This window comes from Haemaphysalis longicornis, unplaced genomic scaffold, assembly GCF_048455015.1.
Source record: "Haemaphysalis longicornis isolate Haplotype H1 unplaced genomic scaffold, Haemaphysalis longicornis Haplotype H1 scaffold_5, whole genome shotgun sequence".
Classification (NCBI taxonomy): Eukaryota; Metazoa; Arthropoda; class Arachnida; order Ixodida; family Ixodidae; genus Haemaphysalis; species Haemaphysalis longicornis.
This window is the reverse complement of record NW_027526385.1, coordinates 3,968,513-4,040,601: the sequence shown is the minus strand read 5'-3', so window position 1 is coordinate 4,040,601 and position 72,089 is coordinate 3,968,513. Positions and strand designations below refer to the sequence as shown.

Sequence of the window (72,089 nt, the reverse complement as noted above, 5' to 3'; positions counted from 1 at the left end):
CATCGCGCCGAGGGAACGCCGCCTAGAAGCAGTGCGCGCATAACGTATGAACGGGGGAAAATCCCGCTCGCTCCTCCGCGCGCGCGACCTATGTCAAACAAGACGACCGGTGTCATTTCACGCGGTCACAGCAGCGTTGAGAGAACGGCTGCACCTAAAGTGCGGTACCGGAAGGGAAAAACTCAGGGCATTGACGAGAGCTCAAATCGCAGCTCTCGGCGCGAGAAGTGGCCTGTAGACGCCTGACTTTCTCAAATTTCTTTGTTTTTCCTGAAGCAGGTTTCGCCTTTACGATTACGTTTTTTTTTGTGTGTGTGGGACATTTCCAATCACGCGAAATGTCACCTTTCAGGTGTGTGCACTTGTCTAACGTACTGCTGGGCTAAAAATATAACTAGTGTAGTTAGTTATTAGCGTATTTTTTTCGCACCTAAAAGACTGGTAGATCTTCAGTGTGGATTTGTCTTCGCACTTGCCGGCGATGCGGTTGTGTCTTGCTGTGTTGTTCTGTTGCTTGCCTGACCAAGCCAGAGACGTTCTTGGGGAGCCACTACTCGTCCAGTGATCGGCCCTGTGAAGCTCCAGCACGGTGTCGTACAGCCCCGGCCTGGAGTCGAGCGTCTGCTGAGCACTTCACTGCGAAAGCATCCCTCCGGACAACGGTTGCAGACCCTTATCCATCGGGATCTCGGACCCCCGGCGGAGAAGCTGTTACGAATCGGCCAACGCCGCCGTATTTTCCCGCATCAGCCACCACGTGGGAATCGACCACGTGCGCCCGCGTGTCGGTGAATCGTACTTTCGTGTCTCGCCATGCCGGGTCAGTCACCTCGCTTTGCAACGCGCCTCCGGCGGCTGCCAGCGGCACGCCCAGGTATGCTTCATGACGTTCGCCACACCCTTCAGGCACCTGCGCGTCGGTGAGTCCCGCCTTGACCTCCCCGGCTCCGACGTTTCGCTATCGGCGCGATCAAACCTTCGATAGCGCGACCCCGGCACCTTTCAAGGACACTCTCTCCCCCCCTCTCGGACGCCATGTGGGACGAAGCCATGGATGACTCACGAACTATGGAAAGAGCGTGTGGGTGTCTGTGATGTTCGTGGCGTGTTACTCTTGGGGGCGTTTTTTGGGTATAAATAGAAGCAGCACAAACGTTGAAATTCATTCCTGTCTGAGCAGCGAATCCATACGGGCGCTCTACTCGAGTCCTGTATTGTAACCTCGCCCGTCAGAGCATTGTATGTTTTTTTGGCTTCGGCTCACCTCTCGCTATGAAGTAAACAGTTACGTTATCCTACTGCTCTGGACTTCTCTTCGGCTGCATCAGCGGCTGGCCGCTCGCATCATACACTCTACCCATCGTATGTTGGAGGCCACGGAACTCCGATCGGGTGCCCCCGCTCGATCGCAACACTACCCAATACCCAGCCACGTGTCACTTTTGTCCTAACATGGGAACTATCTACCACATTACCGTAGAATGCCCCAACACCCCTACCCAACCGCCACTCCCCAACATCACCACACAGCAGTGGGTGGAGTTGCTGACCAGCTCCGACCCCTCTACCCAGCGCATGCTGGTAGAGAGGGCAACGCGAGCAGGTCAACTCCAAGACATCCTGGACTGAGGACGCCTCTCACCGGGCGGGCGCCCTAACATCGCGCTTGCTGTCTTGAATAAAGTTTATTCAATCAAGCAATCAAATCGGGATATTACCATTAATTTTTATTCTTGGAGCTTTTCGTTGTGGGACGAAAATATAGAGCAAAATGAGAACGCCTGGTCCAAGATGAACATTCAGTGTCTCTCTAAGCGCAGTAATAGTGGGCCCTGCGGAGGCACCTCCCGAACAGCAGTTATTCGCACAAGCATATCGTGTGGACCTAGTAGCGCCAGGCTTAACAGTTGAAAAGTCTAGCTTGAGTTCCGTACAACTAAAGTAGAAGTAGCTGTGTCAAAGTTTAGTCGACAGTGCGCCTTGAGTACGGACTTTCAAACATGTACCATGAAGTGGGCTTTTCAAGACGTTGCGCAGTTATGTTAACTGGCAGGGTGTGAGGGTTTTTTGGCATTGCAGTTTTTTTTTTTTTTTGCAACTGCTCGTGTAACGTGTTACGCAACTAATCCTCGCGTAAGAGAAGTAGCGGTTCTGACAGGTTATCGGGCTTGGCGGGAGGAAGGGGGCGCTGTCATAAGGCAAAATTGTGTATGGCAGCCACTACAGCAATGGTGTGTTTGAAACTTCGCCAAGATGGGTCTGCAGGTTTCAACAGAGGAGCTGGTGTTACTGGCCGTAAGTTTGGTGTTGGAGAAAACTACCCGAGAGGAACGCTATCGGGCAGCTGTAGAAATAGACCTTATGCAAAAGTGCCGCCATCTACCGGAATGAAAACGAAACGAGCACGCGACGCCATGTTGGGGGATGGCGGTCGCGGGATTGCTTGGTACGGAGCGTGAGAGAGGCTTTCTCGCCTTGGCAATTCTTTTATATTCAGATTTAAGCGCAGCAAAATGAGCGACGAGTGATCTGAGGACCTTTATCTGTTGCCCACATTTGCGGGAGACTTCGTAAATACGCATTATGCATCGAAAAAGCAGTCAGGGAGGCACCGGCAGGGAAGATGTTGGGGGCTGGCTGTCGCGTTTCTTCTCTCTTTTTTTTGGAAGGGGGGGAGGGGAGGGGGGGCTTTGAGAACGCAAACATTGAAGTACATCCGTGTTGTTTCGCATCCTGCGGGTTTCTCAGGAGGTCATTCCTGAAACGCTTCGAAACTTGCGGGCTGTCGTGAGGTTGAAATGGGGGAGGGGTGCACTCCCGATATAGCTATACGCTAAGGATCCTCTGGGACGCAGAGGAAACCTGAAAAAAAAAATCACTTAACAAAATAAATTGCATACCTGGCATTTTTAACAGCAGAGCTGTCGCAGCTGGCCGTAATGTGTAGCGCGTAACGTGTGTGGCGTATAACGCGTATAGCGCGTATAACGCGTATAACGCGTATTGCAAATAAATTACGAATAAATTGCCAATGAATAACTAAATTACCAATAAATTGCCGAGCGCTGGTGAGCGCGTGCCTCGCGGCAACCGCCGAGCATCCCCAGCACACGCAAAGGCTTTAGCAAAAAAAAACTGCAAAAACCTGAAAGAGCGAGAAAATGCCGAGCGCTCAGTGAGCACGTGCCTCGCGGCGACCGTTGAGCGTCCTTTGCTCGCGCCGTCACCAACAAAACTGGGTGCACACTACCGCTTAGAAAATTCCGCTCGAAAATTTTGATCTTGGGAATATACGCTACGCTCGAACAGCATGCGACGAGCGGTAAATGACCGATACACGGAATTACTGTACCTTTCCTTCGGTCTTTCTGTACCACTCCAATGTATTTGTTCACTATGATGTAGCTCATAAACTTTGATTTGATTTGAACTTCGTACGTTACTTGCGCTACTCATTGCGCGACGTGTGACTCTCGCGGATCCCTTATTTCCTCTAACTTTTGGCAAATGAAAGAATGCGTAGTACTTCTATAAAATCCTACCGAATGTCCAGAATAAAAAGAAAACACGGGCGCGCAAAACACGAACGGCAGACTCAAAACTCTACCGGCACGATAAAGTACGAGCTTACCGATGCAGGGCGCCTTAACTACCAGCAGGGAGGAGTGCTCCGCGCCAAATACAGGCTAGAAAATAGCTCACTTTGGATCCTTTTTATTCCTGCACATCTTGTTCGTTTCGTGACTATGCATGCGGTCTAGCTATAATATTACTGCGCAAAGGGAAGTCAACACCCGCAAGCGGCTTCGCGCAGGGCTGGAGGCATGCTTCCGCTCAGAAATAATAAAAAAAAAGATGTGTGCACTATTTCCGTGGTCGCCCTCGTATCATCTTTGTGCACAGCAAATTACACGGTAGTATTTGGGCATCTCGGACAACGATAAATGCCAACGTGCGCGTCGCTAACCCCGGTATACAGCCGTATCCGGAGATCCGGGAAGCCCCCAACATGGCGGAAGCGCACACGGTTCCCGCAAGAGGGCGCCAGTTTTTGCATAAGGTCTATACCCGCTAGACAACGGAAGGACACGTGATAAGACCTGCTCAAACTATAGGGACGGGGCGGCCATTGTATGGCACCACCGTCGCTTCAGTGAACAGCGCCGCCCGTGGCGAACCACTGGTTAGTGGAATGCCGGTGGCGGTCAGCGCAGCGTTATTGTGCATGGCTTTCTGTCGTTTTTCTGCGGTGCGGCTTGCAAAGGGTACATAACCACAAGGACTTTTTTCAGATCGGTAAATCTTGAGCGTGGATGTGACCTTTACGAGGCATGCCGTGTGCTTGATTTACGCCCATACTCAGTATTTACAAATAGCAGACGACGCTCAATGCGCCGAGCTGGAAGTCAAGCTTGAAGTGAAAGTCCGTTCCTTCATGTAATTTTTTCATGACTGCATGCAGGTTCCCGTATAGAGGAGTACATTGCAGCTAAATGCTCCCACAAAGCCGGTGCGTGCAACCGATCGAGGAATTCAGCGGCGCTGGCCTTCCTGGCCTTCCTTTTTTTTTGGCAGTTGATGACAAAACGGCGTCGACGTGCACAAGCGAAAGACAAAGGGGGGTGGTGCCTTCTAAGATTTACCTCAAAACAGAACTTGTGATGGACGACGCTTCCGTAACTTCATTACCTACGGCTGAAACGTGTTTAATTTCACAAAAATGCTCTTACTACAGTCATCTGGAATCGTTGATAGAATAAATACCGCATAATAGTAGAACGTTATTGCTTGTAGTGGAGAAGCATTGATTTATAAGAATTGCAATGGTTCCTGGCTAGTTGGTAAATGGTTTTTCAAAAACCAATTCCTGCGTGGCTAAAGGACGCATTACAGGAGGGTGCCCGAAGCCTGTACTCAGCTTCAAAACTGAACGCTGCGGTTACAATCTGCAACCTACGCTTGAAAAATTATGCACTCCTCCGTCTAACGACGATGATGGTTTATCGCAAAGCTTTCTCGTATGGGTTTCCTTGGTTGCCTTCTGGATTTAAACTTTGACTAGTTGAGCTTCGAATTTGACCAGCACGCAATTTGGTCTTTTGATAGCAGCGTCTTTGACTTTGAACATTTCTCATTCATTTCGCACGAAGAAAACTCTGCGTTCAACCATCGTAATCATTAGACGAGAGGATCGATGATTTTGCTGTTTAAGTTTGAACTGCCATGCACCCCTCTCCAAACTAAACTTTTTCAAGCGTGTCGGAAATGTGTCTGTGCTGGAGGACTCATGGTGCACCGATATTAGAGGCAACTAATCGCGCGTTTTTGGTGTCTTCACAAGGCATTACACGATTTTTAGGTACTCTGTAAACAATACTTAAGCATTAAAAAACACCGGCTGACGTTGACACTGCCACATTTTTTAACTATCGGTGTCAGCCTTTATTCTACGCAGGTGGTAAAACGGGAAGGAGGGATGGTTTATGGCTTGGGCTGTTGGGTGGGTGAATAACTTTGGCTCTTGATAAAATGACCACCACAAACGTGGGAGTTCCACTTCGGCTTTCAGGCTCCCATACTGTCACAGTGTCGCTCACCAAAACCGAAGGCACAAAGCTCACGGTTTCAGAAAGTGTAAATTACCGCAACGTTTCTACGGCTACACGGCAACCCATATTGTACGCAAGTGCCTTTCTCTTCAAACCACACGTATCGAGGTATCCCAGCGCTAAGGCTGGCGCAGAAACCATAGTCATTGAAACCAGTGAAGATAATTTAAAGTGGTAGATATGAATACTAATATTCCTAATAGTTTTATTCCTACTTAGATCGCGCGGAGCCATGGGCGCAGAGTACAGCAAAAAGTTCTCATGTCAATGTAGCCCATTCCCAACCCTAGAAGCATGCAATAAGTGTGCGTAGCCGTGAGTGCATTTAAGGAGAAATGAATACTAATAATAGTAGTTTTATTCGTACTCAGAACGGGTGGAGCAAAGCGCAAATCGCTGCAAAAAGCGCTCATGCCATTGCAGCCGATACCCAACTTTAGAAGCGTCCGACTTTAGAAGCGTCCGACAGGTTTACGCAGTCGTTACTGCATCTAAAAACCCAACACATCTGTCTAGACTTCGTTTAATCTCACATGACCGCTCACAACACCACCAAAACATTCAAAGCACCGAAGCAAACACGACAAAAATAACGGGAGGCTGTGTAGTCCGATGCACCGGCTCATTCCACTGACGAGGGTAGCGCCGAGTGGTGGCGCCACCCGTCCAGCTGCCCGGTCTTTATAACTTGGCGGCTCTCACGCGACTCCCAAACCGCCGCGCGCAAAGTCACGCGGGGCTCAGGGTTCGGGCGAAAAAGGACACCGCGGACTCGCAACAAACAATCAACAGGTTTATTATAGCTAATATCGTTGCGCGTGCAAACAGACCAGCAGCCACAGCAGGGAGGAGAGTCCTGTCCTACTGCAGCGTTCTCGCAAGGGAAGACAAAGGGTTTGGCTTACCCAGTGAAGGTCGCGGGGGCGGGAGGTCTCCGAGGTCGGGGCAAGGGGGGTCCTTTTACCAGTAGGTCGATCCGTCGAAAGAGGCTTGTAAAGTCCCTTCGTCTGCTTTAGCTAAGTAGCAACAACGATTGATGTGCCAACGCGCCCTGCTATTGGCTCACACCTTAGTTCCTGTTCCGGTTTCAAAAAATTTCCGGTTCCGGCTTGCGTTTTCCGTTTCCGTTCGCCATGATCGATCAAGCTGTTTTGCTCGATCCATGGAGGAAAGAAAAGGTTAGGAGAGGCCATGGAGGAAAGAAAAGTTTAGGAGGGAGCGTCACGTGACAATCGTGAAGCCTAGTCATAAAAAATAAAAAGGAAAGACTGATGGGAGGTGTTCTATTCACGTGACAGGCAAGCGGTAGTTCTTTGCGCCTCATGTGGCCCTTCGCCGACGCTGCGTGCGCGCGTCTATCCGTTTGGTTGCCGGGCCGTCCGCGTATTCGAGTTTCGGCGACGAGTCGTTGCGCGCAGCTCTGCCTGCAACCCGAAACGCGCAGCGGCCTGATCGTGCGGGCAAAGTGGTCGGACGGGAGAGGCAGAAAACATCTTTGTTTACTGAGCTTTCGGACCCGTCGAAGTTCACGCCGCAGTCGGAGTATTGTGTACCGCCGCCGCGTGCAGAAGTGGAAATGATCTTTTCAACTTTGCCGCTCAGGCAAAGTTGAGAAGATCAACCATTTCAACCGTTTCTTTAACCATTTATTGACAAGGCGCAGTCAGTCCACAATTCAGCAAGGTCCCTCCCAGGCGTAATCTAGCATTCGTTTTTTTTTTTTTTTTTCATATACGTATCGCACCGATCGAGCGGTCCTCAGCGGACAAACAGCCGGCGTACTGCTTGCGACGCGAGGTGGTCACAATCAACATAAGGGTTCTGAACCCTTTGTTTTCCAGTGCACTGACGTAGATAAAAACGTAGCACCACGCCGCAGCACCGAAAAGGCGAACGTATGCAAAAGCGCGCGCGAGCGAAACCAAAGCCAGTCTCACCACCTCCCCGCCGACACGACACTCGTTACGCGCGATAACTCAGCAGAATGCCAAACGCAAACGTCACAGCACGCCTGGCAAACACCGCGCAGATGTAGGCCGCTCCATGCTTGTGAATGTTTACGGCGGCGCGTTCGAGCGATCCAACGTCAGAAGTGAAATTCGGGTTGCAGCTCGTGTGGGTGAATGCGATCGAAGTCTCGCCTTGCATTGAACAGCGACAGCGGCAGTACTTCCACGATACGACGCTTGGAGCGCAACGCTGGTGAACAATCCTGTACGGTGCCTTCGGCGACGGCGCTCGCCTCAATCTCCACCGGCAGCCAGCCGGAGCCACTAAATGCTACCGCGGGCCTGAGCGTGGTGGATTTTCCATAATGTATTGCGCGGGAGGAGCCCGAGGAGAGGAGAAAGCGGCTTCAGAGGAGGTTGGCTTGCCGAAGCTGCGCCGCCTGACGTCATGCTCCCTCCTAACATTTTTCTTCCTCCATGGGAGAGGCCCTGACGCATGGAGGAAAGAAACTCAGGGGAGGCCCCATGGAGGAAACAAAAGGTTAGGAGAGGCCCTGACGTCACATTTGTGAAGCCGAGTCCCGCCATGACTTGAGCCCATGGAGCCCAGCACTCTATCCCATCATCCTTTGCTGTCTCCGGTTTGATTTGACTAACATGGCGTCGCCCTGCCCTCCCGCTTCGAAGCGAAAACAGCTTCGTCGCTAATTCCTCGGTGCGATATAATGTTCTAAGCTGTTGATTTCGCCTTCAATTTGCCCATTCTAACCCTCACCCAAAGTTTCAATCGAAAAACGGCCTTCGTTTTTGAGATAGAAGGACGATTTTTCAGCTCGTAAGCCTGGCGAAGTATACGTTTGTCGTCGTCATAGCAACAGGCTTGCGGAATACGAGTTAAGGCCGCCTCCGACGGCGGAGTTTTCAAACTGGCCTAATCTAAAAACGTTTGTCGTAGCGACTGCGCTGGTTTGCAAGCGTAGCGAGGCAGCGACATACCAAGCGCCTTAAAAATTTGTCCGTTTTATTTGCCCAAATTTGGCCGCCGCAGTTGTAAACAAGTAAGCAACATTGTCCATGGGCTCAAGAAAAATGACGTAATTTTCTCCACACTTTTTGCAATGCATTGGGATGCTAGGGGCCTCTCCGGAGTATTCTTTCCTCCATGGGAGGCCCCTAGCATCCCAATGCATTGCGAAAAGTGTGGAGGAAGTGGCGTCATTTTTCTTGGGCCCATAGACAATGTTGCTTACTTGTTTACAACTGCGGCGGCCAAACTTGGGCAAATAGAACGGACAAATTTTTAAGGCGCTTGGTATGTGGCTGCCTCGCAACGCTTGCAAACCAGTACAGTCGCTACGACAAACGTTTTTAGATTAGGCCAGTTTGAAAACTCCGCCGTCGGAGGCTGCCTTAACTCGTATGCATTCGCCATCCCGCGAGCCTGTTGCTATGACGACGACAAACGCTATTTTGCCAGTCTTAAGAGCTGAAAAATCGTCCTTCTATCTCAAAAACGAAGGCCGTTTTTCGATTGAAACTTTGGGGGAGGGTTAGAGTGGGCAAATTGAAGGTGAAATCAACAGCTTAGAACATGACATCGCACCGAGGAATTAGCGACGAAGCTGTTTTCGCTGCGAAGCGGGAGGGCAGGGCGACGTCATGTTAGTCAAATCAAACCGGAGATAGCAAAGGATGATGGGATAGAGTGCAGGGCTCAGTGGGCTCAAGTCATGGCGGGACTCGGCTTCACAAATGTGACGTCAGGGCCTCTCCTGCCCTTTTCTTTCCTCCATGCCCTGACGTCACATTTGTGAAGCCGAGTCCCGTCATGACTTGAGCCCACTGAGCCCAGCACTCTATCCCATCATCCTTTGCTATCTCCGGTTTGATTTGACTAACATGACGTCGCCCTGCCCTCCCGCTTCGCAGCGAAAACAGCTTCGTCGCTAATTCCTCGGTGCGATGTCATGTTCTAAGCTGTTGATATCACCTTCAATTTGCCCACTCTAACCCTCCCCCAAAGTTTCAATCGAAAAACGGCCTTCGTTTCTGAGATAGAAGGACGATTTTTCAGCTCTTAAGCCTGGCAAAGTAGCGTTTGTCGTCGTCATAGCAACAGGCTCGCGGGTTGCGAACGCAGACGATGGGTGCATTGCTTGGGGTCGTACAGCACTGCGGTCTTTGCGCGCTACGTCTCAGCAGCGATAAATTTCACTTCACTTCACAACGAAGAAACACAAAGTGGGCAAAGAACGAACTGTGGCTCTCGCCAACGCTGAGCGAAGGGCATTCTCCCGCCAGGTCGCCGGCGGCGGCAGCGGCTCGCTCCGCCGATCTTGACGCGACGTAAGCGCCGCTGCGGCCGGGGTACGAGTTGAGGCCGCCTCCGACGGCGGAGTTTTCAAACTGGCCTTATCTAAAAACGTTTGTCTTAGCGACTGCGCTGGTTTGCAAGCGTAGCGAAGCAGCCACATACCAAGCGCCTTAAAAATTTGTCCGTTCTATTCGCCCAAATTTGGCCGCCGCAGTTGTAAACAAATAAGCAACATTGTCCATGGGCTCAAGAAAATTCACGTCACTTCCTCCACACTTTTCGCAATGCATTGGGATGCTAGGGGCCTCTCCTGAGTATTCTTTCCTCCATGGCTCGATCTGTGTAGCCCACGTTGTTTCTGTCTGCTCCCTGTTCTGTGTGTGCGCTAGCCGCACATTCTGAATTGCAACGGTCGCTTGTGATTGTGGGGGCACTTTTGAAGAGGATATATTGTCTTGTGGATAGAGTATACCCGCCCCGGAGTGCATGGCACTGCGAGATGACGGACTTGTTTGCCGCGCCGTTCGGCAAGCTCAACGCCAAAAGCAGGAACGTTTGGCTCCACAAGATAGAAAGAAAGGACTTCCAGCCTACCAATTCGAGTAAACTATGCGAGGTGAGTTTCTACTTTACTGCAACACTCTGCTCCTGCGGCACGGGTGTAGCACCGCTCGATCGCCGTGTTAAACGCGACAGCCTTCGCGACAGAAACCCCGTCCCTTAAAAAAAAATTGGCCGCGTATCTGCTCCTTTTGTTGCAAATGTCGTCAAAAGACGATAGTCTTTGTAGACATTTGCCAAGGAAATGCTCCTCTTTGCTTTCCCGCTCACCTCTTATGCTGTTCCTGTACCGTCGCGCTCATTCCAGGGTAAACATACTAAAGGTTTGCGCAAGGCGATTTGAATTTACCGCGTTCCACTGCAACAGGCCGGGTTCCTCGATGCCAGCGCTGCAGTACGGCGGAAACGCGCGTGAAAGGAGGCGGCCGACTAGAAGGTTTATAGAGCCGCGTGGCCGTGCTCCACGTGCGTTCCAAGCAGAACGTGGAACCTAGCTAGTGGAACCTTTCGTTGCTGTTGCTGCGTGATTTTTCATATGCCGCCAGGAGGCGGCGGTTTTCTGCAGTAGATGTCGAATATCATTTCCTATCGAAAAACCAAGCATCCATGAATTTTTTAATAAAGGAACACTGTAAATGTCCCCTGTGCACTAATTTCCTCTCTTATATTTGCGCAAAGTCTTGTTCTTGTTCAACAAAGTTGACAAATATGAACATATCAACCGGGCTAAGACGTTTACATGTGGCTGTGAGTATATAAGACTATTGCGCAATATCAATTTTTACTTTGGCCGGGTGGCTGAATCGAGTCACAGACAGACAGCTGTTCAGGAGACAAAGGTAGAGGGGGTGGAGGAGACCGGGGGCATGGTGCAACGTTTCACGTCGCGGTATTATGTGTGCGTCAGCCACGCAGTTGGCTTTTCTGCTGGCTGCATGTTATTGGTGAAAATGTTTCCGGGGCTTGGATTGGAGTGCGAGAGGTGTGCTCTGGCTTGTCAGGGCGACTCGTTGTATGCGATGTAGTATTGAGTGGTGAAGAGTGGCGAATAGTGTGCTTGTACGCGCCGAATAAAGTTAGAGAAAGGGCTGAATTTTATAATAACATTAGGCCGCATCTGTTGACAGACAAGCGTCTTGTCGTACTAGGGGATTTTAATTGCGTCTTATCCACGCGAGATAAGATTAGTAATCGGCCATTTTGTGATGAGAGCACGACTGTGCTGCAGGAAATAATAAATACTATTGGGTTGGTGGATGTGGGTGAATGGCTAGAGGGAGGACGGGAGGTGCAATTTACCCATTTTCAAGGAGTCAGTCACGCTAGACTGGATAGAGTGTATGTATCGTGTGATTTGATTGAAAAATGTGAAGGGTACGAAGTAAAGCCTGTATCATTTTCAGATCACTGCCTGGTGGTGTGTAATCTAGGATACAAGAAACGGACCAATCCTTTCACGTGGGAGCTGTGGAAATTAAATGATAAGTTACTAAAGGATGAAAACTTTTTTGAAAAAGTGAGTGGTTTGATTCGGAAAATAGAAGGGGATAAAATCGGTGAACAGTGGGAGTGGTGTAAACAAGAGGTAAAAATGAGGGCCATTGACATGTCTACTGTCGTACGATATGAACAGAAAATTATAGAAAAGACACTAAGGTCAAACCTAGAAAAACTTATCCGTGAAGAGTGCAATGCGCCTGGGGTGTTTAGCGAGGATATCAGAAAAACGAAACAGAAACTTGAGGCGCTTGATGATGAACGCTACCGGGGAGCCCTCGTGAGAGCGACAGTGGACCGATTAGCCGGTGGAAAGGCCCCTACCAAGCGTGCGCTGGGTATAGAACGGGCGAACGCTCGACGTAATCATATAAGGGAGATAGAGTGGGAAGGACGGGTGACGGGTGATCAGCAAGAGATTGAACGGGCTTTTCATCACTACTACAAAGATTTGTTTGCCTTCCGCAGGGCTGAGGTGGAGGCCTTTAAAACCGAGTTTATCAGTGCTTTCTCAAGGATTGATGAAGACTACAAAGAAAGTTTAAGCCAGCCTATTGCGGTTGCTGAAGTTGAATGTGCAATCGATAGTTTGAACAACGGAAAGTCACCGGGTCCAGACGGATTAACTGCAGCCTTTTACAAGGTCTTCAAAAACGATTTATCGACACTTTTGGCTGCACTATTTAACGAGGCCTTCGAAATAAAGGCATTGCCACCCTCTTACGGAGAAGCGCACACGATACTCATACCTAAAACAGAGGACACGGACAAACTTAAACATGTTACAGCATATCGCCCTATATCCTTGACAAATGTCGGTTACAAAATTTTTATGAAGGTGCTTGCACAAAGAATTCAAACAGTCATCAAGCAGACTGTAGGGCCACACCAGACGTGTGGCATAAAAGGACGCACTATTTTTTCAAACACACACAAGGCGATATGTGTGCTGGAATGCTGCGACGCTGCCCGAGCTCGCGTGGCTGTTCTCCAGCTTGATTTCGAGAAGGCGTTTGACTGTGTGTCCCATGAAATATTGTTGCTGATTTTAGATCATGTGAACGTTGGAACAGTCATCAAGGAGGGGTGGCTCTGGCGTACCGGAAGTGCACCACGAGATTAATTGTAAACAAGACGCTGGGGGCCCCATTAGCGTGGAACGGTGGGTGCGCCAGGGCTGCCCTCTGAGCCCACTTCTTTTCTGCCTGTATATCGAAACGCTCTGCTTAAATATAATTGAAAGTGAACACATTCGCGGGTTTAAGCTATGCGAGGCAGAGGTAAAACTTCTGGCCTACCCAGGCGACATTACTCTTTTCTGTACGACCAAGGATAGTGTTACAAAAGCGGTGGACATTGTTAAACGTTTTGGGTCAATTACAAGTAGTGGGGTAAACTGAGGGAAATGTTTGAGATTCTGGCATGGGGACTGGTCTTTGACACCGGAATTTTTTGCCAACGTGAGCTGGGAAACCAGTCCCGTTACGTATCTAGGGACGCCGCTGGAGTGCTACCAGGACAGCGAACCGTATTGGCGTGCCCGAACGCAGGACATACGCGAAGGGCAGAAAAGTGGAAAGGGGTTTTTCTTTCAATGTTTGCTAAAGCGACTGTTTGTAATTTATTTTTTATTGCCAAAGTGTGGTACGTTATGTAAGTGTTGCACTGTTCGCGTTTGAATGTACAGAAAATGCATCGTTTCATTTGCTATGTTTATCTGGTCATCTACATGGGAAAGGTGCAGTAGAGATAGCCTTTTTCGACGCGTCAAGGAGGGCGGTCTTGGGTTGTAGCACCTGATTGTCCGCCAGTTGGTGAATAGGTTCCTTTTTCTTCGCGATACAAGCGATCCTTTTTTGCGAACAGTTTGCCAGTTGCGGCTGTCTAATTTGTAAACAACCGGATAACATAGACCACGTTTTTATACACTGCTGGATGGCGGTTCACTTTTGGGATGTTATGCAGCGAACTTTACACAAAGACTTCCCACTTACCCCGCATGGTATACGGTATTTACCCACAGAGAATAACGAAGGAGTCCCCTACGATTTAATAATGCTCCTGGGCCTTCACAGCATATGGAGGGCGCGCATGGCGTGGCTCCATGGCGACGTGGATGCCCGACCGGCCTGACAGTTTCTGCGGGAGAGTGTCCCGCAGTTCGTTGAGGGGCTGAGAGTCCAGCAGCCAGTACCAGATTGGTTGGAGTTTGTGGAGCCGTTAATTTCTCTAAAGTGATGATTAAATGACAAAGCTTAGCCGGAGGCACGGCTGGTATGTTAATGGCGGTGTGTGTTGTACCAAATGCAGTGTGGTTATTTTTGTGTTGTAAGTGTGTGTTGAAGACTGGTAATAAAAAAAAAGACGGACAGACAGACAGACAGACAGACAGACAGACAGACCAAAATTTCTGGGTTTAAGTAACCTAAGAAAGACTATCGTCTTTAAAAGCACTCGGGGAAACCTCTAGTTTCGAGCATTTGGCTCTCACTTACTAATATTATTTTGATTAATTTTGACCGCCTGGGGATCTTCAACGTGCGTCGAAATCTCGACACACGGACGTTTTCGCTTTTCGGCTGCATCGGAAAAGCAGCCACCGTGGCCTGTATCGCTCAGCAGCACAACACCTTACTTAGCCCCTGAGCCACCGTGGTGCATTCAATTTTTAAAGGCGTTGAAATAGCTTCGAATGAAAGTGAAGGCAGTCTAGTAATACAAGTTTTTGCATTGACTCGCCTCAACGCTTTTAGTCCAGATTCGTAACAAACTTCGTAATCTGCTGCCAATGTGTATCACTTTTTAAACATCGACAGATCCCTCAACCCGTTTACATAACGGGTCATTTCGTTCACTTGTTCTGATTTTCTGCAGGCTGGCCTTGAACTGCATTGGTAGCTTGACAACGACTTCTTTTTGTGGTATAATATGTAGCTGTTTCTTATGAGGTCTCACTTCACACAGAACCCGTTTGAGCCAAGCATCCTCTGGAAGTTCGACATAAAGAAGCTAAGGAGTACTGCTTTTCCATCGGTATTCAGCCACAGGCCACAAAAGTCATCACGCAAGCTGCCGCACCGTTGAAGTTGTGCTGCAGGCGGAAGCGCTGGAAGTGAGTGCTGGCTTATTTAACAAAAGGTTATGTCCGATGCTATAAAAGCTAAATGTAGATTCCCATTCATGCCTATGTATACCCCAATGCCTATGTATACCTACGTATAACCACAAAAAATAAAATTTTAAGCAACTGGAATCTAGCAAGGACATTCTCTACCGATATGCCCACTTGCTACAGCTGAGTGCTCACCGTCTGCTCAATGTTCGCAGCTACAAGATGAGCGTGACGTTACAAAACCCCGACCAATATGTTTTCTAAGTCATTTTGCCAAGGTTTTTCAAATTGCGTTATTATGCATTTATCTTTCTTTTTTATATGTCAAGTATTTCTCAGCATGTATCCCTAAAAGGCTCATCGGTTGAAACTAAGTTGACAACGTTTGTTGAATGCAGTAGCCCAATCATCGCCAATCGCGGCCATATTTATGTAGTTTACTTTGATCTGGTCGGTTGAAACCAACCTGACAACGTTTGTTGAATGCACTAGCTGAATCATCGCCAATCGCGGCCAGGTTGATGTAATGTACTTTGATCTGTCTAAGGCTTTTGACTTAGTGGATCAAAATCTTCTACTTCAAAAGCTGCTGCGATATGGTGTGTGCAGCAACCTTTGCATGTTCATCGTGACTATCTAAATAGCTGACCAGACCGACCGAACGTAGGTGGCGTGTTGTCTAAACCCTTTTTTTCCAACACAGGAGTCCCTCAAAGATGCATTTTGGGTCCAATTTCGTTCAATGTTTTTATTAACGACCTCGCTTGTTCAGTAAGCAATAGCCAAATGCTTCTCTACGCGGATGACATCAAGATGTTCCGAAAAGTTGACTCTCGTGATGACTGTGCCCTTTTACAGTCCGACATTTGCAGCGTAATCAGTGCCTTGTTAACAAGTTATTAATAAATTCTACCAAAACACATGTAATGAGTCTAACCAGGAAATGCACAAGTGTTTTATATGATTACACGTTAGATCAATGCATCCTGAGAAGGGTTGATGGGTGTCATGGCCTAGGAATTTTTGTCAATTCAGCACTACGTTTTTATGTGCCCATTGAAAAGCTTGTTAATAAGGCATACAGTCAGTTAGGAGTAATATCAAGCATCACACGTCCTTTCCATAATGTGTCGTGTCTCAAACGTTTGTTTTTATCCTTAGTCATTCCGAAACTTCATTTCGGATCTATCCTATGGAAAAACTTGTATGCAAGCCAGGCTGCGAAGATTGAAGATGTTCGACGACGGTTTGTTAGAATTGTTTATGATAGGCATTTTGATCGGAGAGCGTGTTACCACTATAATAACGTTTTGGGTAAATTGCACTTGGTAACACTGTCCAAGAGAAGGAAGGATGCAGATTTTATATTTCTGTTTAAATATTTGCATCGTGTGACTGAGTGAGAGAGTTTGACGTCGTCAATACACTTGTGGGTACCTTATAAGCTATTTCGAGAATTAAATGTGTTGGGAACAAAGTTTGTTCTCCTATGCAACGACTGTTTCATTTGTATAATGATGTGAGGTCAAATGATGTTGATGTTTTTAGCAATATGTCGGCATTGAAAGTAGGTCTTGTGAAGTTATAGTGTCTCATGTGTTGATATTCATGTTTCTTCTCTTTTGCAGGCTATTTTCTTTTATTTACATTTATACAGGAGCGGTTGATGGTCATTGCTCAGGTTTCGGTTTTGGCATTCAGCTGAATGATTGTGAAGCTGCTAGTTGAAGTTTGTTTTGCCTGTGTTGACCTCTTTCCCACTGATGCATTGTTCATACATCTACGACATTTTATATTTGCTCGATTCAGCCTTCTGCACATTGTCTAATTCTGCCTCTTGTGCTCCTTATCATTTGCTTTTCACTTATCATTACTGTCTAATACATAACAGCGAGTGCATTTTCAGTTTGCTGTTTATTTGATGCATGTTTTTAAACAAACCCGAATGGTATGTGTAAAAAGTTTTGTGCCCCGCTATTTACTTCTGCCTTTTCGCAATATTTTCGGAACTGCTACATGCAACAATTAGGATGGAGTTTTGAGCAAACCTGGATAACGTCTCTAAATATCTGGCTGTGAGCTACCCCATTTCAGCTGGTTTTCTTTGTGTTTATTTGTTTGGTTTTGCTACCATGCTTTTTTCGAAGAGTTGAATTGTCAGCTGGCAGTTGTTGAGATGTACAGATGTTTAATAAGCCTGAATGCTGTATCTAACAATTTAGCTCTAATGTAGCCTCCTCTTCTTTCCCAATTTTTCACTCAAATCTAGAGTTTGCAGCTGTTAAGATGAGCAGATTTTGTAACTGCGTTTGATTGTTTGCACCTGTTTGTCTTCCCATCATTCAATGAGCCGTGTTTTGATGTTAAACGTTCCTTTGTGTGTTCTTTCAGTTATGTCATGTGACTTTTCAGTGTCAGGTGTTTATTGTAGCATGTTCATTTGAAGGCAAATAATGCTGAACCCTGGACTCCCCCACAAGTTTGCTGAAATTTCGCCTAACTGTACACCAATAAAAAAGATATTGAACACGTCACGTGAGATTCTTCCAGATTACTTGCAGAATATATTCAACGTAGTACATTTCTTGCGTCGAACTAAGATAATACCTTTACACAAATAGATTGACAGCTACAGTGTCATGCATGGCATTTGTGGCACCGGATTACTTTATATAAAACCTTGCTCTATCTTCAATATTGGTTGTGTTCAATTCCATTATTTGGGCATGATCCAAAAAGTGTTTTACTTTGACAAAACCTCTTCCTCTAATGTACAAGCAACCAGTATGCTGCATATAAAATATCACCTTTGTAAGATACATCCGACAGATCCCTCGGAAAATTACAAAAAATATAAAATACGAAAATGCAATGCAGCTCCTCCTACTGAACAAACTGGATGGGTTAATCTCAGAAGTATGTCAAAGTTATACCCATATTTCATACGCGAAATTTCAGGAAAAAAATTTACACCATCTTTCCGCGAGGGGAACCATGGGGTAGATGCGACGCATCGGGGGTTGCCGTTGCGTTATTCAAATCATCGGACGATGTCATCGGAGCGCCGGCGGCGGAACGCCGGCGGCGGAACTTACCGCGTTTATATGCAGCGGAATGAGAGAGAGCAGCGCATAGCAGCGCATAGCAGCGCATGCGCATGCGCATGTGTTAACCGAGCGCAAGAGCGACCGCAAGCGCGAGCGCAAGCTGCGCGCTAACGCACAGCTGGCACGGCGACGAGAGCGAGCAGACCGCGCTGACGCACACATGGCGCTGCGGTGAGAACGGCGGAGCGCACAGCTGCCGCGCCGAGGATGCGGACTACACCGCGACAACGACGCGGGACAAGGCGAGTTAAAGAGATGCGTCGCATCCAAAACGGAAATCCCTGAAATGAGGCTTTATTGTATTCTATATAAGATGGAAAAAATATATACTTCAACAGAATTATTCTATGAACTTAGCATTGCTGCCTCAGAAAATAGGCTTGATCTTATTTGAAACTAATAAACTAATGAAACTAATAATTTGAAATAAATATGGCATTAAAGGCTATATTTCATGTTTTTTTAGAACCTCGGCGGCTGTGCGGAGCATATACGCGAGACTCGCAGGGCGAAGCACTGCTGTCTATGAAGCAGTTCTGTGGAGGAGATCTTGTGGGTAGAAATATGTTTGAGAGGTACTGGGAAGACGACGACCATGAAGACGACGACGAAGAAGACGACGACCACGACGCACAGTGCCAGTCCGTCAACACGCACAAGACGAGATACGACGCCACAACGCACCTGGAACTCGAAGAAAGCAGCGTCCGACGTTCAACTGTCCATCGAACGATTTGAAGTAGTCGCCCTCATAGACACGGAAGCCGACTACTCAGTCATGAGCGGACCATTTGCGTTTAAGCTGAAAAAAATTATTACAAGATGGGACGGTCCGCACATCCGCACAGCAGGACGCCACCTCGTGACGCCAAGTGGAACGTGCACATCGCGCGTCACCATAGACGGCACAACGTACCCTGTGGTGTTCGTCATTCTGCCTAACTGCTCCCGTGACGTAATTCTCGGAATGGACTTTTTGACGGACAACGGTGCAATAATTGATCTACAGGCCAAGTCTATAACATTTTCCTCCGATCACTGCATGACGCCGAAACCCAACCCCGAAAACCGTGCTGCTATCAGCATCGCCGACGATCATGTCACCCTGCCACCCCGCACAAGCTTGATGATCAGCGTCTACTGTGAAGATGCGGTTCCTGACGTCGACGCTATCGTAGAGAGTGACCAAAGGTTGCTCCTCGACCGTGGTGTCTCTGTCGCAAGAGGCATTGCGCGCTTTAAGCAACGCAAATCCCAAGTTTTGGTCACTAATTTCAGCCGGGAATGCCAGCATTTAAACAGGGGTGCTGCAATTGCGTACCTCGAAGAAACGCAAGAAGCAAGTGACGTGATCGCGGTTGCCGACTTTGAACGCGCACCCGAAGGTACCTTCAAGCTTCCGAATCACTTCGACGTGAATCCGGCGTTACCGCAAGAAGAACGGAAGAAATTATTGGATTATTGGAAATTATTGGATTGGATTGGCTGCTTCGCCGCCAGTGTATTCTTTGAGTTGTTAGAGTAGCACAAGTTCGCTCCAATAAACGTGTTTTCCTTCAAGACAACTGTGTTGTCTCTAGCTTCGTGACAATATGTGGAAAGCGAGGCATATATACCTTAGATTAATAAATAGTGTCCGTGTATTCAAGTATTTGCGTGATAAAGTTTTAGCTCCACTGTTACGGAAATAATGTAATAAATAGTGTGATAAAGAATATGTGATATAGAAACGTACGGAGGAAATGGTGCCCTGACAAGGCAGCTAACATGTCCACGGGTGTTTATCTTTTAGAGGCGGAGCACCTTAGCGGCTCGGGCTGTCGCCGGCTCCTGCCGTCGTCTCCTTTAGTCGCGGTACTAAAACACCTACACACGTTTTCCGACGCCTTGCGCTAGAACGTAACGCACACTAAAATAACACACACGGAAACTCTTTTCCCAAACGCCTCGCGCCCCAAACACGAAGACAACTGACAGTCCGTCTGTCTCGCCTTTAATTGGTTAAATCTAGTTCAACGCAAGAGAGGGCGCCACCGCCTTAGCAAGCGCGCGATTGCTCTTCCCAGCGGCGATTTCGGGCGCCCGATCACCGCACGCCCTGTGGCAAGACAGAGACTTACAACCATTAAATACATATATACACTGCATGCTTCACCCCTCCCCAGGTTTCACATTTGTTAAGATGGCCCGGTTTTTATGGCTTCAAAACATTTTCCCTTCGCAGATGCTTACTCCACCTCGGGGGTTACCCGAAAATTGGTCGCCTAACAGTTTCCTCTCACTTCTAATTTTCAATTAACTTGCTAGTTCGCCCTCCGCTACGAACGGCTAGCTTTCTGGTTATCTTCGTTGGTAGAGCGACTGCCCGCGTTTTTACGAAGTTTGAAGCCTGGACATGGATGAATTTTTATTCAGCTGCATGGTCGGAAATAAAAATACACGCCGAAGCGAGCGGTGATATCGCGCTGCGGGGAATAAATGGCGTATGTGTCATTCCACTACCGTCGGGGGAACATGGAAAAAGAACTGAAAGAACTGGGCTCACAGCTGTCCTTAGAATCCACGCCGCGTTCCTTCACCCGCGTGCAGCCATGGAAGCCGGAAAGTAAAATTAAAGCAGACATTGAAGCGCGCGCAGATGTGTCACGGCCGAGCGATAGTTTTCACCACCGGAATGAAAAGAGGTACAGGTGCTGCGGGAACTGAACAGTTCACTTGGCCCACAGCGGTTCTTACATTCCGCGCCTCGTCGTGCGAGGCCATGACACCGTAGAGTGAAATTAAAGAACACGCCGAAGCCAGCGTAGCCGTGGGAGAACGAAGATAACCAACTGGGAATTGATTGGTGGTTGGACCATTAGGGAAGGGAAAGGAGTAACGTGGGGGAAGGAACGGGGGAGGGTTGGCTGGAGAGAGCGAGGGACTACATGAAGGAAACAGGAGAACGACCATAGTGCAGGCGGAAGAGGATGCCGAGGAGAACAGTCGCCAGTGAAAGATGAGGTCGAGGGGGAGGAGTGAACATTGAGTGGGGACTGTGAGGGGAAGGAGGAGAAAAGTGATGAGAAGGAGAATGGTCAATGGAGACGCTACTGAGTGGAGAGAGAAATGCGTGTGTAGGAGTATCTTAATCTTGTGTTTATCGCACCGCAATATCAAGCTGACGCCCTGGGCACGTGTTTGTTCTGGTAGTATACACATTTGTTTATGCCTAATAAAAATCGGTTGCAAGTTCACGCCATCGTCTCCCTCCTTATCTGTTCTCCTCGTCTTCAAGCACTGTACGATGTGCAAGAACAAACTTGCCCAACTGTCGATTTTACTGAGACGAGGGGAGAATTTTGAGGAAGAAGTGAGGAGAGGATAAGTAGAAAGCGGTGTACATAGAAGTACACACTCGAACAGAGAGTGCTTTTAACGTACAGGTGACAAACACAGAACGGAATCAACGTATAGTACGAGTGACGCGCTTCACTCGTTCTGTACATTGATTTCGTTCTGTGTTTGTCCCCTGTAATTTAAAAGCGGTCTCCCTTCGAGCATGCACCAATACCGACCAGCCCAACGTCAAGAGTTGCACTAAATGGAAAGCACGGTAGGAGGGAGGAGTGAATGAAAGCGCACATTGAGAGCGGGTGGGGTGGTGGAGGGAAGAATTAGGAGGGTAACGATGAAGTGGGGGTGGAGAGTATGAATGGGTGGAGAAGGAAATATGAGATGGCGGTGCGTGGAAGAGAAAATGAAAAGCAGCATGGGCGGTAGTGAGAGTAGTGTGAGAGATATGATGGGGAGAGAGGAGGGACGTGGGAGATGCGAGTGAGGACATAAGGGTGAGGGAAGAGGCGCAGAGGGCCTCATCAGCGCAAAGGCAGAAGGTAGGAGTGAGAGATGTTTGGGGAAAGGAAAGGGACAGAGGGAAGGGTATGCGAGAGGAAAAGGTGTGTGGAGCGAGTGGGTAGGGGGAGGTTAGAAAAGAGTGAGGCAATGAGAAAGGAGTGGTGACAGGAGCATGGGAGATGGAAAGGGGGGAAGCGAATTGAAAGGAGAGGATTTATGCGGGCCGGAATGTATGATAAGGTAACTTCAAATTAAACACGTCAATGCAAGCCGTTTCTCTTCAAGATATGTTTCAAACAACGAACACCTTGTATCATGATATGCTTTAAACTACCACATAAAGTAAAGGGAACAGGCTGGGTTCAGAAAAGGATACTCTACAATGAATCACATTCATGTATCAGCCAAGTAATAGAAAAATGCGCGGAATATAATAAGCCGCTTACGTGACATTTATAGACTATGAAAAATCGTTTGATTCCCTTAACACAGCCGCAGTTATGGACGCCTTAATATACCAAGGAACACGAGAGGCCTACCTAAGACTCTTAGACGACATATACGAGGAATGCACGGGCATAATTACACTTCACAAGCAAAGTGATAAATTCCCATTCCGAAAGGGAGTGCGGCGAGGAGATACCATCTCACCAAAATTGTTCACAGCATTTCTGGACGGCGTATTCAGGAAACTGGACTGGGAAAACTGAGGCTTGCGGATAAACTGGGAATACTTGAGCCATTTGAGGTTTTCAGAAGACAGTCTTGCGCAGTTGATCTGCAGAACAGCTGATGATGATGATGATGATGATGATGTCCTCAAATTTTTTGGCAGTACCCACAAGGGGGGATTGGCCAGGGCTAAATCGGTTAAAAACGTGGGGACTTCAATATAATTATTTCCGGAAAGAGGCTGTAAAAGGAAACTTAGTTGTTAATGAAACCCGAATTACCCATTAATCAGCACCGCCTAGCAATTCAAACGATCTGAGGCAGAAAGAAAATTTTGAATGCAATTATATATATCCCTTCTTGCAAACCCCAGCTTTGATGCGCCAATAGATAATATAAGTGGTATCGATAAAGTCAACCCCAACCTCTCAATCGGCTCCTTCAAAAACAGTTGTCTAGCTGTTGAGAAACGGCGACAGTCGAGGAAAAAATGGTCGATTGTTTCGGGGACCTGGCACCGCACACATAGTTCTGTAGGTGAAAGTTCTGATCTGAACAGATAGAAATTAAGCCTCGGTACCCTGTAGCGCAGCTCGGTGAAGGTCACCTCGCATTGCCGAGAGCTACAAAAATGAACATTCCACCCGTACTTTAAATGTTGGAACTCTTCAAATGATAAGAGTGAATCGGAACGGGTGGCGTCTAAATGCCAATATCGTCTTAGTCTCGCAGATGCAAATAGAGCCAGATTAGGAATTCCGAATTGAATGGGAGCTGTGACGGCGAGATTAGCTAAATGGTCCGCTTGCTCGTTGCCCCTGATGTCCGTATGGCCAGGGACCCAAGACAAGCGTACCTCCTTCACGTGCCTGGGAACAAAAAATAATAGTGTGCGGTACAATGGAGAGTCCGAAGAGGAAGTTAACGCCGATACAACTGCCATCGAATCAGATAATATGATGATTTTTGAAACATGCTGCGGTACTTTGCATAGAGCTAGAGCTATTGCTAAAAATTCGGCCATAAAAATGGGTGTGTAATCCGGGATTCGCAGCGAATAACTCAAGTCTAAAGATTGTGAAAAAATACCAATTCCAGCTTTCTCGCCATTTTGAGATGCATCAGTATAAATCACAGAAGAAGCAGGATAATTGGATAAATATTCATTTAAAATAGCGGCTAATAGCGAGCGTGGTAGAAGTTTTGCAGCGGAAGGGAAGGGGTTTTGAAAGTAAAACTCAGTTTCTCGCTCGATTGTGGATACCGGAATGACCTCATATAGCTTAACAGAAATACAATCCAGGCATGATTGAACGAATAGCACTCGGGCGGAGATACGTTTAGGCCACGAAGATGTAAAAAATATACTCGGCTCACAAATAAATACAGGCTTGGCAGCCCCAGAGGGGGCTTCGTACATGCGGAGGTAAGTTTGCACCGTCAGCAAGAGAAAACGGACCCTAAGTTCAGGAACGCGTGCCTCTAAGTACATAACTCGGTTCGAAACGAACCGGGGAAGGCCAAGACAAAATCGAAGAATGCGCCTCTCCAACAGGTATAACGGACGCAGTTTGTAGATAGGACAACTGCAAAATAAGACGCACCCAAACTCCATGACTGGCCGGACGTACAACTGCAAAATAAGACGCACCCAAACTCCATGACTGGCCGGACGTAGGCTCGGCACAACAGCAAAAGTGTGTCCCGGCGCATTCCTGCTCGTTTCCCACATAGTCTTTTCATGCGACCAAATGCTCTCTCCGCTTTTGAGACCGATGTGTTAATATGTGCCTTCCAATCAAGAGCAGACGTGTATGTAACACCAAGATATTTCAGCGAATCCACCTGCGGAATGAGTTGATTTTTGTAAGCGAGAGAAATTGAGATTGTTCCTGCAACCGGGAAGACAAGTAAAGCACTCTTCGACACATTTAACGTTAAATAAATGCTGTCAAGCCATGTCTCCAAGACAGATAAATAGGCCTGCAAACGGTCATATAGCGAATGAATGTCGACTGCGGCCGCAAAAAACGCTATATCATCCGCATAAACGTAGGTTGTTACATCTGGGAATATAGGAATGTCACTCATAAGGATGTTAAAAAGTAAAGGCGATAAAACCGATCCTTGAGGCACTCCTCTAGTTTGAGGAAAACTTCCTGAAGATAGCCTTCCGTTTGTACAAAAGAATTCCCGATCAGCCAAAAACTCCCTAATCCAAGCAAAAAGATATGTAGGCAAGTTTATACGCGCTAGTTTGTCAAGTAAGATACCATGCTCGACACTGTCATAAGCTTTAGCTGCATCTAAGGTCACTAGTGCCGACACCAGTTTCCCTTTTTGTGCTAAGCGGATCCTCGCCTCTAAGTCCACATGAGCGTTCCAAATAGAACATCCCCGCCTAAAGCCAATCTGAGCAGGACTGAGTACTTGCCTGTCCTGCATGAAAGAAGTCATCCGTTTAAAAAGTATTCGCTCTATTAATTTTATCATGTTGGAGGTCAGAGCAATCGGCCTTAAGTTGTCTAAATCGAAACCCTGACCTGGCTTTTTTTGGATCAAAATTATCTTGGACACCTTCCAGTTGAGTGGAATCCAACAAAACCTGAGGGATGAATTTATCACATTCAATAGAACCGGTTGGAATTCCTCAGCCAAAAATTTAATAGCACCAACAGTCACGCCATCAAGCCCCGGCGCCGCAGAACGTGTGATGGACAAGGCCTCCGTCAGATCACAAGATGAGACTGGCATAAAATCATCCGTTTCTGGAGGACCGATAAGACGGAAGTTATTACAACGAGAAGAAAAGCGAACCGCAAGACCTCTAGCAGAGCGCTCAAGAATCCGGGCCTCTTCAGCAGAAGTCAAGACCTCTGATGACTGTAACTTCTTGATAGAAACCGCCCGATTGCTTGCCATGAACTTATAGAGCGCTGCTTTATTTTTCGGATTCGAAAGAGAGTCATTGAGATTTATAATGTAATCCATTTTAGCTTTCGCAACTGTACGTTTGAACACTGCTGCCATGTACTTATAGTTTATCCAATTTACAGGACAGTGATTGTGCAGAAGAGTCCTCAGAGCTGCTTTTCTACGGCGATAATCTCGGCTGCAATCAGAGTTCCACCAGTTAAAGACCTTTTGCTGTGCGGTACAATTGACTGTGAACTCAGCGTTTTTTGCTGCTGCCTGCAAAGACTCCATCGTTCGCTGAGCATCTACAATGGACTCAGTGGTCTGCATTGATGTAAAGCAATCCCGCAGTGCCCCTTGGTAAACTCGCGCGTTAATAAATTTTTGCTTTCTGACCTCAATTCTAATTAGAGGGACACCTACCGTAAACTCAATAGGGAAATGATCACTGCTTGAGCCGCAGGGTAATGTACCCCAGGACGCGACTTGTACATTGCCTGAGGAGAAGGTCAAGTCCAAGGCCGATCGAGATCCACCACACAAAAATGTAACAGCCCGGGAATTATGACAGGAAAGGTCATTCTCCTGAAGCCAGTGCCAGAGCTCTAGACCACGAGAGTCCGTTCTGTATCCCCAAGAAACGTGGTGAGCATTGAAGTCACCGGCAACAATAATTGTCGATTTACTGGCTATAAACCTGTCCAGTTTCTCTACTCCACGGAAGCCTACCGGAAAATAAACATTGACGATGGAGATCGGATTACTCCCAGGAAGAAGCAAATCTACCGCGAGAACTTCGCCACTGGGTGACATCAGTTCCAACGACGAAAATGCTCTATGACAAAGTTTTGAAGAAACTAAGGTTAGTAACCCGCCCCCTCTACTATTGCGGTCTAATCTAAAGGCCCGATAATTTCCCAAAGCAAAAAAATTGTCCTTAGAAAGCCATGACTCTTGAAGGAGGACAACATCAGGACAGTAATTTGCAACTAGACACTTGAGATCAACAAAAGAAGAATTCACGGAGCGGCAGTTCCACTGTACAATCTTCAGAGATGCTATACTGCCTCGTGTACTGTGGACGCAACAATGGCCCCCAGTATATCAGTGCCATTAGTTGAAGACGTAGGGGACGCCTTTTTGCTTGCTGGTTTTCCACGTGCAGCCTTAGCTTCATCTATAGGGGAGATACGCCTCTTCTGTTTTGTGGGGAGAATTTTATTTGTGGAAACGTCATTCACTTCCATGACGTAGGAGTCGTCGATGTCTACAGCCGGGGCGGCTTTTCCTACCTCGTCATTACTAACATCCTGAACTCCCTTTGGACCGACTGTCTTATCGCTACCCCAGTCTGGAACTGATTCTGCTGTATGCCGTGAGGAGCAGCCTGCAATAGCCTGGGCATCATCTGTTTCAGAGTGTGTTACAAGCTGAGGTTCAGAAGTAGAACATGTGGCCTGGTGGTTAGTGGGAACATCCGGTATTGAGCAACCTAACTTTGCCGCCAAAAGGTTTGTGACATGTGTCAGCGTGACAAGAGTCTCAGTAAGCGGAGCGATCACTTGCTGCATTACCTGCGTGATGGACTTTTCAATTACTGGAGTAATGGTCGCTAGAAACGCGGCATCAGCAGCGGAACTTGTTTTGTGAATTGCTGCCGCATAACCCTGGGTACGACTTTTCAACAGAGCCGAAGCCTCAAATCTAGAGCAGCGGTTTTTTCCCATTATCTCTAAGAGGGAACATTCATGAGACCTGGCCGGGCAGTTGGAATACGTCGCTTCGTAGGCTCCCTTGCAGAGACAGCAGAGTTCGATGTCTGATCGACAGGATTGCGCATCATGACTGTCTCCACACTTTTTGCACCTAAGATTGGACTTGCATCCCCGAAATGTGTGGCCAAATCTCCAACACTTCCGGCACTGCAGTGGCCTAGGCTCCAAAGGGTCTACCCTATGCACCAGCGGCCATGCCATCACCTCAGAGGGACATTTTAGTCCTGCAAAAGTCACGATAACAGACGCGGTTGGGATCCGCCGTCCATTCTCCACTCTGCTACAACGGTAGACTGCCGTCACACCTGCCATTTTGAACTCATCTAGTACTTCTTCGGGAGACTGGGTGGGATCAACGTCCCGAACAATGCCTTTCACACAAGCGAGGTGCGCCGGAATGAAGGCGTTCACGGGAACCGAGGCAAACGATGTGCACCGCAGCAGGTCCGCGACACAATCTAGGTCTTTAGATCGGCACAAAAGGCCTGCCCTGCCGAATTGCCTTACTTCCGAGATGGCCATGTAATGTTGGCTCACTAGTTTCAACTGCTCTTGAAGGAGTTTTGAATTTTTTGCTCGAATCACCCCGTCCCCGGCGGGGACAAGTGCTACCGGAATGCTCTCTACGCCGTGCCGCTTGAATGCCTCTAAGGGTACGCTGCTTGCAGCCAAGCTGGCGGACCACGACGCCATGCTGGTCCCCGGGGACCCTAGGGCCATAGCCCTAATATCCCCCACCGCTACAGGTTTGCAACAATTTGGCCCAACTTTAAGAACTTTAGCCCTGGCCAAAACACCCACTCACGGTACCGATGTGCAGACGTAACAGCCTCAGAAGACACAGCGAGGAGTCGAAGCAGAACGGAACAGGCTTGCGTGTCACTGCCACGCGTCGTTAGTTCACGCAGCGCTTACAGCTGGTGTAAAAGAAGTATCTCTATCTCCCTCTTGCCCCGCAGTCATCATCACGAGTTCACAGGATAAAGAGATCATCGAGAGGGGTCCCGGCGGTTCGGCCCTTTCTCAACATATTTTCGGTGCCGAAGCACGGGACAAAACACCTCGAGAGGTGAGCCACACTGAGGAGATTTTGCTTGTCTTCGGCCGCCCTCTGACCTCTTGGGAACAAGAATGAAGCCGCAAAAAGAAGCCGAATCAAGCAACATTGGATCAGGTTAAGAAGAAGATGGAACAATCTGAGCTCATGGAGACATCTGCCCGATACAGTACATGATGATTCCATGCGGAGCCGATACTGCTGGTGAGGAGACGACGCCAACTTCTGCCCTCATTGCGCGGGCGTCAGCCCTTACGAGATTTGCGACACTGCACCGGACTACCCTTGGCGAATTGGAAGCCGTTATTAACAGCTACATCGAAAACAACCCCGAAGAAGGAGTACCGCTTACGCCCTCCCACTTCTTGATAGGCAAGCGCGCGCTTTCCATGCCGCAAGAGTTGACGGTTACCAAGACGTCTACAACTGCAGCCGGACGAGCACGCTACCATCAAAGGCTGACGGCAGAGTTGTGAAGAAGGGGGAGAAAGGCGTACTTGCTGCTCCTACGTTCAGCTCACGGTCGTCCCCCTGCTGCTGTACCGCAACTGAAGGTGGACGACTTCGTGATCGTGCATGCCGGCAAAGCTCGGCCAATGAAGTGGAAACTGAGACGAGTTACGGCGTTGCACCACGGCGCTGACGGCATCGCTAGAGCTTCCGCGGAGCGACTAGCAACAGGTCACGTGAAAAATCGTCCAATCCAAAAACTGTACCTGCTGAAATCAGCCACCTGATTTTGGGGGCGCGGGAAGCTGTAGGAAGGAAGAAGAGGAGTCGTTGGCCGGAATCACGCGGTGCGAGGGCGTGGGCATTAATGGTTCGATTCCTGGCCAATCCCCCGCGTGGGTATAAGACGTGGAACAACAACAACAACAATTCGATCACATCGAATTAAGAAGCACGGATCACTCCGTCTAGGGCTCTGGGTCTTGACTCGCGGTAGCTTCCGCGACAACAGCTCCAAAAATGATTGAAGAACTGCAATCAGAGGGCTTCACTGTGGGACTAAAGATAAATATGAATAAAACGAAAGTAACGCTAAATAAACATGCTGAACGCGTCCTTTTTAATATACGCGACGAAGCACTGGAACAAGTAGAAGAATATAACTACCTTGGTCAGATGGTCAGTGCTGACCCCAACCACGAGAAAGAAATCCGACGCAGAATAGGATTTGGTTGGGGTGCATTCCGCAAGCACTCGAGACTAATGAAAAGTAGGATACCTCTATCTCTGAAAAGAAAGGTATTCGACCAATGCGTCCTGTCGGTGATGACATACGGAGCGGAAACTTGGAGCCTTACTAAACACTTAGAAAGAAAACTCAGGTCCGCCCAACGTGCCTTAGAGCGAATAATGTTAGGAGTAACGCTTAAGGACCGAAAACGAGCAGCTTGTTAAAGGGAGCAAACTTGGATAGAGGATATTGCCGCGAATCATAAACTGGGTTTGGTTTTTTTTTATGTTTTCTTTTTTCCGACCGGCTGCGCCGGCCTCTGTTATCTGTCTTAAAGGGACCCTGCAGCACTTGCCATCGACTACTAGTAATGTATTTTGGGATAAAGTCTATTGCCCCAGAAATCTCCTCCCGCAAGAATTATGAAAATCCGTTCACAATTAACGAAACTACGCGCGATGAGAAATCGCGCATAATCGTTCCCTCTCAACTCGACCGCGCACAACGCGACGAAAGCTGCGCGCTCTCTCCCGGAGAGGGGGGCGGCTCGCGGCGTTCTCTTCGGCGGCCTTCGATATATCACATGCCGGGTAGTTTTCTCCTTTCCTCCGCAACACGGAGGGGCCTATTTCCGGTCTGGTGTCATAAAAAAGCAGGCATGGGTGCCTGCTCGCAAGTACGCGCTCGGGCTGGTGGGGCGTTTTTGAAGCAATAAACGTTTGTAGTCGAGTGGTCCCGTTGAAAGGGAAGTATTGAGCTCATAACTCAAACTCCGCGCGCACTCAAAACACAAAAGAAACGGCAAAACTGTGCCTACAGGTTCAGACATAGAAGAGGTTCGTACACAGCGATGACGACGACGGAAATGGGAGAATCTAGCCGCGAAGTTGACCAGTGACAGCCGATCGGGCAGCCATGGCCTATGTGACGTCCCTTAGGCCATGCCAGGGGTTGCATAATGAGGACAACTGAAGAGAGAGCGGTTGGTTTTTCCGCGTATTTCACAGCGATTTGCGCGCTCACCGCTTCACGTGCACGTTTCATATCTGGCTCGGGTATTTCTGGCAGTGTAATATAAACGTCGCGGAGGTTTACTTGCACTGCTCAAAGAGTGTTGCAGGGTCCCTTTAACTGTGTGCCAAGAAAAGCGCGTGTTCCATTCTTTATTTCTATGCCACACGTGTTATCTCTTTTGATAGGGAGAGCGTTTAGAACTAACGTCAACAGCCTAGAATAATTATCTTTGATCTACAGTTGTTCGACGGTTCGAGAAACACTCGCGCCCAGAGATAAATGCCCGCGGAGTAGATGCCGCGGCATTCGACTCACCGACGCTCGCCTGCACATATCACTTTCTTGACAGCTGTTTCGCCGCCTGTGTATTCTTTGAGTTGTTAGGGGAGCACAAATTCGCTCCAATAACCTTGTTTTCCTTGAAGACAACTGCGTCGTCTTTGGCTTCGTGACAATATCATAGTTCAAGTAAAGAAAAAGAAATGGACTTGGGCCGGCCATGTAGTGAGACAAAATGACAACCGGCGGACAATTAGGGTAACAGAGTGGACACCGAGAGACGGGACTAGGAGAAGGGGAAGACCATTACCCCGATGGAGAGATGAAATAAGAAAATTCGGAGGCAAAGAATGGACCCTGGTGGCACAGGACAGAAGCAGGTGGAGGTCAATGGGGGGCCTTCGCCCTGCAGTGGACCTAAATAGGCTGTTGATGATGATGATAATAACCATGGTGAAAGTAAATGAAAGACACGGAAAAGGCCGAGATGTTGTTGCACGCAGCCTATTGTTCCAGACGGACATCACATGTCAAAGAAACTTAAATTTCATGTGAATTACCGCTGAAAACTGGTTATTACCGTTTGAATCAGCTGTTACACACATTAGGCGCTCCATACAATGTGCGGCATTAGCTAGAACGCCAATGTGTTTGCAGAGACCCACCGCGGTGTCTCAGTGGCTAAGGCGTTGTGCTTCTGAGCACGAGGACGCGGGTTCGATTCCCGGCAGCAGCGGCCGCTTTTCTGATAGAGGCGAAAGGCAAAAATACCCGTGTGTACGAGATTTCCGAGCACGTTAAAGATCCCCAAGTGGTCAAAATAAATCCGGAGCAGTCCACTACGGCGGGCCTCATTGCCTCCGTTGCGTCGGGGCGTTAAACCCCACGATCAATCAATCAATGTGTTTGCAGAGAAATGTTTGTAACTCCAAGCAAGGTGCGGTAGTTTCATTTACTACGTGCCTTCGTTTTCGTAACATCAACATGGGTTTAATGCCAATACCTGATAACTTCATGTATGCATCTCGGATAATTGTCTATAAGGTGCGTACCCTCGCACGAACAATCCCTTCTAATTGGAGTTGAGCGCAGCCACCTAAATTTCGGCTAAGAGAGCTTACGGGCCATCATCTAAGGGAATCCCTCATATGCCAATCTGCTTTCCTCGGCTTCACAATTGTTTTTGTTTCCTTAGTATAGTTCAACGTTGCTTCCTTGACCGCGCCGATTTTCTATCGCACAATTTTTTCAGGAATACACGGCATCAAGTCGTTCTAACAGCCCACAACGTGTTTTACAACATGCTTGTAAAAGTCGTAAAACACAACAAGGCGTGTAAAGAGCTCACAAGGCACTTAGCAACATGCCTTGTTTTAACACTTATTTAGAACAAGACTGATGAACGATCATTTATGGTAAATACTGCTTCAGCGCGCCAGCGTATGCCTCACGTTACTTTGTCAGCCGTGAAAAGATTCACTTCCCTTTTTCACCTCCTTGCGTAGAATCAAATGCCCTCCACGAATCTCCAGATCACAGGGAAAGAAAGAGAGAAATAGAGAAGTATGTATTTATTGTAGAGGTGAGCTCGAAACAAGAGAAAAGCTGGCTACTCCGAACTTTGGAGTAAGGGAAAGGTACAGTGGCTTTAAGTATGCACAGGGTAATAAAATTGACATTAGACAGAATCACCAGAAGGACATCCGTGCGCTCAGCGAACAACATGCTATATACAGTACGTATATACACTAACATACAACAATAGTATATCATCAGAATGCATGCACCTGCATGCAGTGGGAATATGCACGCTCTCTTACAACATCAGAATGCAACGTGAGAGAGAGAGAGAGAGAGAGAGAGAGAGAGAGAGAGAGAGAGAGAGAGAGAGAGAGAACTCTTTTATATGGGCTGGAGAGGTCATCTCTGCTAGCGGCAGTGCGTGCTTCGCCAGATGGGGATGATCACAATGCAGTGAGGTGAATGTGAGAGATTGTGAAGCCAACGTTTACAGAGAAAACAAATAAAAAAGTGACACGCAATGAAATTCAGGACAGAAAGCTCTAAATAAAGGTGAGTAAAAACGTTCAGCGAATGGCGCCGAGGAAGCACAAAGCGCCTAGTAACAAAAAGAAAGAAAGTACATGACGCCGCAAACGCATACAGATGTAGCCGCGCGCACATTGCAAGAATTACAAAATGTTCTCTAGTCCAGAATCCAGTAAAAAACGCAGCAGAATTTTTGTTCCTAAATATGAGTCATTGTTGTTGGCCCAGGGTTCAAGAAAGTGACACAACTGAAGCCTTGCTTCCCGTCGTACATGAGACAGGCAGCTAGCCGCTGTTGCTCGCGCAGCGCCATATCGCGAGCAGATACACAAGTTCTGGGTGGTCTCGCGCACAGCGCACGTGCGGCATGTGGAAGTCCTGTATATGCGAATAATACAAAATGACATAATTCAACACACATACGATGACGTATATGAAGTGCAAGGCATAACTCACAAAAAATTGCTTGTGCGCCAATTCTCATAAGCCCGCCAATGGGGAAGTCGGACTTAAGAATTCCGAGTTTCAGGGGTGAAAAATTCTAGTACGCAGCAAACAGGCACTGCCCGGTCGTTACTGCGCGTGCTGTGGGTTATCATCGCTTGCGGCAGGAAACGGAGCAGGTGCGGAACCTCGAATTGGGGCCCTCCACACGATTAGTGTATTTCGGGCCCCGAGGTAACGTAACCGGATGCTTTCGGGTCGCCAACATCAGTTCACGACCATCTGGGCGCTGCATGTTCGCATCGGGGAGTATAATAACTGCACTGCCAGCAACTGAGCTTTACTTCGCACAGTTGGCCTCAGCTCCCGCTTGGAAAAAATGTTCGCCGCTGCTTGCTTGGCGCTGTGCGCTGCTGCTTTGTACAGGTATTTCTTCTTCTGCCTTTTTTTTGGCCCTACTTCATCGAGTTGCGAAAAGTACGAGTGAAGTCTAGGTAAGCGTCGTAAAATTAGTACAGGGAATTTTAAATGTAAACCGTTTAAAGCCAAGAAACAAGTTGGCGTCAGTTTTCTGCGGACAACACTAGTTGTAAAATAAAGAACTGGCTGTTGTCATTGCTACCCGATTTCAGTTCAAGAGAGGGAATTGCTGGGCAAGTTGGTTCATAATGTATCAAAAACTTTCAGTGTGTACTATATTCTTACTATCAATGCATATGTTTTAGAATCTATCCTTACGCTGTGAACTTCAAGACGGTTTTATTAGGAAAACTAGATGAAGCTTTATTCATTCGCCTCCTTAGCCTGGTTAGTGTAATAACCCGCCAATGGAGTGCCTGTCTCAAAATGACCTGGGGCCGCACTGCACTCCGTCAGCCCGCCTCTCCAAAAAGTATACCGGGGCACGCCAGCGGGCCAATACTATGCTCTATGCTCGTCTGCGCGATCCCGCATGGACGCTTCGCCTGCGGTTACCCGATTTTCTACTTACGCCATTTAACACGATACCTTCTTCACACAATCACTGCCCTCACCAAAGTACCCGTTGTCGACAGCCTTCTGCAACATGTACCGCTCTCTCCTCCCGAGACATTTTCCGAAAGGGCGAAGTTGCCATTTGCACATCATCTGCCCATACAAACCATAACCACAGTGCCGCCCGGTGTTACTACAAAGGAGCACATTCCAGCCACCGCCCTAAAGCTCTTCGAACCTTGACAATATTGCGCAAAAATGCAGAACCGACACTTCCACATCACTGACTGCTGCTTTGTGGATACCTTCATCACGCACAACCTTTAGGGCCATGCTAAGCCGCGCACCATCATCCATGGCTACAGAACTCGCGACTCTGCGGGTGGCTTTCGCTTACATCGTCGAGAATCCCACCGAGAGTGGCCTAACTTCACGGAGGGAGAGAGAGAGAGAGAAAGAGAATAAACTTTGTTAAGAGCATCGTAATGTGGTGTGGGTTCCTCAGTCCAGGACTCCATTGGAGACCCCTGCCGGCATGTGCCTTTCCAGCAGCGTAAGCTGGGAATCGAGATCGGAGCTGGACAGCTCCTTCCCCACTGCTCACGGGAAGAGTGCGCGATTCTTTGAATTTTGGGGTTTGCCGAACACTCTCATACCATGTGGTTCAGGGTATCCGGGGCAGCGCAAAACTTGCACACCGGGAAGTACTGCGTTGGATAAAGCAAGTGGAGGTTGGTTGGCAGAGGAAAGGAGGAGGAGGAGGAGGAGGAGGAGGAGGAGGACGAGGAGGAGGAGGAGGTAGCCTTTATTGTGGCAGGAAGACTCTACGTGAAGTGGGGGAAGGGGAAGTAGAAGGGGAGGGGGGTTGTAACTTGGGACATTTTAATGCGTACAGTTCGACCCAAAACAGGTGGGCTCCTTGCTGAAGAGGCCGCGTGGGGTGAGGAGAGCAGGCTCACGACTCTAGACTGCTCGCGCTAGACCGCTTTTTAGGGAAAAGTGTGCAATTAAAGCCATCATGGAGGGTTCCAGTGTACGAGGGTCGATGGAAAGGTATTTGTTTGGAACTTCACGGACTCTTCGGCTGCACTCCGCTGTTTAGCGTTTTTACCGAAAGAGCAGATTGTGCTTGATATAGATGCTCTGCATCTCCAAGCTCTGCAGGCGCACCGTAATGTAGCACTCCCGTGAATCGTGCCCGTTGCGGAATAGCAGATAGCGTGAAGGCGGTCATTGCAGCATCAATCCCGCATGACCAACGTGCACCAAAGATAGGGACACCATCCTCCAGGAAAGATACTTAATTTTCTTGCATTTAGTGTCGCATGGAGGCTGCAGCGATCAACCTGGGCTGACGATCCCGTCATTGCGTGCCCCTGCATTCTATGGAGCCATAATGCAAATCGAAGATGCTATCTGGACTATACAAGCTAGAAAAAGGATCTTATTGCTAAGCACGCATATTTGATTTGAACATGTCCTCTGCTGTGAACACCTCTGTTGTGAACTCCACAGAGTCAGGAGCCCTCGTCAGGCACTCAATGCCTTTAGCTCCTGCCCCTTCAGCAGGAATTGTAACAACGTCTGCTGAAAAATAAAGCCTTCTTCTTCTACATCTTGCGCGGCTGAATGTCGCCGATTCACTGCGCAAGGAGTGTGCCTCGCAGCACATTTTAATCGGCCACTTTTGGTGATTATTCAACTGCGGTGCTGTAATAGACAAATGAAACGCGAACTCGAAAATATGAAGCAGAACGCACACACATCGCCATTTCTTTTCATGCAAGTTAACTGTACGCTTGGCTTACTTACGAAAACAAAGTTGAGAAATCTGGCTTCCAAATATACCAATATCGCGCTATTATTACACCTCCACGAACAGGATTTTCAAATTTTGCGTGTTCTGGTTCATATTTTCGTGTTTTCTTTCTTTATCTTCATTCAGAGATTACCCAGCATTTCATTTCATTTCGCATCTCATTTGTCTGTGACTGTACATGGTCATGTCCCGAACGTTACCTCCTGCACGACAAAATCTCTGTGTGCCTGCGAAACACAGGTCTGACGATACTCTGTACATAACTGACGTATATGTGGGCATCAACATTGTCAACATCATCATAATTTTCATCATCATCGTCCCCACACTCATCTGTCGCAGCAAGCTTAGCATTTTTACTCGGCTGACACCACCAGACAGGTTAAGAATTGTTAGCCCTCTCCGAACAACCTCCCCGACACTTCTACACAAGAAAATGTGGTACGCCCGCTTCCTACGCACCGTACTCACTGCGGTGTTTTCGCTAAAAGTACTGATCCCATGGGGTGTATTCGGTTTCAAAATACCGGCTGCGAAAATCCCTGCCCATAACGCTGCCGGAACTAGCCCAGATACGTTGCGCGTATAACAATAAATCATGCAAACTAACGCACATATGTAAGCTGTACAGTCCGCATTAGCAAAAACCAACAGGTTGCAAGTATTGCCGTCGTAACGTTCGCCGACGAAGGACCGGTGATGACCCAGCTCAACGCTGTAACAGCTGTTCGATACCTTTAAATACGACAATTGATTAATTGAAATTTGCAATTGATTGCAATTTATTAAAACCCTAATTTCGACAATAATAACTTGATATGTCGGCACATGAGATTTCTCGTTTTCAATGTAACTAAAAGAACAAAGCGGATGGGTAAACGGAAATGACACACCTTTGCAGCACGACAGGCTGAAACGGATGTAGCCAGCAGTACGGTTGTGCCGGCAATAAAATATCTCCGGGCATTCTGTTTTCTTTTTGCAATGTTCAGTTGAGTTCTCTTCTTCTATATTTGATGTTCAACGTCACACCCGACGTGACCATAAACACTAATAAGCACTTTCCGGTGACGTTCAGCCTTTACAGATGGCGCAAGCGAACGTTTTCCCATTTCAAGGACCTCGGCATACCTGGTCCCGAACCGAGCCTTCTATTTGGTAACCTGCTGGAAATCTGGCAAAAGGTAACGCTAATCCTTTTTTTTTCAGTAAAAACCCGCTTTGCGGAGTGGGTTTGTTTCCTCACACTAGCTTTGCAAAGAATTTACACACGCACTGAATACTTACTGTACTCACTGGGCCGCAAGACGTACCAGTTCCTGCTTGAGAAACGCTGTCGCATTTTTCCTCACATTCTGTTTCTAGCATTGGTTTTTAACAGCGGAGCGTTCGTAGGCTAATATCCCTCTTTTTGCGTCCGTACGGCGAAAAAAAAATTGAATGCAGCCCACACTAACGCGTAAGACGAAGGTAGCGAAGCTGCACGCAACCTTGACGACCATCACGATGGTTTAAGTCCACGTTTGCAGCCGAATTTTCTTTTTCTTGGTGGCCGCAACGACGTTTACTCCATCTTTGTTGCTATAACGGCGAAAAAGAAGGAAATCGAAGAAGCAGAATGAACGAACGGAACGCGCACACTTAAACTAGGTGCCCGCAGGAGCAACGTGTACCCTTCACGTGTTCTGTGTGGAGTAGGGGGCGTGATCCCTGTCCCCACAACCACAGCCGACTGAGCAAGCCGTTTGACTCTCGGGTACTGACTCACGTTCGTAGCCGAGAGGGTAAGACGGCTGACTGCAACTCCGTTGATCTCCGTTGACCAGACACAAGTTCGAATCCTGCCGGTGCCGGTGATTTCTTTATACTGTTATGATGAGTTTTGTGAGACGCCGGATTTGACGAATTGCTGAACAGATTCACTGTTAAAAGGCACTCCTTCTGCACTTGGGGACAACCTCTAGCTTCGGCTACACGTTCGCGTACACTGCCCCAAAAAATCTCTTTCCAGCAATGAGTCTGTGTTTAAAGTGAAGCCTACTTGTAAGATTGTTGTAAGCTTGGTCTTTGTAAGTTGGCTTTCCTACAAGATGTGCCACACAGTGAAGCCCACTCACTCATCTTTTCACCCTCTTTGTATGACTACCTGTTCTTCTCCGGCGCTACATATTTCGATATAAGATGGCATTTACCGCCCCTGAAAGATGTTATTTTTCAGCAATGCATTTGTGTTTTGAACTGAAGCCGTCTTTACAGAAATCCGGGTATGCTTGGTCTTTGTGAGCTGGCATTCCCACATTGTGTGTTCCTCAGCGAAGCCCACGACCGTCTATACAGCAGGTCGTGGTGAAGCCTAGTCAATATCCGCGCGGGTTGAGCGGGACTTTTCGGTCACCCCATAACGCACAAACAGCTCCGCTGGTTATCCGCCTTCCCAGAAAGGAATGAAACCTAACATGTTGTTTAATGGCAGTGTTGTACACGTTCCTCTAAAATAGGAACGAAACCTCGTTCCTCGTTCCTTCCCAATTTTGAAACGAGTTACCGTTAGAAGTTCCTTTATTTCGAAAGGAACGCGTTCCAGTTCCAGTTCAAAAATTGGCACGTTTCGTTACTTTAACGTTACATTCGATTTTTTAAATTAAAATATAGGGTCTGATAGGTAAAATAGAGTTCGAATTTTAAAACTATAATCGAACTACGTATATTATACGAATATGAACACCGCCGGCCGCAGATTATCTAGAAATAAAAAGAATCCAAAGGAACGCTCCCTGACAATTTTTTTTTCAGGAAGCACCGCACAAACCCCAGACATGTCTAACTGCGTTTTCGGTGCTCGTCTATTATAGGTGCAACACATATAATAGACGCAGTAAGGTTCCTGCGCGTCAGATGTGAATACAAAGTTACTCACGTGCAGGAAGGTAATTAAATTTCTTGCATTAGATTCAATATTACAGTTTATTTAAAATACTTTACAGGACCCTTTGCAGGATTTGGTTAAGGGGGTTACGAAAGTGAAGCGTTGCGGATCGTACAGCACAAATTTGCGAGTAAGAAAACACATTGCAGCAGGCGAAAGAATCCAGGTTGGTGCCGGAGCAGGCAAGATGACGTTCGATGATTCTCAAATGTCCGGTAGACCCACGAAGACCCAACTTGCTACTTGAGCAAACAAAACGAAAAAAACCAGCTGTCTCTCTCTCTCTTATGGTCAGTCTCGGCGCCGCGCGATTCCTGTGCCCGCGATAAACGAAGTTCACATAAAAAACATAGAAATGCTTAAATTATCTCAGCTAAACCAGAGTCTTCTCTGGCTAGACCAAGCTAACTCACGAGGGGCTCCGCGTTCTGTCAACCGACCGGACTCAAGCTTCTGTAAATGGACTTTACAGTTCTCGCTATGAATGTCCAAGAACACCAAGCACTTCGGTTTTATTACACTAAAACCAAGCCTCGAGGACCTACTAAGTTGTAACTAACACACACTGGGCCGCTGATTGGCCAGGTCAACAAAACCCAAATATTTGTGCACAAACAATCACGTGATCCACACTAACACTTTCACTCAAACTTCCAGGTATTCATCAAGGCACAAGTATAGCACAGGTTTAACTTGAAACCGACCAACTACAGCAACTATGAGAGCTGGAAGTTGACCTTCGGGCGGCCTCTGTCAGGTATTGTCCATACAGCGCGCGACGAAAATATGCCCAACAGTGACAGAATTACTGCCCTTTGTCAACACGACGCTTGCAATACAAAAGCACCTTGCACTCCCGTTGGCCCATTCCCGCCAGATCGGCGACAGACCGCGCCGTGACGAACTGCGCGCGTACTCTGTAACTTCGAGCACTACAACATTCCGAGACACTGCGGTGCGCCCAGCTCTTTTGAGAGCCGGCGACCCTTTGAATGACCTCACAGCGAGCGCAACTGCCCCGACAACAACGCACCCGCGCCTCCCGAGCACTAATGCTGTAATTACCCCTGACAATATACAGAAGGGGTGGTTTCACAGGGAACCTGCGGCGCCAACAATTCTATCGGCCAGACGGGCATTTTGGCCACCCCAGACAAACGATGAAAGGTGAAAAGCATTCTTGCGGCAGCGCTGTTCACCCGTCGAACGCCACGTAAGCTCAACCGGCATGAAAGCAAGCCTAAGCTGCGAACCACTGCGTGGTTATTTTTCTGCCTTTAACCTTTGAGGAAGCACAATCCGCTGAAGAGCGGGCAAATTGGGCAGCTTATAGGAAGAGAAACACAACGACTTGTGATTTTTGTACTCGAGCTTTGGCAACAAAAACAGCCAAATCCTGGTGATGTAACGGCAGGAACGCCGTTCCTGCCGTTCCTTCAAAAATCTAACGAGTTACCGTTACAGTTCCACCGATCCTTAATGGAACGGTGGCGTTCCTTCGTTCCTCCAAAAAGGAACTAGTTCCAGGAACGCCGTTCCTGCCGTTCCTTCAAAAATCTAACGAGTTACCGTTACAGTTCCACCGATCCTTAATGAAACGGTGGCGTTCCTTCGTTCCTCCAAAAAGGAACTAGTTCCAGGAACGCCGTTCCTTGGAACGCCGTTACGTACAACACTGTTTAATGGCTAATCAGATGACCAAAGATATGGATAACTCGATGGTTTCCGGTTCTCCTATCGCATCCTCATTTTTTCTGCCTCCCTTTAATGCCTGTTACCGTTGGGCTTGCGTCGTGTGTATGTTTCCAAATGTAAAGAATGTTACCAGCGAGCCTGTGCGGCGGCCCTGATCGCATCGCTCATTGCAGGGTATGGCTCGTGCATCGAGCGAGTGGCTGAAGCAGTACGGAGACGTCGTCGGGTAAGCCGCACGTAGTTTGCAAAGACTTCTGCAAAAAAAGAATGCATGTTGATAATTAACAGGAAATATTCCTGTGAATGCTATACATGCGCCGGAACAACGTTTGCTTGGATAGAGTACGGTTTCATTTTTTTCTGTTTCTAGCAGTCGGCGTGCGCTTTTGCAATTGTGCGCAGGTACAATAAGAATTTGCGATTAACATGTATAACCGCCACTAGCCTAAATTCATGCTAAGATTCTATTTATCTGTTGCTTACGCGCCTTATACCCTAAATTTAGGCAATAAAAATACCATAAACGTTACCGCCGCTGCTGTATAAATACTAATTTCTTTGCGTTGATACATTTGCTAATGTGGGATAATTAGAGCCGCCATTTCTTCCTCCGCTCAATAAAATCAAGGTTGACCTAATTCGAAACCACCTTAAGACCCTAACCTAGCATCTAAAGATAAGTTCGTGGGGGGAGGGGGGGGTGAGCATGCTGAAAAAATGTGTGCGTGTGAACGAAGCACACCAGCCAGAAAGCACAAGATGTAGAAGCGAAGCTCTAAATTTTCACGTGAATTCTGCATTTCAAGAAGGCTGGCTACTTTGTATGTATGCATGTATGTATGTATGTACGTATCTATGTATGTATGTAAGTTTGTATGTATGCATGTATGTGCGTATGCATGTATCTATGTGTATGTATGTATGTATGTATGTATGTATGTATGTGCGTGCGTGCGTGCGTGCGTGTGCGTTTGTGTATCCACCCTGTTTTGCGCTGGTCTGCGCACGGTTGTAAAGTCGAAGCGTTGTCGTGAATTGATTTTCCCACTCAGCTGAATCACCGATTCATTTTAACTGCGGAGCTGTTCTAGCGCAGGCTTGACGACAGCCTCTGCTTGTATCGTGTCACACTGTCTGTCGAGAATGTTTCCCCGCCGCGCAAAAACCGGTTCCCAGTATAAAAATATCATTAAAAAAGCGCCGTATGGTCTTCAATTTTGATCCAGAATTGCTTATAATGCCCCCCAAAAATGTCTTCCTAGCAATGCATTTGTGCTAACAGGCAAAACTGACTTTAATCTTTGTAAACTTGTAATAGTAAACACGTAAAGCAAGTGTGGCGGACAAATGACGTGGGAAAGCGGTAACAGACAGTCCAGCATAGACTATAGTTTAGTATCCGAGACAGCATACGAAGGGTTGCGGGAAATGAGGATAGATGAAAATGGAACAGACAGCTTAGGAAGCGACCACAAGCGGCTTAGCTTTCACTTTGGAGGCGCAACCTGGACAAATTTAGAAATAGGTAAAATAGGAGGAACTAATTTGTACAATGAGCAGTTACAGATCATCGCTGATAGATAGGAAAATAAAATCAATAAATACCCAGATCAAAATTGGTATTACTACGAAATGATTGCGTTCATAAAGGGTAAGATGAATGAAGCAAAGCAATGAAACCGATGGAAAGGGAATAAAAAGCCGAGAAGCTGGTGGAATAAGGAAATAAAGGAGGCTATTTACCAGCGAAGAAAGGCGTCGAAAGAACACAGAGAAGCAAAAAGAACTGGTATGGAACCGGAGGTAGTGAAGGAAAAATGGGATATCTACCGTGGGAAAAAACTAGAAGTGCAGAAAATGGTGCAAGCAAAGATCAAGCAGAAAAGCGAACAATGGATGACAGAAATACGGATAAAGAGCAAAAGCGCATCCAAGAATTTTTAGGACCATGTAAAATTATTAAGCTCAAAAAACGATATCCATAAAAAATTACTGATTGATGGTGAGGAGAAACATTTATAAGGAAGCACGCGTTGGCGCATGTTCATCGAGTGATTTGTGAGAAGTTTAGGGCAATAGTGGTAGGGAAGCCTGAACCGAAAACATCAGCGCCACAGAAGACTGCGGAAAGGGAAATAAGTTGGAGCAACCTTGACTGGAAAAAAGGAGAACAAAATGTTTCCCCCCAGGACGGAATACCAATGCAACTGATAAACCTGCTTGGACCTAAAAGTAAGGAATCGTTTATGAGGGAAATAGATAAGGTGATACAAACCAAGCAAATATTAGAGGACTGGCTAGAAAGTAGGATGAATTTAAATACAAAGGCAGAGGCGACAAAGCCAGTATTGATTCATACAGACCACTCACAGTAACGTCAGTGGTGTATAGATTTGTTGATTGATTGAAGGGTTTAACGCGCCGACGCAACGCAGGCGATGAGGCGCGCCGTAGTGAAGGGCTCCGGATTAATTTTGACCACCTGGGGATCTTTAACGTGCGCCGAAATCTCGTACACACGGGCGTTTTTGCTTTTCGCCTCCATCAGAAAAGCGGCCGCCGCGGCCGGGAATCGAACCCGCGACCTCGTGCTCAGCAGCGCAGCGCCTTAGCCACTGAGCCACCGAGGCGGGTTGTATAGATTCGTAATTCAGGCGATAAAATCAGAAATTCAAGCATGGATGGAAGAAAATGGAATACTTGGGGAACTGCAGAATGGAATTAAACAAGACAGGCGATTGGATGATAATTTTTTCGTGATAACGCAATGCATTGAAATTGCGAAAGCGCAGAATAGACCATTATGGATTGCGTTCTTGGACCTTAAAGGGGTAAATGACAACATAAACAGAGAACTGCTGTGGAGAATGTTGAAACTCCAGGGATTAGATGATGAATTAATACAGTTCCCTATAACAATCTATAAAGACAATAGAGTGCACCTTACATGGGAAGGACAGAAATGCTCCCAGCAGGTCAATATCCATCGGAGACTGAAACAGGGATGCCGTTTGAGCCCAATACTGTTCATGCTTTACATGGCATGGTTAGAAAAGAAACTGGAAGAAAGTCAAGTAGGGTTTAGCCTAACCCATATGCTGCAAGGCGAAGTGGTACAACAGAGTACTCCGGGAATGTTATACCCAGACAACGTTGTTCTTTTAGTTGATAACAAGACCTATATGCAACAGATAATAAATATCAGCGGCCAGGAAGCCACCGACCCCGGGTTAAATTTTAGTGCAGAAAAATCAGGAATAATGGCATTCAATGACGCTACCACTGACTCAGTGTCTATCCAGCAAGGCGAATTACCCCGAGTGAAGGAATACAAATATTTGGGAGTGTGGATAAACGAAGGGGATAACTAATTAAGGACTAACAAGGAGCAACTTAAGGGTAAGGGAAAGCGAAACACAGCTATAATGAAGTATAGAGCTCTGTGAGGGTATAACAAATATGAAGTAGTGAGAGGAATGTGGAAAGGAATAATGGTTCCGGGTCTCACATTTGCGAATGCTGTACTCTGCTTAAAATCAGACGTTCTATCAGGCCTTGGAGTGAACCAGAGAATGGTAGGAGGTTTGGCCTTAGGCGCGCATGGAAAAACAACTAACGAAGCAGTACAGGGAGATATGGGCTGGGCGTCGTTTGAAGTTCGAGAAGCACAGAGTAAAATATGTTTTGAGATGAGGTTGAGAGCAATGGATCAACGAAGGTGGGCAGCTAAGGTTTTTAGGTACCTATACTTGAAAAGCGCGGGCACGCAATGATTAAGGAAGACTAGAAGGCTAACAATGAAATACGGAAAGAACAGTGGAGAATCCAAAACAGCCAAGTTAGCCAAAAAAGAGGCAAGGCAGATTGAAATGAATAAATGGAGAGAAAAAATGGAAGCTAAAACGTCATTAGAGATGTACAGGGCTAAGAAATTGAACATCAGAAAGGAACATTTCTGCGATAATTCCCAGGGCACTGCTTTGCTTTTTGAGTCAGAGCAGGGGTCTTGAGAACTAAGAGCTTTGTGGGGAAGTATTCACAAAATGATCGGGTATGCGTAGTCTGCGGCAAAGGAACAGAAACTATGCGGTACATAGTGTTAGAATGTGAAGGTATCCATCAAAATCTGCATGAGGGAAATATTCGGCTTCCAGAAGACCTAGGATTTAAGGGTAGCACAGAGGAAGTTAACTTCAAGGCTGTCGAGGGGACGAACAGAAGATTAGAATGCTGGTGAAAGAAAAGCAGAAAGGGGAATATTGCCTAGTACAGTTACCACCTGTAACAGAAAAAAAAAAAATTTGTGCCTAATAAGCTTTTTGTGCCTGCCCTAAGCAGCGTTAGTGTTAAACCAAGAGTATAAAACATAGGTATATTAGTCCTTTTTGGTAAGATGACATGTCGTCACCCGCTACAAAGCGGAAACCAATAGCAATCGTCATCATCGCCGTCAAGCTGGCTTTTCCATTTTGCCCGTTGCGCTGTGAACCATCTACGGAGGGAGCATTATTATAGAAAACGGCTCTAACTATTGTGTTATCAGAAGTACCCCGAAAAAAATTGCAGGACAATTCGCCGATAAAGAAACTCTAACATTGCGCCGAGATTAATTTACGTGCCTTAATTGTTATTTCACAGTGAAATCTTAAACGTTACTTTCTGCTGTCGATACATGGCTATTTACGGAGGGAGCAGGGTTAAAACAAACTGCCGTATCACCGGACGTATGCAGAAACAAACTACAAGAGAATTTTCCGCTAAAACGACTTTAACCTTACGCACCACCGCTTCGCTGGTCAAGCTTCTTCACGGAGTGGAAGGGCGCTGAATCTGGTTTACCTCATAATTCCCGAAAAGTACTTCCAGCAATTGTTGCACCACGTTTCTTAGTACGGCAGCCATTAATTTCATGTTATCATTGTTGATTTTTCAGTTACTACAATGGCATGATGCCAGGCATTGTACTTCGGGACCCTGAACTGATCAAACGCATCTTCATTAACGACTTCCACTACTTCACTGGAAGACAGGTAAAGTGTCGTCAACAGTCATAATTACGAGATCAGTTTAGCGTTAAATCAGTACTATTTATGCTGTGTTGTAATAGACGTTACTCGACGTTTAAATTTAGAGCACAGGAAGTATTAACATGAAACGAAAACTACCAACATCAGACGACGCTGCATTCGAGTCCACCCTGTTTAGGTGAAAAGAAAGGCATACACCGCGCGTTTGGTTGCAGCTGAGTGGCCGCTTGGCAGGGCGTGATGGTCGGGGCTGTCTTTTTATACTAGGATATCATATCATTCTTGATACTTGAAACTTGAAACTTGAAACTTGCAGATTGCATTCCCGGCCGATAGTGCCGACATGCTTGTGAACCGCCTGCCGCAAAAGCGTTTGTTAGAGCAGCTTACACGTGTTTGCACTATTGTAAAGTACAGTGTGGAGCTTTCTTTCGTTCCCTTGCGTATGGAAGTGCTCTTCAAGCTTTGTCGCCACCAGCTATGCACCGTACTCCATAACTGACTCAGCACCGAGCGCAATTCAAATCTTTCAAATGCCTTCTCAGCTTCTAACGCACTCTATTTAAAAGCAGGTATTAATGTTTTGTATATCACGGCAATGAAATAGCCAGGGTGGACGCCCAGAACCACGAAGAATTCCCAGACACAGCCGCTTGGTAAACATGCGAGTGTTGGTCTTCTTTCGGAGGAATTAGTTAAAACACACAATGTAGTGGAACACACGCACACACGCAAGCACGCACGAACGCGAAGAGGAGAGGAGGTCCTATTCTCTTCTGCTTTACACTCATCCCTCACTGATTGTCATTGGGAGCGGGATCCGGCATGTGCCGTAGTTTCTTCCATACGCTAGACGGGAACTTGGCAAGCGAGCTGCATAAGAAATGATCTAGCTTAACGCTTCAACAGTCTTTAATGTGGTTCTCCCGTAGTGGCACGAACCCATGGATTTTGTAAGCATAAAGATAGCGTTGGCGTGGACACACTTCGTTGTGAACGTGCGTGCACATGGAACGTTTTTTGCCCTCGAGCGAGCACTCTTAAGAAAAGTGCGTGGCACTTACTAAGAGAACACTAACCAGTTACTTGTCACAATATACACAAGGTACTTAGTTCTTTACTAAGTGGTCATGCGTAACCTGGTGAAAAAACTACGTGTGACAATATGGATCGGCTGAGTGCGCAGCACGACATACACACATTCAACACGCACATATCTGACTTAGACAACAAATAAAGTGAGCAAGAAAACCAACGGGTTGCAAGAGGAAAGCGAGTATACCTTTTTTACCTTAGAAATACATCTGTTCTTCATGCTTTTATAGCCAGCGGCGGAAAGTCCTCTGATAGACCCAGTGGGCTTGTCGCGAAAATTAGATATTTTAGCGAATACTTTTAGAATTTGGCATTTTAATGGGATAATATACAAGTCAGCATGTGGATTTGCAAAAACGTTGTCATCGTGATTTGGGGTGAGAAAACCGCTGTGGTTATAATGTTGAATAATTGAAAGAATTTTGTTACTATTAGTGACTGTCAGTATCAAACAAGCAGCTGTTACTAAGTGCATGGTCTGGAGTGGTAACGATAGCATTTAGATTCCATACTTAGTGGCAGGACCTACGTACCGTTCTCGGGGAAGTAAACTTCGTAAGGAGTTCGTAAATACAGCCCGTTACTACCTTTTCCCTAGAATTTTTCTTTAGAGTGAGGAGCATATGGCATAATGTGATGAAGGCACGCCGCGTCCTGCCGCATCGCGCATCATCCCATGAACGGCGGTGATAAGGTGAAATTTGCCTTCCTCCATTTTGACACCCGTTTCCAGGTACAGTTCACCGACAAGCACGCCGCTGGCTCAGACAGCTATGATCTGATAACGAGGCGTCACAGTCTTGCGTACGGCAATTAGCGTATATGATGGCTGTATCGGAGCGGCGACGCTGTGATGCCTATAGAGTTTGCACTCTGCCCCTTGAGCGGCTACCGCTACTTACTGACGACGCGGCAAGGCGCTCCCTCGCCTGTTTATTCACCGGTCGAAAAGGCTGCGCCATTTTTTCAACGCGTTTCCAATTGTTATATACCGGCAAGGTTGCAAGCTGGGCTGTTTGGAAAGACATTCTTGGATAAAACCAGCGCTCAGACACCAGCGGCTGTCCTTGTGTTGCACTTCCTTCGTCTTCGTCTGAGTTCGCGCTGGTTTTATCCAAGAATGTTATATACCACTTGTAGAGCCAAAATATTCAGCACCGATCTTTCGTTATCACCTCACTCAAGCGCGTTTAGACACTACTCTGTATGAAAAGAGTTCTAGTGAATTTTCTGTGGAAGCATGAGGCGAGGCGGAGCTGCCCCACTTAAGATTTCCGCCCCGACTTTAAGCAAGGCACGTGGAGACCCTGCCGCCCCGTGGTGCCACATTTCATCCAAGAGTGCGCCCGATACAGCTTGAGTCATACCTCAACGTGACTGTTCACTGTGTTCATGCCCTGTGTACTTCTTCCGTTATATTCTCTCGTGTGTTTCTAAGCTGTAAAAACCTAGCACACATCGGCGCTACTCTAAAATCACTCTAAGATGAAATCGCTGCATCCACAAAAAAACTGTTTTTGTTGCTTTTTCTTCTCTCGCAACTAAACGCAAAGCTACTGTCTGTCTTGTCTTGTGCTGTGAGCCCCACAAGAAGGTATGCATGCCCTTCACAAATTGTTGGAAAATTTTGGTGAGAAAATTGTGGGCTCTACGCAGTAAATACGTAACGCGGGTGCTTCTTATAACTGCTCGTGCAATTTCCATCAGGTGCACCAGTTTACACCAACTATATTTTTTTCAAACCGCCCAATGTGTAATCTCCCGTGAAACCAGATTATGACCATCGTGTCCAAGAACCTTCCCATCAACGAAGTAAAGCTGACCAGGTTGGCTGGCGACGACTGGCGTTATCTCAAGAACATCGTCCTTCCCGCCTTCAAAACAAGCAACATTAAGAAGGCAAGACCACCTTTCTTTGCAACGACTTCAAGCGATAGAGGTGCAAGAGGATTTAAACTGATGTTCACTTTAAGTAAACATTTTTTTCCATCTTCAAAAGTACTCTGGTTATTTTGAGAACGTAAATGTAATGTGTTGCGCGAATACGGAAGTCAACCCTGCTTCTCCTTCTTATCCTTTTCTTGGGGGGAACGCAGGCTTTCCCGCTCATGAAGGAGTGCATTGAAGAGTGCTTCAGCGTGATCGATTCCAAGCTACCCACCTCAACCAGCGAACTCGGCGACGGCTGCGTGGAGCTGTTCGAGCTCTTCTGCAAGATGGCGATAGACGTCGGCTTGCAGATGTTCGCCGGCGCCCGCACGCAAATACAGCGCAAGAACGGCGCCGCAATGGCCATTGTCCACGCGTCACGCCAGAGCGTCGGACAGTTCGGCGGCGTAGCACTTTTCCTGCTCAGTGAGTGAACGCGCCTTCCCACCCACAGGCTTGAGGAATACTTCGCAGAGAGAGAGAGAGACAGAGAGAGAGAGAGCGAGAGAGAGAGAGAGCGAGAGAGAGAGAGAGAGAGAGAGAGAGAGAGAGAGAGAGAGAGAGAGAGAGAGAGAGAGAGAGAGAGAGAGAGAGAACAACATATATATCTGCATTTGTGAGACAACTAGGGCTTCGCACACACCATGCTCCGTTCGGGCCGCAAAGAGAAAAAAAATTAAACCGCGAGAATTCCCAACAGAGGTCGACGACACACCTCCAATCGTCATGGCCAGCCACTCAGTTCCAAAAAAAATACACGGAGATCGTATGCCATCATCGCAGACAACGCCTCATTTACCCTCCTCCTCACCCATCACTCAATACACAAGACTCACGAATCTGGCGCCGAATCCAAACACAGACTTACTACAACATAACAATTTTACATACATTTCACCAACTGTTTTTCCTACAACTGCACAACATGCAATACACCAAAAAACTCCCCCCACCTCCCCGAAGGGGATCGTGCGGAAATGCAAATGCATTGGGTGCACCGATGACTGCGCTGCGGCAAGCAGTCACGGAGAGAGGCGCGCGCTCCACTGCATTTATATATATTTTTCCGAGCGCAGCGAGCGGAGAGAGGGTACGCGGAGAGGAGAGAGAGAGACCCGCGCAACACGCCCGCCCCGCGCGCGAGCTCTCTCCGCCGAGCTCCGCGATGCGAGCGCCCTCACACGCCCGAGCGCGCTCCTCCTCTCCACTCACTCTCCGCTACTCCGCCCGAGCTCCGCGATGCGAGCGCCGTCACACGCCGAGCGCGCTCCTCCTCTCCCATTGCCCTCCGCTACTCCCGCCCGAGTTACCACGTGCTCCGGTTGCTAGGCGCGCCACAGCTGTTGCTAGGTGCACGCCGGGCAACGCACGACAACCCCCGACTAAGAAATGCATTCGCATTTAAAACCTCCTATCGCCTCGTGTGGGAGTATGTCAAACAACCCAACCCAATGCCACCCCCTAATCTGGAGCCGTGAGAGCATAGGCTGGCCAGCTTCCAGCTCGAGGATCAGGAGTAGCTGATCTTCCGGGCGCGGGCTGCTGCAGGGCCTGAAGGCGGCCTGAACTAAGGCCACCACCCACTCACCTTCCCCCTCCCCTTTCCCTCGAAAAAAAAAAACTTTATTCCTCCACCTACTCCCGTAAAAATCGTTTCACTGCAAGAAGGTGAGCAATGAACGAAAGCCAACTTCATGAATAATATGCTACGGCTTAAAAGCAAGTTAGTTTTGTTCTTAAGCTACTCCTATGCACGTACCCTCCCAGTCGATTTTGCAGGGAGCCTGATAACTGCGGCCAAAAAGCAAATCTGGTTTGAAAATTTTCAAATTCAACCGCTTGTATGTGCCAAGACGTTGACGCTGAGAGGCTGCGGTCTGTGCATATCTTGACCGGTTATAGGGTTACGTTCCTTCCTCTGTTAAAACTTAGGTGTGGTTCACGAAGTGACAGTGAATAGGGATACCACGGCGTCGCTTTGCGATAATTCGTCTGATTATCCATGGTAAACAATTCGCTTTTTGTCAAATTGACGCCGTTCGGTGCCTCCATATTGACGCTGTATTGACGCTATTGCCTTCAAATGCATGTTCATCAACGAATTTATGTATCCTTTGTTCGTCCGATATATTACCAAGGTTTAACTGAAACTTCCTGTCCGCTGTTTTTTTTTCGGCGCTTCAACTAGGCATCCGAACCAGCTGACGAAAATCTCAATTTAGTTAGTTCGATATTACGAGCATGTTACTGCGTGGGGGTTGAAGGCAGATCGCCTGGTGACATTGAAGCTGTCCTAATACTCATGTTGCCGTGACAACTTCTGTTTTCTGAGCGGGATGAATGCTCGGCCTTAGCCCAGCCCCTATGGGCTCGCCGTTTCTCCGAGTGCAGTGGCAATGACAACACCAACAGGTAGGCTGTTTCTCACAGCCCACCTGTGAGAAACAGAAAACCATTGCTGCACTCGCAGAAACAAAAGTGCTGCGAGAAGTTTCTCTTTATCAGTCGCAGAATATAATATTACATTCGCTATGTTTAACCACATACTTGAGAATGTGCTCTCGTCGAATGAAAACGGCTTGGGCTGGTTAGATAGCAGCATTTGATGCCATGTCGAGTGCCATAATCAGATCGCTGTGCGTAGGTGCCCGTCATGTTTCCGAACATAGTGGGTTCTAAACGATTGGCAATGAGCGTAGTAATTTGTTTTTCTGTCCGCAGCAAATTTCACGGAGATTTGACACAAATGTACTATGCGTTGGGTGACCCATATGCGTTGGGTGACATTTCGACGCAAGAATAGATGCAAAGATATGTTTTCTTTTTTTCTTTCGCTTTATCTCAAAGCCTACTCACAAGCACAACTAAACTTTTGCGTACATCTGCATGTATTTTTGCGTTTTTCTGTCAAAGACTTGAGTATATTGTTACGTGCCTGCGTTCACACGACTGTAGTGCGTCAAAGGGGCTTGAAATTCAGCTGTATCATGTTGGTAATTCTCTGAGCTTACCTCATTTGTTTCATTTGTCATATCATCAAAAAAGTGGATTTTATGCGCATTATTATCATCAGTTTAAATTCACTTTGTCGCCTTGCTTCCTCTGGGCGCTTGCCGAAAAATACTGGTGCTTTCGAACCCGAAAATTGTCACAGCTCTACCAATGAAGCACCATCTTTTGTTGCGTGGAGTGACCTATGAATATTTGCTAACATTCTTGTACTGTTGTTCGGAAGTGACGGTAACACGCCTACTCTTCGCCAGCGTTTTCTAGAAATGTAATTTCGAGTGCAAACGCGGGCTGCGTAATGCATTGCACGAATGGCTGTTCCCGTTCCAGATCTTCTTCCCAACATTCCCCTGCTGCACAGGGTCTTGCTTGGCCTGCGATCGCTATTTATTACACTCCCTTCGGACGAAATGTTGGAGAGGATGCTGCCCATCATCAACCACCGCCGCGCACATCCTGATGTAAGCGTCTGATGCTCTATTCCCCCAACCCCTCGCCGCCCCTTTTTGTGCGTATGTGCTTGCATTTAGAAATTCGTGGTTGATCCCTAAACCCAGTTGTTATCTGTTTTTCAGTCAGCTTGATAACTCACTTCAGTCCCCATTTTGCGGCAAGAAGTAGCCACCTTGCTTAGCAAGTGACACCCCAAGTGTGGAAAATAAGTCGATTGATTGTTGGGTTTAACGAGCCGAAGCTACAGTTGTGCTATGAGGCCCGCCGTTGTGGAGGAGGGCTACGGATTATTAACCTAGACCCAGTTGGCGGGGGTGGGGTTGGGGTGGGGGGCATCTTTAACGTTAACAGAAGTCTCGACACGCGGGCGTTCGCGCTTTTAGCCTCCATTTGAAAAGCGGCCACTGTGGCAGTAATCGATACTGCGTCCTTGGAAATCAGGGCGAACTAACCTGTCACGACCGCTGTGTCGTTATCGCTCAAAAATTTCTTTACCCGGATTCTGTGCTAATTTGTCTATACTTTCTGAATAAACAGGTATTACTCGGACACTAAGAATAAGTATTTAGGTGTATTTACTGTAGGTGTACTGGTTGATTTAATTCGTTTTGTTTAATTATGGTTAAAATTCTTCATCCGTTCTTTTTTCATCGAAATATATCCATATAATGGTTTCCAACAGCCAAGCAAAGAGGACGTCCTGCAGCTTCTGATCAACGCGGAGGTAGAAGATGCAAACGCAGCAATCAAAGCCGAAGGCAAGTACTCAACACGCATGCGCAACTTAGTTTTCTCCGATATAGTGGCTCACGGACTGGTAAGTTAAACGGGTGTACTAATTGCCGACAGCAGTAAGGTCAAAAATTCATTCCTGAAAATTGTGCTTCGTTTTCCCCCTTATTCCCTGATGTAATTTCAACTTCGTCAAATTGTTATGCGCCTCTTTTCCCACTGCAAGAACTGTAAACTTGCGCATTTAATCACAACCAAAAAGCAAGCCGCAAAACAAGAAGCAAAATCCTTCCTTTTTTATGTATTTTGGTGCCGATGCAATAAAGCGCTCATCTTCGCCTGGGATAATCCTGATTGCGAAAAGCTTGGCGGTCCTTTTCTCCAATTTTGGGGGGCCATGATTCAGATTGTAAAACATTGTTAAAAGCTGAAAAGATGAGCGCAGTCCACTATGGTAGAAAATGTGCATAAACGTCAACTGTTCTCAGTGCGTGGGCTTTGATAAAACATTACAGAGGCTTAAATCATGTACTTCCCAGTACTCATGAGTGTAGACGTGATTTTAGGCGAATGCCTATTTTCTTCGTTGCGCTCCTATCGCCCCACTTTGATATATGAGCATAAATTTCAGGTTAAGAAGGATGCTGTTTTATAGTGTTTATAAATGCCCATTTTGCCGTCTGTGCTTAGGCAGTGTTTATACTGTGGACCAGACCACAGGATAATTAATTCTGTGGACATTTACAGGGTATAGTTGAGCCTTATTCATCTAAAGCGACCTTAAAAGATACCAATCCACACTTATTAGCATAATAACGTGTAGAATTAACTCAAGATAACGTTACAGCTAAAAGATTTACTTAAAAAAAGAGCCTCACAAATCCTGGCACTCGAACCCAGGCTGTTAGCGTGAAAACCGAGGGCTGTACCACTGCGCCACAGAAAGAGACGAGCGGGGCCCCTTCAGCAGTGTCTCAACACTGAACATAACCCTGTAGTCTGGTCCACGGAATAAAGCTGAACATTATTCTGTGGTATCGTCCACAGAATAGGCAGTGCGTTAGGGCTTAAATGCCTACTTTAAGAATCGGTGTCTATGTGACACTATTTAGCCTCAAGTTCCTCTTTCAGGTGCAGTTTGAAAAATTATACATGTAAGATGGCAACACTGACGGCTCGGAATTCTACGGGGTTAAACCTAGTCCTCTAGGTCAACAACCTCTCGCAAAACAACCGCTAGCACCAGGAGAATGGGACGCTCATTCTCAGTGACAAGAGCAACAATTTCGAATCCAAGTATATGAAGATGGTGGTAGTTCGCTTTTGTTTCCACAAATACATCCTTAGACTACGTTCCCTGTGCTGTCCAAACAGATTTCTTCAAATACATGCAGTCGCATCCTCGTTTCCACAAGTATTCTCAAATGCAACTCTATTGTCGACGCAAGGCTTAAGCATCGAACACGTCTATGTTAGCAGATCAATGCTATATAGGTTGAAGAGCCAACTGTGAAATATCACTGCTCACCTGCATTTCCTTGCGCCTTAAAATCAACAAGCCGATGGGCTCTAAAGCACGCTTTTCCGTCAAAAATCTGTTCGGCTGGTGAACACCTTTGAAAAACGCTCTTCAAATGTGTGGTAGTGTATTTAGCAGTGTTGAGATGTCTTCCCTGAACAAATGGATAATATAATTGTACACGTGAAAACTGCTAGAGCTGTACCTAACAGTCCTCGTAAGAGAATTGTCGTCTCTCTTGCGTTTATTATTTCTTTTGTTTTTGTTGTGTCGTATTTAAATTGCATAAGATAGACATAAAGTAGCCTTTTTAATCAGTATTACAGCTGTCAAGTATTATTTTTTTTTTACTGTGGCTGAGAAAGGCACAGTCGCTATTGAACATGAGCAGTGCCCTTGCTGAATCTCCAGTTTTATGGGCCAATTGAACGGCTATGTTCAACTTTCGGCGCCTTTGTGCCATCATAAGCCATAACATATCTTTTTCCTGTCGTAGATACAGGTCGCTCACGTCTTCGTTCGGAATAATTTGCATGTATGCAAAAATTTGTTGTGCCTATATTTGCCACGTTGGAGACCTGAAACGTCGTTTTGATAGCCTATTTTTGGCGCCTACGACCGGCCTAAAATAATGCCTAAATATCCGGCCTATGCTAATCAATATAAATTTCCTAGTTTCAAAGCCCACGACTGCCTCTTTTACCCTTTTACTTTTTCATGTGTTTTAGAACAAGAATTCTGATTTTAAAATCAACGCCTGCTTTTCTTCCCTGGGAATCTATTACTGTCTGCTTTTTTTATGAGCTTGTATTGTTCCCCGTTTTTAAATGGTCAGATGGCACCAACAACTATTCGAAGCACTGATGTAGCCGGTGGTAGCTCACGCATCTTTCAATTCTGTGGTTTCGAAAGGCCGTACCAAAAAACAAATTCAAGTAAAGCAGAGACTAGGCAGCTTTAAAACACTGCCGCCTCTCAAAGCTACGTTTGCCATGCAATAGACTCGATGACTGAACAACAAAACAAAGTTTTTTTGAAGTGATGTCTTTCTCAAAAACCGCAAGGTATGTTTTTTTTTCCAAACGATAGCATAAAAGCCCAAGTTGTTTCAGACATTATATAAGAAAAAATCGTGGATAACACAGGCAGCTAGTAAATTGTTGGCGACCCTATTTTCACACCTTATAGTAGTGTTAAATGGGTTAGAAGTACTTGAAGGTAGCGAAGTCTTTCTATCAGCTTTATCTATCCCTGGATTATACAAGTAAAGAATGCTATTGGAGTTCCACACGAAACTCATAACCTACAGCCTCTGTAGGCCACCCAAAAGTCGGCACGCTGTATACGCGCTGCCTTTCGTTTGTACAACTCTAATTAAATTTTATAGAGAAACCCGCGAGGGTTTTCTAAGCATCGCTTGCTGTTGCATGTATCTGGGAAATAAAATGGAACTCTGGCTAAATTTTAAGTCTCGTGAGGTATAAAGATTTCAAAATTGACGTGCGCGGTCGGCAAAAAAAAATTTTTTTAAATTAGTAGTGGCTTAGCTCTGCTATGCCAGGATATACGTAGTGTGAGCTAAGGTTCAGCAATCCAGTCCAATCCAGTCTTATCCAGTCCAGTCCAGTCCAGTCCAATTCAGTCTAATCCAGTCCAGTCCAGTCCAGTCCAGTCACGGCTCCTCGGGCATGCTCAGAGCCACGCGAAACGGCTATCAAGCGGCTCCGGTGCAGCGTCAGACTTGGCTACTGCGCAATTAAGGCGTACACCTGGGCACGCGCCGGCGCCAGTGCGTCTGCCGCGGCTATGACGCAGCACAATTCAATACAATCCACTTTAATCTAATCCAATCCAAATCCAAGCCAAGCCAAGCCAGTTCAATCCAATGTCCCTCGCGCTTGCGCAGAACGGCCCTTCACTGCACACGCGAAACTCCTCAACCTCGGTCAGTGTAGCTTACGCTACAAAATGGCGCAGCTTGCAGTAGGGGTGCAAGGCTGGAGAAACAGCGGAGAGTTTCGACCTAGCCTCTTCCGGTTTTGCTGGGTTTTGCTAAATTTTGCTACGCTTTGCTAACTTTTGTTAAGTTTTGGGTTGCTAAGCCAAGCTAAGTGTGGAGGGGTGAGGCCAAGTTTAGCCGGATTTCACAGGGCCGTTCCGGTTGGTCCCCAACACTGACAGCGGATCCCAGGGGTGAAGAAGCCGGCTCGGCCCCCAGCCCCGCTGTTTCTCAAGCCTTGCACCACTAGTGTAAGCTGGAACAATTTATTTATTTATTTATTTTGAGCGCACGGCAGGCCGCCGATTGAGCCCCGCTATCTCCCTTCTTGCGCCAGCGGACCTTCTTTTATGCCGCACGTTCCCCAAGTAGAGTTGAGCCCGGCTGCGAGGCGAGCTCTTGACGCTGCTGGAAGCTGGGCCCGACTATAGTTGAGCCCTACTGGGAGGCTAGGCCGGGAGGCTATCCGGTCTTTGCTGACGCAAGTTGCTTTCGCGCTCTCACTCTGCGCCAGAAGTCACCGCGTGTATCTTTTTTCTGCGTATTTTTTTTTCTGGCACCACCGAACCAAGCTCAAGCTTAAACAGCTCCGCTGTTAAACTTCATAGCCTGTGTGATAGAGTGACGGAGGCATTCAGCTGCACGACAAAAGTTTTGAGTTTTACAGCGGACTAAAAGCTTTTTTCGACTGAGACCGGGGAATGGTGCAGCTGTTCATAACTCGCAATTGCGATATATAAAGGAATGTTGGATGACCCTTTTTTTGTGCACAGACATACCTTGGCTGGATATTTATTGAGTAGCCTCCCTGAATCCTTTCTACATTAGGGAGGAAGCTCTCCGACGTGTTTATGGCTCGCCCAGCCACTCTGCGAACAGAATCTAACACTTGCCTTTTCATCAATGCGAGGTAAGTCAGCAAAATAACCATTATTTTTTTTCGAAGCACCATTTAAAAAGCTTTGATATAAAAGCAATTTGATTTTGAAAAGCAATTTAAACAAGCTTTGATTAAACAATTTAACAGCTCTGATTAGAGACGCACCACGGATACGCTATTTGTGATGACGGCAGCACGTAAAATGCTAAATTAAAAGCGCGAAACCGGTATTTTTATTAGACAAGGCCAGAAGAACTAGGCGTTTTACCTATAAACTGGGAAACATTTTGCACATACCTTATTCGCATGTAGGTGCGAAGGTTATGTGTAGTCATAGTTTTAACCGCTCCTATAAATTATGTGTAAAGAATCACCGCAATGCTGATAACTTACTGGGGCCTTGACTGCTGCTTTGCTGCTACTGCTTTGACTGAAAACGAAGTTCTTTACCAAAATCTTGATTGTAGGTAACGCGAAGCACGTGCATGAGCCCAGTGGCTATGGACACCACGTATTGACGAACAGGTTATCAACACTGTTAAGCATTCGCACAGGGAAGTCTGTCATTCTGACATAAGCCCTCTTTTATGCGCCATTTTGCCACAGGACATGAACAGTACTACTTTCACACTGCGCTTTTTTTGGTCACCGAGTGTATACACCCGCGCTGCCCCAGAGTTACCCTGCATTTGTTATCTCTTTCTCTCTCCCCCCTCCCTCCCTCCTTTCCTCCTTCTGCCCCCCCCCTCTCTCTCCCCTTCCCTTTCTTATTTTTCCCGTTTGTGTTATACTCTGTGTTGCAATCAATCACCTGCATAGCAAAACCAGTAGTGTTGTGCAGCAACGTTTGCCGCTAACAATAACGTTTCGTGAAACAGCGCCTATTCACGCCGGCATACAGTTTTTTTCCTGCTTTAGTTCGTGAGAGAGCAATGGAGAGACTTTATTCAGCGACTCATGCCCAAACCGCGACATGGGAAGTGCGTGCATTGAGAGAAAAAGTATTCTACGTTTAAATTCAAGGTGAAGCTACCCGCGTTTCCTCATTTCAGTGTTGATGCCATCGCGTCCCCACTGGCATTCGGCTGCTACCTCCTCTCAGAGCACCCCGAAGTGCAGGACCGGGTTCGAGCAGAGGTGCTGGGCCTTGTGGAAAAGGAGGTGAGCGACGTGGCATGGACGTGGTTTCGAGTTTATTGCGCCATGATGTGCTCTTAGAAGTCTACAATATCCTCCACCATCAAATATTAGCGCAAGAAAACACGGAACACAAGAACGAGAAACGAACAGGACAGGGCTGCACTCTCAACTATTTTGGAAAGAACACAGCTTATATACATACACACTTTTGACAACACCGTGGTATCCTTAGGACCTGGTCACAGACTTTTATTTTTCAAAGTTCCGAGCATGAATTAGATGCGCGTTTCTTTTTCCCTGTTGTTATTTGCCACTTAGCGCTCACTGCAGTTGTTATGTGGATTTTTTTTATCTTGAATGCATTACTTAGCTATCTGTCAAACAATTTACTGCAACAAAACCCCAGTGCATCAAATTATGTTAATGAAAGAAAATTTCGATAAAGTAACTAAGCGTTCTTATTTCACGCTGGGCGTACTCAACACCAAGCATTGGAATTCGCAACCCGCCGCGGTGGCTCAGTGGCTAAGGCGTTGCGCTGCTGAGCACGAGGTCGCGGGTTCGATTCCCGGCCGCGGCGGCCGCTTTTCTGATGGAGGCGAAAAGCAAAAACGCCCGTGTGTACGAGATTTCGGCGCACGATAAAGATCCCCAGGTGGTCAAAATTAATCCGGAGCCCTCCACTATCGCCTGCGTTGCGTCGGCGCGTTAAGCCCCACAATCAATCAATCAATTGGAATTCGCATTTCTTGGAAGTGGAACAGCAACCTTTAGATGAACGCAGGCACACGTGCAGAAATACTATGCTATATTTTTTTTCTAGGGGGCACTGACGTACGACAACATCGGAACGCTGACGTACCTGCGACAAGTCTTGTCCGAAGTCGTGAGACTCTACCCTGCACTGCCAGGGTGATTCGCCTTTCTGTTTTCCTCACTTACCCCTGCTTTTTGCAAACCTGTCACCGGAATTCACTTCTCTAAAATGGTTTTAGAAGTCGATAAGGACCGCTTCTACTTTAGACGGGCAGAAGGGTGATCTCTTAAAACGATGCTTTTAGCCTTTCACTGTTGTCGTCTGTAGTCCACACAAAACGCACTGAAGGAAAGCCAACTTTCTCTGACGATGATGATGACGATGATCAATCCTGGGCGAAGTGAAGAAAAAAACGCTTCCCGTGGTCGGAATCGAGCCTGGTTCCCTCGCAGTGTGAAGCCGACGTCTATCCAGCTGCATCGTTCCGGAACGGTCGAAGCAGTTTGGATTTGAAGAGGGGTGCATGGACGCGCGAAATTCGAAAGAAAAATCATGCACCCCTCCGTCTAACGACGACGACGGTTGAACGCGAAGCTTTCTTGGTGCGAAATCAAATGGCGAAGAGTCAAGATCAAAGCCGCTGCGATAAAAAGTCCAGACATCGTGGTTGTCAAACTCGAAGGTCAACGAGTCAGAGTCCATACTCAGACACAGCCAAGGAATCCTTCACGAAAAAACTTCGCGTACAACCATCGTCGTCGTTGGATGGAGGGGTTCATAGCTCTTTTCCTTGTCGATATTTTGCAGAGAAGTACTGTAGAAGTAGGCAGAAACATCCTGCATTCATTGTGCTAACCACCAACACGACGGATCATGTCCGCTTCGATGAAATAGCTTCAATTTGTAACCTTTTGTCATTTTTTTAGCGTAAAGAAGCTACAAGTGCTACTGTGATGTTCTTGCAGCTCAGTTCGCAGGATATGCGACGAAGACTACGAACACAACGGAGTGCGCATCCTCAAGGGCGTGAACGTGTCCGTACCGACCCTCGACTTCCACTACGACCTGGAGCTGTGGCCGGAACCGAAAAAGTTTGACCCTGAACGGTTGGCAGACGCGTTTCTTTTAAATGCGGGACTTTCCAGTGTGAAATCAGCAAGCAAATATGTCTGTTCTTCTGTAACATTGGATGTGTCGCACCTTCGCCGCATACGAAAATGCTGTTAAAAAAGTGCGCTAGGGCCTCGATCTTTTCGTTGGGACAGCTTATGTTGCCCCCACCTCCAAAAATGTCTGCCTACGAAATCACCTGTGTATAGAAATTAGGCAGACCTTTAAAGGGGTCGGTTGTGTAGCGTGCTTTGAGGATAAACTAAAATTGCCAGCAATGTTTATATACCCGCTGACAGGGCTACGGTCAAAACTCGATCTAACAAAACCCGATCTTGCGAATTACCCAAACTATATCGAACAAATTTGGATTCCCCCGCAGGTGCCTATACGGCTCGATGCTTTTGTCAACTCGAACTAACGAAATAGATTCGGTGCCATTCCCCATTTAATTAAGTATTTGTAGAAACAAGACACATTTAAAAGAAGCAACTGCAATGCGTTTCGTCAGATTTTCATGAAGATTATTGCGTCACGTGAGGGAAAAAAACGAGGCATCTTGTTTAGTTGTTTCGTAGCTCTACGAGGGAAACTGAGCAGGCCCAGATATCGCACGGTTAGTTTCCGGCATACAGGAGGTGTCAGAGGGCGCTGATGAAGCAGAAACTGCTGAAGCTCCTGTGCTCGCAGCAGGCCAGGTGATGGACGCTACTGACTTCCCCAGGCGCTCTGCTGGGGCTTGCTAAGGAACAGAGGACGTGTTGAACGTGCTTGCGTACTACAAGGGTCCGCCCAATGCTAACGAAGCGCACAGACAGACAGACAGACAAACAGACAGACAGACAGACAGACAGACAGACAGACAGACAGACAGACAGACAGATAGATAGATAGATAGATAGATAGATAGATAGATAGATAGATAGATAGATAGATAGATAGATAGATAGATAGATAGATAGATAGATAGATAGATAGATAGATAGATGGATGGATCGATAGATAGATAGATAGATAGATAGATAGATAGATAGATAGATAGATAGATAGATAGATAGATAGATAGATAGATAGATAGATAGATAGATAGATAGATAGATAGATAGATAGATAGATAGATAGATAGATAGATAGATAGATAGATAGATAGATAGATAGATAGATAGATAGATAGATAGGTAGATAGATAGATAGACAGACAGACAGACAGACAGACAGACGGACGGACGGACGGACGGACGGACGGATGGATGGAAACTTTATTATTCATGGGATGGTGGGGCGAATCAGCCGCCTCGGTCCAGACAGCGGCTGAGGGCCCTGATGATGTGGGCCGCCAGTTCCCGTTGCTGTTGGAGACTCGCCGCAACAGCCAGCCACTCTCCGGTGTAATTGTGTGGTTGGGTAGGGTTGTAGGGGCACTCCCACAGAATGTGGTCCTGGGTAGGGGGAATGAGGCAATGGGGACAGAGTGGGACAGGGGTGTCTAGCGTGCGTTGGAACAGATGGAGCTGAGTGGGTGTGTGAAGTGTGTATGTTTGCGCCTGCCGAATGACTACTTGCTCGCGACGGGTAAGCCCGGAATGGAGGGGAGGGAACGTGCGGCACTTAGAATGTCTGCTAAGGTAGGGAGCGGAGGGGGAGGACAAGGATTTGTGTCGCGAGCGTCGACAGGGGCCCGGAGGAGAGCTTCGTGGGCAAGCTGATGAGCGCGTTCGTTCCCTGCAACGCCTGCGTGACCAGGGACCCAGTGCACGGGAAAAGGCCCTTTAACGTTCTTTAAGAGGGACAGTGAGGAGGGGAAGGCAAGACCCTCAGCCAGGTGGTAGCATGCTGAATTTGAATCGGTGTAGATATTGGTCGTGTGGACGGGGGATGTGTTGTCAGCAGCGGCTAAAGCGATAGCGAGAAGTTCGGCTTCTTCTGGGGAGGTGCACCGTCGAGTGATGGAGTAGTGAGTACCCCCTGAAGTGATGAAGGCGACCGCACCGAAGTTATCTTCAAATGCCGCATCTGTGGATACGTGGCGGCTGTCAGTATCACGGTTTACTTTCTTGGCGTAGTTTGCGGCACGAATAAGACGGCGTTTGGGATTGCGTTCCTTGTCCATGTGGCGGGGAATAGGTGCTACGGTAATATGGTTGAGTATTTTGCTGTCCAGAGGAGTTGTTTGAGGTCTGAGAGGACGGTACGGGTATCCTAACGTGCGTAAGATATGAAGACCGGTTGCAGTTTCGGAGAGGCGTTGACGTTGGTGGCTGCGATGGATGTCAATTATATCAGTAACCGTAGGGAGAACACCAAGTTCCGCAAGTCGGGTGGTGCTAGTGATAATATGAAGACCCAGATTGGATTGGATTGGAAAAACTTTATTGATGCCTGCAATGCGCGCCTTCGCGCGTAGACTGGGCCTACGTCGTCCTCGTGGTGGGCGTGTGGCGTGGATCCCCGCTAGCCGTTGTCGGCTCCCCGGGTTCCTGCCTGGCCAGTGCCTCGACGGACTGCTGGACGGCTTATAGTTGTTCTTCTTGGTTGTTGCTCATCGTCGCGGCCTCTAGTCGCGGCGGTATGCGTCCTTATTTAGCCCCGTTTGGATTCTTGATACAATCCCACAACATGTGTGCAAAGGTGGCCGTCTCTCTGCGGCATGTCTTGCACTTGTCGATCGGGTGTGACTCAGGACACATTCTGTGGAGCAGAGCCGGGCTCGGCAGCGTGCCTATCTGTAGTTGCCTGAATACAACGGCCTGCGACCTGCTTATCCCCGTGCAAGGTGGCGGGAGAAGTCTGCGGGTCAGACGGAAGGCCTTGGTTATCTCGTTATAGTTTGTCATCCTGTCTCGTGTACTTAACCATAGCGCACGGTCGCCGTGGGCGCGGTCGGTTAGTGCTCGCGCCTTAGCGTGTGCCGTTTCGTTGCGGTTTGCGTTTCTTTCCGACGCCTCGCCGGGAACCACTTGATGCGTACCTGCTTGTTTCTATTCACTTCTTGTACGCGGACCGCCGTCGGTGCGATTCTGCCCTTGGAAAAGTTCCTTACAGCCTGCCTGGAGTCACTCAGCACGGTCTGGCAATCCCGGTATGCGATGGCCAGAGCGATTGCCATCTCCTCGGCCTCTTCGGATTGAGTGCACAACGTGCTGGCTGCCGTGCGGGTGTTTCCGTCGGCGTCGACCACGGCGACAGTGAAACCGTTGCGGCCGGCATACTCTGCCGCGTTCACGTATCTGGCCTTGGTGTCGCTGGCATGTATGTCTGTTAGCGCTTTGGCTCTCGCTATTCTGCCTTTGTTGAACTCCGGAGATATTTTTGTCGCTTTGCGGATTAGATCGTCAAGCTTCCCTTCCAATGTGCGCGTTAGGACGACGGACGGCGCTTGATAGCGAATGCGGGAGAGGATAAGAGCATCGCGGAGTTGAAGAAGGTCCTGTTCTTTGAGTCCCCTGAAGCGTGTAGTGACACGGCGCATCATGTTAAGGATGGGTTCGGCCTGACGGAGAATGTGCTGCACGGCCAAACCTCCTGCTCCATCAGATTGCATGTGAAGGCCAAGAACTTTCAAAGTTTTTTTGTGGGTAGATGGTGTTGTCATGATGATGAAGAACAACTTGAGGTAATTTCCAATTACGGGAGTGCACAAGCAGCAAGGAAGTTTTCTCAGCCGAGCAAGCTAGACCGATAGTGTGAGCTGCTTGATCAACAGCTCTTAGGGCGTCTTGAAGGGTGTCTTGAATGAATCCCAGACTGCCGCGATTGATCCAGATAGTAATGTCGTCGGCATACAGAGAGTCCTGAATTTCGGGGAAGGATTGTAGAGAACGGTGGATACGGCGCTTGACGAGGTTAAATAATGTAGGAGAGAGGACCACGCCCTGAATAAATGCCTCTCTGAGGGTGCTAGGTACCCCGTCAAGCTTGTGGTCGCCAATTTGTATGGTCAGGGTACAAGATTGAAGAAAGTCCCGGACGTAACTGTGCATGTTCGAGCCGAAATTTGTATCTGCTAGTTCTGAGAGCATAGCGTCGTGATCCACATAGTCAAATGCCTACATTATGTCTATAGCAAGGATGGTTTTTAGCTGGGCTGAGCAGGGAGACTGAAGGATGTCCTCGTATATGCGAAGCAGTGTGTCTTGAGTAGATAGCTGTGAGCGATATCCTATCATAGAGTGAAGGAGTGCTTGGGTATCCTCTAGATGTTGCTGAAGGCGATTTAGGGTCATATGCTCCATAACTTTGTCAACGTGAGAGGTCAGTGTTATTGGACGGATGTTAGGGAGATCTAGAGGTTTGCCGGGCTTCGGGGTGAAGATCATGTGGCCCTTCTTCCATAAGTTGCAGAGTGGTATTTGTCCTGTCCAAACGCGGTTGATGGCATGTAAGAGATGGTGTTGGTCAACATATGACATATTCTGAAATAGGGTCATAGGTACAGAGTCGGGACCAGGAGATTTGCTGCCTCTACACATACAGAGGGCGATGCGAAGCTCAGCCAAAATGAATTCCTCATCAAGTTCGGGGTTTGGAGAGCCATTATATTCAGAATACCGAGGTTGACACAAAGAAGTGATATAAAGTTTCTTGATGGTGTCCATCAGAGTGGCTGGGCCTTTATGTTGAGTGGAGAGGCGATTGATCTTCTGGGTGGTCATAATCTTTGTGGAGTCGGGATTTATTAAAGCTTTGAGTATACGCCACGTCTTGGTAGTGCTCAGGGTGTTCTGAAGTTCATCACACATGGTATTCCAGTGTTCCCTGCGGAGGTCGTTAGAGTATTCCTGAATGTGCTCGTTAAGTCGATTGATTCGGGCGCGGAGTCTACGGTTTGTTTTGCACCGATTCCACCCTTCATGAGAGAAGCGCGGGCAGGTGTGACAGGTGTGCATCTATGTGAGGAGTGGCCTCGTTCGTGGCAAGAACCTTGGTATTCTTATCAAGAGCATGCATAAGTTGCTGTGTCCAGGTAGGTACGTCTGTGAAAGGGGGGTTGCAGCGCTGTTGTCGATATTTATGCCAATCGGTGATGCGACAGATTTCCACTTGATTCGTTTTGGAGATGCGGAGACCGTGAGGCATAAGATGGCATGGTCACTGCTCATATATTCTTGAGTCTGTTTCCACCGTAGAAGGAGAGCTCGAGTAGTGAAAGTGAGGTCGGGGTTGGTATTGCGTTCCACGGAGTTGCCCATACGTGTGTATTCTTGTACGTCATTATGTAGTGTGTACCCAGCTTCTTGTACAGCTCAATGCACCTGGCGGACTTCCTGCATTCCCTGATATAGCCCCAGGCAGGATGTCGGGCGTTGAAGTCGCCGGCCAGGATATGCTGAAGACGGGTTTTGGTTCGACAAGGATGGAACAGTTCTTCATGCGCGGGTAGAGTATTGCGCGGGGGACTGTAAACGTTGGTAAAGAGCAGAGGGCCGCGCTTAAGAGGAATTGAAACAGTGAGGTTATTGGCGGGGTCATGTTCAAGAGTAGCCGTGAGGGTGGAGTGGACCAGCGTGGCAAGGCAGGGACTTTGCTGAAACGTGACATACCCAGGTAGCGTAGGATTTAGTCCTGTCTCTTGGACGAGGAGGATGTCTGGTAGCTGAGGTTATGACTGAAGCCAAATGAGGAAGGCATTACGCTTGTTCTTGAAACCATGACAGTTCCATTGAATTATGAGTACGTGATCTGCTATGCTTATTCCGCGAGAGGTGACAGTGCTGGAGGGAGGGGATAAGTGGACTGGAGTTGAGTGATAAAGCCGGAGAAGAGAGATTGAAAGTGTTTACTCTGCTCTTCAAAGCGCACATTGAGCTGAGTGGAAAAGTGGGCGACGTGGTCAGTGTATTCTTGATGTTTCTGCTGGAAAAGGGCTTGCTGCTCGTGTTTGAGGGAAAGTTGGTGAGTCAACTTCCGTGAGTCATATTGCCGTATCAAACTTCTGGGCGTATTCTTCAATACGATGGAAGAGAGAGGCGTAGAGGTCGTCTGGTGGAAGGGTCACTGGGGCGGACGGTGAGCCCTCCGAAGAGCGGCTGCGTTTGGTTGCCGGAGTCGAAGCCGGGGGGAGGGAAGCGTTAGGCGGAGGGAGAGGAGGAGACTGTGGGGACAGGGGAGCATTGGTCATGTCAGAAATTATTGAAGGACTCTGGTCATGTCTACGTTGAGTGGGGGAGGGGGACGAGGCTCGGTGGCTTGTGGGGCAGGAAGTTGTTTGTGGAGGATATCTCTGTAGGTCAGTGCAGGAGATTTTCGAGCGTGTTCAGGTGTGTGGGAGAGTAGCTGGCTTACCTGGGCAGCTTGATTACGGCTGTGGTGGGCCACAGGGCCGTCGTTCGAAGGGTTTGCAGGAAGACGTGCAGACGAGCTAGCGGAGCGGCGAGAGGGCATGGTGAACCGGGTGCGACTGCGGCTGCGTCACTTGCGCGGTATAGGTAGTGGCTGCTGAATCAGCTGCCACTGCAGCTGCGCGCTGAGCGACACGTTTGTTGTACGCTGTCTGGCGAACGGCTGCATCCGCGGTTTTCCTGTCAGAAATGTGGCGTCGTCAGCGCGATGGGGACCACCGCAGCGGAGGCAGACCGGATCTGCTGAGCAGGTGTGGCTAGCGTCTTCGGGCAGTACTTGGCCGCAGGTCGGACAGCGGGGTTTGTAAGTGCAGACGTCAGCACGATGGCTAATTTGCTGGCAACGGTGGCAGTATTGGGCTTTAGACGATGAGGGCGGCAGCGAAAGATGCCACCGGCTTAGCAGATCTCACGGGGGATGTGTGTACCTTCGAAGGTGATTATGGCCGTGGCCGTGCGGCCCATCATTCGTGCAGCCAAGATCTTGGTTCCTTGAAGAAGCGTCGACATGTGGCGCATGAGATGGCCGGGGCTTGTGCCCGCTGGAATGTCGTGCACAACGCTTTTACAGGTGTTCGAAGGAGTGGTGGGGTAAATGGTGACGTGACAAGGACGGTCTTCGAGGTCAATGCTGGATATTTGCTGAAGTTGTTTGCTGATGTCAGAGTCTAAGCAGAGCAGAAACGCAAGGTTTTTGACATTGTTGACACGAACCATGCACTTGGCAGCTTCAGCGGGAGTAAGGGACGCCTTGTTCCGGAGCACTGCATGGAGGGTGCATGGGTCGTTCTTGGAGAGGTTGAGATAGTCACCAGGGTGTAAGACAAGAGTGGTTTGCAACTGAGGGGCGGGGCTCGCAGAGTGTCGAAGGACAGGGTGGTTCCAGCCGTCTTTGTCTTGAACGTATTTGGGAGCCATGTCGGAGGAAGCAAGTGGCTGGCCGGTAGTCGGTCGAAGGGCGCGCCGCTGGAGGCGAGCTGTAGTAGGCTTAGCGGACGCGCCTGAGTTGAGTGCGGGCATAAAAGTCCATCAGATGGTTTCTTCGCGAAACGGGAGTTAACGTATACTTGTACCATAGTATTTATGCCAACGGGATTACTGTCGTAAAAAAAGATGGTCGAAAGCTCACTAAAATTGTTCAGGGCATTCCGGATATGTTCCTGGAGCACGAAACAACCTTGGGCTGGTGTAGAGGAAAATTAACTGGGTTAAACTCGCCGAGAATGACGGAACCGATGCGGTGGCTCGCTGTCCGAGAGAACGTCCGAAACGCACAGAGGCGAAAATCACAGGCTGTTTTGCCAGGAAATAAATTAATTCCGTCAGAACCTCCAGAGTGTCATTGATATTGTTTTCACTGGGAACGTATAGCGCATTGCTCAATTATCGGCAGGCGAGAGTCGTGGCCGCCGCCATTACGAAGCCACGGCAGGCGCTGGAATGCGCCTTCACTTAGACATCGAATTTATGCAATCAACTGCTTGTAAAACAACAGTCCCGATTTTACGAAGTTCTCGATTTAATAAAACAGTTTGCAGTAACGGTAAATTACATAGTGGGTGTGGCTGGACGTCAGAGTAAAATGGTAAAAGTTAGACAGGCGGCTAACTGCTGAAAGGGCGCAATGACAAGGTGTACGTCTCGTCCACAGGTTCTTTCAGAAGACGTGGAGTTGGACAGAGACGGTAAAATGAGAGCTACGGATGCAGAGCGCAAACCGGCACTGGCGGGGGAAAAATGAATGCTTCATTCGAGAACCGTTTCCTTTAAACTTTAAATATCTTTGAAGTCAGCGAGTATGATCCATGCGTCTAAAGTAAGGCTGGATTGCCCATAATGCTAATGACGTTTCAGCCACAATAGAAGCATGTCAAATGGTCCATGCGCTTTTTTTTTCATGCTCTCTCTCTTTCACCGCCGTGACGCAGCTTCAGCAAGGCCAACCAGGACAGCATCCGGCCCATGTCCTACTTCCCGTATGGCTTCGGACCACGCAAGTGCATCGCTTCCGCGCTGGCGCAGATGGAGCTGACGCTAGCTCTGGCCATGCTGGTGACCAGGTACAGGCTGCTGCCCAGCCCCAAGTACCGGCACGTAAGTGGGCACATCTACAGCCTCGTGACCTGTGCGATCGATGTTCGCGTTCAAAGTTAGGATAACGTATACACAAGGGTTGTGACGCCACTGTGTGAGTTTCCCTTTCTCGTTTGCATAATTTCCTCCAGAATATTGGATGCAGCACTTCTAGGTGGGTTTGCGGGATTCGCAAATTCTGTTTCTTTTTCTCTCTTTTTGAAGGAAAAAAACGGCTGCGAGTACGACGGTTTTCCGCACATTAAACACGCTTAGATCGTCTACATTAGTCCGCAACCATTCCGCACAGGGTGCCCCATGACACAAATGTAGCTCCACAGCGTGAAAGCTCCATTCGAATCTGAGATTTGATATCAGGCAAAAGACAAGAGCCTGTAGACACCTTCAACCCCTCATCCACTGTGACACCCCTTTTGACCACCGGGCAACAGAATCATTTACGTCGGTTTAATCAGTAAGCGGATGTAGGAAATATCCAGTGTTCACAAATAATTTTCGAAAGGGTGCTCATACTGCTCCATACAAGCAGCAGTACGAAAGGAGACATGCTGTCCGTTACGGTTTCATTACTCGTTCACTGCAGCTAACAGCTACCTCACGCGTAATAAAGCTTTCATATTTCCCGCATAATTGTTCAGTGCAAACGTGTTCGCTTGTTTTAGTTTGGTGCGTTACCGTTTCAAGTCAATTTTTTTTTAATATTTCTAGCAAATTACAATGTACTTTAAAAAATGTAAACAGTTATTTAACGCATTTTCCAACTTCGATTGAGATCAAACACTGCAGCTACACAATGTGATTAGCCTGCAATCGTGTCTGTCTGTCTGTGTCTGTCTGTCTGTCCGTCCGTCCGTCCGTCCGTCCGTCCGCCCATCTGTCTGCCTGCCTGCATGCCTGCCTGCCTGCATGCCTGCCTGCCTGCTTGTCGGCCCGTCCGTCCTGTCCGTCCATCCGTCCGTCCGTCTGTCACCGTCACTGAAATGCTTGCTTGTTTCCTTTTCCAGGAACCTCCAAAGTATGCCGCTTCGTCGCTCCTAGGTTTTCCGAGTGAGGGAGTCACGGTGCGACTGGAAAAACTCTGATTCAAACCGCTCAGAGTTCATACAGGGTCCGCAAAACAGCCTCGTAACTTCACCCGAGGCAGTGCGGAATTTTTGTTGTTAGCCCTAACATTTGTCGGGGCTGGGAGCACTTTTTCTTTTTCATTCGTTTCACGTGAAGGTAGGAAGGTATTGCACAATTTTTATTGTATCATGGTTGTAACACGGTGTTCTGTTTGTGTTCCTAGCACACTTTTGTTGTTTCCTGAATAACCACAGATTCATTAAATGATTTGCTAACAAGCAGCTCCCGTTTACAGTGTATGTATTTTTGAGTATACATAAAAACTAGTCGCCAAAACTAGTGGCCAATCATATTTAGCACATTACCGCTCACCAACGACGCTTATTAGCCGTGAGTACTATGTAGACATGCATTCACAAAAAGGAGCGTTTTCGTGGCAATGTCCTCTTGGCTTTGCGTGTTGACCTGAGCCTAGGCCATTTTTTTTCTGCGCACGGTGTAATCGCCCATCTTTCAATACTATACACTGCAGTGGTTACTTGGTTAGCAGTTCCGTTTTTGCATTCCTAGTTCAACTGCCTTTTGGGTTCCCTTTGTGTGAGCGCGTGCGTGTGTAGGTTTGCTTTTGTGGCAGCGGGTAGAATTATGCAACAAGAAAAACCTTTAAACACAGCCAGAAGGCAATTTTCGCACTGAGAAAATCAGAGTCTGGTCAGCTTTATTCTCAGGCCATCTCTGGGCAGTCCTAGGAGCGCCGTTGCTGTATACACACCCTCGTCCTGCGAAGAGAGGGACGTGCATGGGAAGAGGGGAAAGGAAACAATCTGAAGTTAGCGTGAATGCACCATATTATGGTTGCTAGGCCAACAATTCTTCAAAGCTGTCTTTGCACTACTCGGTCGTCACACATAACACGCAGTCCAAGTATGTGCGGTATAGTTATTGACAAGGTTTGAAATCAATAAAAAAATTCCTGCCCTCATTTTGCATGAAATCAATGAAAAAAATTCCCACCCTCCATTTGCAAGGAACCTTACCTTGAAAATGAATATGGTTCGGGTACGTGTTGTGCGTTATTATGGGAGGATTTCGTTAGAAAACGTTTACCCCTCTTCTCCCCTGCCTTATTGTACAACTTCTCCTTTTTTGCCGTCCCCTACGGCTGGCTTATGTCGACGCAGGGGAGTCGCTATTGCTTCTAATATAATTTGTTATTTCTGGTAGTACAGCGAACTTGCGAAATCTATATAATACCAAGCGCTCGGACTCCGTGGATGTTTTCCTATTAAGTGAAGCCCAACATGATAAGCGCCCATGGGGAATAAGCTGAAATGACGACAAAAAAGGGTGACATTGAATAGAAAGAGAAGACGCCATTACTCATCGATATCAGATAAATTGCTAAAAAACGTAAAATATACAAGGGAATAAAACTTTTCCAAAGGCTGAAGTTACGTTTGAAGCACAAATTAAACCAGAGTTTTACAAGTCAGGCAATCCGAATTGTGTGATAATAGAGAGTTTTAGCTGGCCGTTTTCGATGGCCCGCTCCGGTGCTGGCGGCCCGCTCAGCGAAACGGGAGCCAATGCCGTTCGCGGCCAGGCGCGCCACGCATGCGCGATGCCACTCCCGCTTGCTATCGGAGCGGAGCGGACCGTGAAAAACGGTCAGCTAAAACTCGTAATGTTTTAGGCAGCTTTACGCTCACGCAAGTGGTAGAAAACTGCTGATAAAGAATAGAGAACTGGCATGCAAAAACAGGGATAGCGGACGTCACGATAGGTAAAAGTAGTCATGGATGCGTTGCCTTAAGCTGAGTTAGTAGCTGCCACTAATGCGGTGTGTAGCTGGCCTGCAGTTAGGTACTTGAGGCAAAAGGGACTCCCCGAACCCTAACATGTTTGGCCTCCTAAGCAAAACAAGCTCTTTTTTTATTTTGTGTGTGATACTGTAAGTTAGTAAGCTGTGCACCAATTCGGGACTCACACTGGCGAGTTCTTCAGGCGGCAGCTCCAGCCGGTACGTCCGCAGCAGCATGGCGATGATGAGCGCGATCTCTGTCTGCGCGAGCACCGTTGCCACGCACATGCGCGGTCCCAGCCCGAAAGGCAGGTACGACGTGGCCTCGATGGAAGGCATGTTCTCTTAGCTGAA

At 47.6% G+C, this 72,089-nt stretch overlaps 1 protein-coding gene across 1 annotated transcript; it reads left to right on the top strand.

Moving 5' to 3' along the window:
- Positions 1-33,564: 33,564 nt before the first annotated feature.
- Positions 33,565-70,215, top strand: LOC144137824 (cytochrome P450 3A13-like). The gene is made up of 14 exons (XM_077669830.1): positions 33,565-33,798; positions 37,245-37,350; positions 40,961-41,013; positions 45,721-45,817; positions 48,683-48,808; positions 49,006-49,264; positions 52,178-52,308; positions 52,983-53,062; positions 57,383-57,460; positions 58,483-58,591; positions 59,394-59,482; positions 60,293-60,433; positions 68,704-68,869; positions 69,874-70,215. Exons 1-14 carry the CDS (start codon positions 33,752-33,754, stop codon positions 69,949-69,951), a joined length of 1,560 nt encoding a protein of 519 aa, XP_077525956.1. The 5' UTR covers positions 33,565-33,751; the 3' UTR covers positions 69,952-70,215.
- The last annotated feature ends 1,874 nt before the right edge of the window (positions 70,216-72,089 follow it).

Excerpts from the sequence above, each read along its gene's own strand:
- LOC144137824 (XM_077669830.1), top strand. The coding sequence starts at position 33,752 with ATGTTCGCCGCTGCTTGCTTGGCGCTGTGCGCTGCTGCTTTGTACAG. Across the intron at positions 33,799-37,244 it reads TGCGCTGCTGCTTTGTACAG|CCTTTACAGATGGCGCAAGC; the intron begins GTATTTCTTCTT and ends GGTGACGTTCAG. Across the intron at positions 37,351-40,960 it reads TGCTGGAAATCTGGCAAAAG|GGTATGGCTCGTGCATCGAG; the intron begins GTAACGCTAATC and ends CGCTCATTGCAG.